The following is a 72,089-nucleotide window of genomic DNA, read 5'->3' as shown; positions in this document are numbered from 1 at the left end:
GTTTGGTCAATGGAAGTTTGGTTCTTAAAACCGCATAGAGTGTAAGATGGCCAATGGTTTGGCAGGGAAAGACCCCGGGTAGTGTAAAGTGTGTTAATGTCATTTACGAAGTAGTTAGGATTGAAATCTCCTTGCACCATCTACATCCACTCACCTGAGGTGACGTAACTCCACACCATGCCATGTGTTGTTGTTTTTATTTTTGCGCAAATGTTTTGGATGTAAAACGCATCATGACGTGGGTGAGACATTGTGCTGGTTGTTCCATCTCTTCCTCCTTAAGAGGGATTGATGATGAATTGGTGATGGCAAATTTAGACATTGGGATTGTGGTGACGAATTTGGAATCAGGGGAGATATGGGGAAGACGTGACGGTAGAGACGAATTGTAAATTGTTTGTAAATATGGGGTAAGGGCAAGGGTAGAGTAGGTGACAGGGAGGGGGGGGGGGTGGCGTACGGTAGGGACGAGCTTTCTCTCTTCGCTCTCCGTGCGCACCTCGTTCTGCATTACCTGTTTTGATGTGTACCCTTGCGCCCTTGCCCTCGCTAACTCTGCGGCTTTGTCTTCCTTCCCCGACCCATGGATCGTGCTCTCTGGGCACTGAGGGGAGCGTGCGGGAGGCCGCGTCTGTGTGCCGGAATCCCCGCAACTAGCTGCCTGCATCCACACACCACTTGATGGACCACGTTGTTGTGGCCGAACACCACCATATGGACCACATGTCTGTGGCCGAGCACCACTCATGGACCCCACAGGTTGGGGCATGGCCCCTCTGCTGGGACCGGCCAGGTTGTCCAGAGGAAGATCTTGCTTGCGGACCTCAGTGAGGTGGCACCAAGCCATACAGGTGAACCACCCATAGCCGGCCCCTGTGGGCCATAAATAAAAATGGACACGGTTTGTGCTTTTGTTGTATTATCCACCAAATAGGCTGCAAGCAAGAAGAAAAAGAAAGACAACAGCAGGAAGAACAACGGCCAGCAGAGGGAGCAGAAGAGCAAGACCACCAGTTGTTGTTTTTTATTTAACTGTGGTGACTGTGCACTTCGGTGCGTTTTCGTGATTGGTGCTTTGGTGATTATTGGTGCTGGTGCGTCGATGCAGTGCATGCTGTCTCTATCCTCCCTCCCCACAGGATTTTCTTTTTGCGTCTCCCCAAAAATAATAACAGGTCCTGGGTAGCAGTGTAGATACAATTAACGTCACTTGTAAATAATGCTCCCCACCGTTCATGTTTAGTTTGCGAATTAATTCCACAATTCGGTTAGCTGTGGGTGTGAATCTGTTAGTTGGGTGCAACGCAACAGGGGGACATATTTATTTGTGTTTTAAAATTGTCGCACTCAGGGTCAGCTTAATTGTAGAGGGAATTACACCTGCGTGTCACACTAAGTTAAAGTTTTGTCGGCCCGAGAGGTGCCGTGAGGAATGAGGGTGCTGTGTTGCGGTTTTTGGAACCTTCACTTTATCAAATTTAGTATTAAAATCCCTAATAACTCCCCGTGTACATTTCCCCTTAATTGGCTGTTAATTGTTTGCACCTTAGTTAGTCCATCGCATCACATAGCAAATAATAGGCTTCCCTCAATAGTTATCTCATTATTATATGTCAGTATAAGGCTCTGTTTTTCCACTAGTTCATTGCGTTGCACCAAATCAAATAAGGTAGAATCCCCTTTCAATTGCCCCAAAACGCCATTGCCAACCGCATTACCAACTGCATTCGCCGCCATGCCATGTGCTCTACCTCGGAGAAGAAGGGTGTGGCCCCACCTCGTCATCAGGAGGAGTGAGCCAGCCCCGATCAACCAACCAAGCATGAGGGGTTTGGCCTGAGAGGGTGGAGGAAAGAGACTTCGAGGAGGTTCAGGAAGATTCGAGGGTGTGGCCTATAAAACCCGTTGCATGAGCCCCCACCAGGAGATGATTGAGGGAGGCAGATGATTGAGGGAGTGAGATGAGTGAGGGAGCATGAACCAAGCACTTCGGAGGAGAGTTCTGTGGAGAGGTGACCAGAGTTCTGTGAAGAGAGACGCGCAACCTGCGGGAGTACGAGTGAGGGAGACGCTGTTTCCAACCAGCCCCTGCGCGCGCGCAGCTTTGACGCGCAGCTTTGACGCGCTGCTACGCGGGAACCAGATTGCGGTGGAGTCGGTGGTCGTCCACTTCCAGCCCCGACGTCCCGTGCGGGATCAAGCTCCAGCCTGCGTCCAGCTGAACCTTCCTCTCCTTCCAGCCATTCGTTCCTGCCTTCATTCCCCATTCGTGTAAGTCTGCTCGTCATCTGTCCTCTGTGTTGTCTGGGGCATAGGTTAAGCTTGTTTTAAGGATTGCACTGTGTCTTCTTCTTCTTCTGTAAATTACTTTCGTTTCTTTCCTTCTCCTTTGGTTTCTTTGGTTGTGTAAATAGTAGTTAATAAATATCTGTTCCTCCATTCTTTGATTTCTTCTTCCTCATCCGATCGTTTTAGAGATTTCCACATTGAGTTCCTGTGGTGTGATTTCGGCAAACGCTCAGGATCGGGTTAGTGATTGTTAAATGGCTCGCGCCGCAGTTCGCTTCGCTTGGCGCAACCAATCAAATTACACTGCGGCACGGGCGGGAGGTGTTTCCTTGCGTCCCAGAAGGCGCCGGTACTTAGGTCATAGGACAGATAGGCCTAATACCCAACCCAGCGCTGACCGGGCGTGACGTCATACCCTCAGGGTCGGCAACGGCCAGTATAAAGGACAAGGGGTTAACCCCCCTTGGCAAGGGGAGCGCCGTCGTCCCAGATCCGTAACAATTGGTGTCAGGAGTGGGATTCGGACCCGAAGTGCGCTTAACGCACTCGAAATTTGGAGCGGCCGAAATTCTGTTTAAAATCCAAATTAAATCGTGCCATGGATAATCAAGGCGACCGGATGCCGGTGGGGGTAGAAGAAGAGGAGTTAGGGGCAATCCAGGACCTCAGGGAGGATTTGGGGGAGAGAGAGGAGGAGCGCAATACGCATTCGGTAGCGGGGGTTTCAGACGCACAAGATGGCGGCCTCGTGCACGAGGGTTCAGGCACACAAAATGGCGGCGCCGCGGAGGCTGAGCCAGCGGTGGCAGCTGGGGCCGCTGTGCCAAGCGGGTTTGACTTCAGATTATTCCTGACCCAACTGGATGCAAAAATGGAGAAAATGAGTGAGAAACTGGGAGGCCAAATGGGTGCAATGAGGGACGAAGCGAGGGCTCAGGAAAAGCAATTGGGAAACCAAATTAAAGAAATTCGTGAGGGGTTGGCGAGGGGCAAGCCGCATATGAGATAAGGGAAGCCGAGAGGGAGGTTAACCGCAGGTTGAGCGAAGAGGTTGCGGGGGTGCACGACGATGTAAAGCGGGTTGAGAAGCGCTGGTTGAGCGAGGCGGAGCAAAGCGCGGTTAAAATGATGGGTATAGATATCGCGACCCGGGGTTTGGGGAAGCCGGCGACCGCTGAGGTAGAAGAGGGAATTTTAATAAAGCCAGCAGTCGTCGAGGTGAACAAATAAAAGGTAGTGGGCATTGAAATTGAAAAGACGACAGTGGTAGCCCAGGAATTGAAGGAAAAGATGGATAATGTACAAAGTCTAAATACACATCCTGATGCCGTACTTGCTGATCCTTATAAAGATTTGCAGGTGCGCGTGGAGAGGACGATCCCAAAGGTGAGTCGTACTGTATATGGTGCTAAAGGTGCAGTCACACTATGACGTTTTAGAGAAACTTATATCTGGCTTATGAAAAATCATAAAATAATGTCAACACGTCGGCATACGCCCAAAAAAGCATCGAAAATTCTACAGCATGAATAAATTGGGCGTATGCATAATGTATTGAACGTATACATAGCGTATGTCTAACCTATTGGTAACCTATCACTAACTTATATATAACCTATGACAGCGTATCACAGCGTATGGCCAGCGTATGTCCAGCGTTCTCGACTTATGCCCAACGTATGAGTAACATATGAGAAACCTATGCGCAGCGCGCTCGGCGTGTTGCCGACGATCACGTGACGTTCTGCATAAATACGGCGCCGATCTCTACAGTACCGCGAGCTATCAACATCACCATGGCACCCAAGAAAACGAAGAAGACAGCAACCGAGACGTCTGCCAGGGGCCGAGGTAGAGGCAAGAAGAACACATCTAGAAGCTGGTCGTACAGGCCAAACTGCCGTCGCCTCCCGATCCATGGTCTGACCCAGACCTTCCCCCGTCGTTGACCTCTTCTCCTCCTCATCCTATTGGCACGGATCTGGTGAAGTGCCAATTCGATGATGTCATACTGATGTTGGAGAACGACTAGTTGGTATTCTTGTCGAAGCCTCTCAGGATCCTCCATCTTCTCTGATGACGGGTGGAGAAGTGATCGTGAGCTACTCACAGGCCCCCATATATACAGTGACCGCAAAACGCTGGCAAAACGCCAATAATACGCTAGTTGTACGGTAGAAACACGTTCAATAAGTTACTCCATCGTCAGACATACGTCTAAAACGTCTGAATACGTCAATATGCGTTGCAGATACGTCAGATATAGGTTAGATATAGGTTAGAAGTAAGTTACTCATAGGTTATCAATAAGTTAGCTGTACGGTACACCTTCATGCCAACGTATCTCGACGTATCTCGATGTATGAGTAACCTACCTCTAACGTATTTAACGTATGTCTAGCGTATGTCTAGCATATGCCTAACATATGCCTAACCTATGAAGAGGACGTCGGCATACGCCCAAAATTTTTGTGCATGCACAAAAATGTATTTCGCCCTCTGCGTACAACGTATGCCAGCTTATACCAGCGTGCTTTTAACGTATACAACTTATACCAAACCTACCCCTAACTTATGTCAACGTACACCAGCGTGTTGGTGAAAATTCACATACGTCGGCATAAGTTACTGCTATACGTTATAGTGTGACTGCACCTTAGGAGGTTTTGCAGGAGGATGTTTGGCGCGAAAAGAATTTTCGCGCGCTTGGGATCCCAGCGTACCGCGGGCGTTTGTGGAAGGTCCGTTGGGTGCTATGTGAGAGAAAATGGCATGCGTGTGAGAAAAAAGTGTGCGTCGGAGAGTGAATGTGTCACAGAGTGTGGAAGTGAGAATGAATGCAACACAGAGAGTAAGAGCGATACAGAGTGTACGTGCGGTGATGAGGGTGATACCGAGTGCGAGAGCGAATGCACGTCGGAGGGTCTGTGTGAAACAGAGTGTACGGAGTGTGACACGGAGAGTGAGTTGGTGGTGGAGCGGGTGCGAGAAGGCACACCTGGAATGGTCGAGCGTGTGCGAGAACGCACACCTGAGTTGGTTGTGGCGCGGGTGCGGGAGAGCCCATTGAAGCGCGTGAGTGGGTGGATGCAAGAGTGCACCCCCATGAGTGGTACGGAGTACGTACCAGGAGAAGGTGCATGAGAGGTGCGGTGTGTAACAGGGAGTACGGTGGTGGAATTGACGAAGTGCATGGGATGTATGAGCAACAAATGGAACGAGTGGTGTGAGCATGTCCGGGAGGCATCGACGTTGACTGGGGCAGCATTCACGGTGACGGATAGCCGACGCGAGCACTCCGTGTGCGGTGCGCTTTGTTTGCAGCGAGGCCCGGCCGGGACCGTAAGCGCATCACTCTTCAGAGCGTCGTGCGCGATTCGGGCCGGGTCCTGCACTGAATGGTCGGTGCCGCGTCAGAGCGGCGATCGGCGCGATTCCGGGGGAGGGGGGCCAGGTCGGACCTTCGCCCCCTGGCAGGGATGGGGTTCCGACCGGGCGAGATTGAGCGATCAGGCCAGAGACCGCAAGGCTCCGCGCCGCGATGGGCCGTGGAACCTCGGCCCAAGCATGCCGCCTCCCCTGAACCGAATGCCGGACGGACTCAACCTGCAGGTGACCAAACCACCCGAATTCATTGCTCGTCTTTGTGAAGCCGAGTTTTAATGATGTAAAGACATACCGAGGCTCAGAATAATGGACGAGTAGGGATAGGGAATATGATTAGCAGTGAAATTGGTGATTGGCAAAAATTGATTAGCAAAATTTGATTGGCAAATGATTGGCAAATTTTGGATTGGCAAGAATTGGAATTGAATGGGAAAAATTGATAATGGAAGATGCCTGAGGTGGTGGGATGGCAAATCCACCATCCCTCGCCCCGGGCACATGAGCATTAGTTATGGGGTTTGGCAGTGTAAGCTCGCCAAGGGAGGGTTTGGATAATGTATAGGGACCTAGAGATGACCATAGGTAACTGTAGGGTTAAGTAGCGACATTGTACAGGTAGTCGGGGATGTAGGGAGGTTAGAATGGTTGTTAATGACGTGGTATGTGCTTAGTTTAAAGTGAAGATGGGGAGCACCAAGTTAGAAGGATACCAGGTAGTTTCGATGATGCAGTTGTGCGTGCTGGTGAGAGTATTGAATGAGGATTGGTATGGAAGTTTTTTTTTTGCGGGTGAGCATGTTGAGCAAATGAGGAATTGAGGGGCAATGCTCGGGAGAGATGTGTGTATGAGCGTGGGAGAATTTGGGTGCCTGAGGCAATGGTTTGGAGAGTTAGAAGTGTATGGTGAAAAGTGCGATTGTGGGTTGTATTGAGCGCGGAAGTGTATGGAGCAGTGTATGAGGAATAATTGTGATTGTGCATTGTATTGTATGGAATGAAGAAGCCTGGGAGGAAGGAGGGTGCAGGAAGCACCAGGTGTGATTGCACATGTGTGCAAGTGAACAGGTGTATGGAGAATGGTTGAATAAATGGTCTGGGATAATGGAGTATGGAATGGATGGTGTGGAGTGAGTATGGTGGAAACTGTGGAGTGGAGTGGGTGGTGCGAAGGGAGTGTATGGGGAGGATGGACCCCTATCACGAATACCCGGGGAGGGTAGTTTAAGAGTTAGGTAGAGGGTATAGGTAAATTGTGGTTGGATATTGGCATCTGTGGTGCGTGTGGAAGAATGGTGTTTGGATGGGTGCATTAGTGACGTGGAAATGGCTGGGTGTGTGGCCTGTTAGTGTGTGTAGTTAAATGGGCTCTCCGCCACTGTGAGGATGTCGGCCAGGTGAGGCCGCAGGTGGGCTCTGGGAGCCGTTAGAGTTGTTCAGTGGGGCCCGAGGATCCAGAGGACGGACCCGGGTAGCCCAGTGCCAGAGAGGGCACCGAGTGGGTAAGTGCCAAGGAGGGCCTTCACCAGTTAGATAGGTTAGGTAAGGAGCAGATAAGCTCGGAGGCAACTGCAGTGGTGGAGGTGTGCAGGTGGGTAGACCTGCTGGGAGAGCCACACGACTCAGCCCAGAAATTGTGCGAAGGCACAGGGAGTTGAATCGGGGGAGTGAGACCCCAAATTTATGGGCACCACAGTTTGGTCAATGGAAGTTTGGTTCTTAAAACCGCATAGAGTGTAAGATGGCCAATGGTTTGGCAGGGAAAGACCCCGGGTAGTGTAAAGTGTGTTAATGTCATTTACGAAGTAGTTAGGATTGAAATCTCCTTGCACCATCTACATCCACTCACCTGAGGTGACGTAACTCCACACCATGCCATGTGTTGTTGTTTTTATTTTTGCGCAAATGTTTTGGATGTAAAACGCATCATGACGTGGGTGAGACATTGTGCTGGTTGTTCCATCTCTTCCTCCTTAAGAGGGATTGATGATGAATTGGTGATGGCAAATTTAGACATTGGGATTGTGGTGACGAATTTGGAATCAGGGGAGATATGGGGAAGACGTGACGGTAGAGACGAATTGTAAATTGTTTGTAAATATGGGGTAAGGGCAAGGGTAGAGTAGGTGACAGGGAGGGGGGGGGGGTGGCGTACGGTAGGGACGAGCTTTCTCTCTTCGCTCTCCGTGCGCACCTCGTTCTGCATTACCTGTTTTGATGTGTACCCTTGCGCCCTTGCCCTCGCTAACTCTGCGGCTTTGTCTTCCTTCCCCGACCCATGGATCGTGCTCTCTGGGCACTGAGGGGAGCGTGCGGGAGGCCGCGTCTGTGTGCCGGAATCCCCGCAACTAGCTGCCTGCATCCACGCACCACTTGATGGACCACGTTGTTGTGGCCGAACACCACCATATGGACCACATGTCTGTGGCCGAGCACCACTCATGGACCCCACAGGTTGGGGCATGGCCCCTCTGCTGGGACCGGCCAGGTTGTCCAGAGGAAGATCTTGCTTGCGGACCTCAGTGAGGTGGCACCAAGCCATACAGGTGAACCACCCATAGCCGGCCCCTGTGGGCCATAAATAAAAATGGACACGGTTTGTGCTTTTGTTGTATTATCCACCAAATAGGCTGCAAGCAAGAAGAAAAAGAAAGACAACAGCAGGAAGAACAACGGCCAGCAGAGGGAGCAGAAGAGCAAGACCACCAGTTGTTGTTTTTTATTTAACTGTGGTGACTGTGCACTTCGGTGCGTTTTCGTGATTGGTGCTTTGGTGATTATTGGTGCTGGTGCGTCGATGCAGTGCATGCTGTCTCTATCCTCCCTCCCCACAGGATTTTCTTTTTGCGTCTCCCCAAAAATAATAACAGGTCCTGGGTAGCAGTGTAGATACAATTAACGTCACTTGTAAATAATGCTCCCCACCGTTCATGTTTAGTTTGCGAATGAATTCCACAATTCGGTTAGCTGTGGGTGTGAATCTGTTAGTTGGGTGCAACGCAACAGGGGGACATATTTATTTGTGTTTTAAAATTGTCGCACTCAGGGTCAGCTTAATTGTAGAGGGAATTACACCTGCGTGTCACACTAAGTTAAAGTTTTGTCGGCCCGAGAGGTGCCGTGAGGAATGAGGGTGCTGTGTTGCGGTTTTTGGAACCTTCACTTTATCAAATTTAGTATTAAAATCCCTAATAACTCCCCGTGTACATTTCCCCTTAATTGGCTGTTAATTGTTTGCACCTTAGTTAGTCCATCGCATCACATAGCAAATAATAGGCTTCCCTCAATAGTTATCTCATTATTATATGTCAGTATAAGGCTCTGTTTTTCCACTAGTTCATTGCGTTGCACCAAATCAAATAAGGTAGAATCCCCTTTCAATTGCCCCAAAATGCCATTGCCAACCGCATTACCAACTGCATTCGCCGCCATGCCATGTGCTCTACCTCGGAGAAGAAGGGTGTGGCCCCACCTCGTCATCAGGAGGAGTGAGCCAGCCCCGATCAACCAACCAAGCATGAGGGGTTTGGCCTGAGAGGGTGGAGGAAAGAGACTTCGAGGAGGTTCAGGAAGATTCGAGGGTGTGGCCTATAAAACCCGTTGCATGAGCCCCCACCAGGAGATGATTGAGGGAGGCAGATGATTGAGGGAGTGAGATGAGTGAGGGAGCATGAACCAAGCACTTCGGAGGAGAGTTCTGTGGAGAGGTGACCAGAGTTCTGTGAAGAGAGACGCGCAACCTGCGGGAGTACGAGTGAGGGAGACGCTGTTTCCAACCAGCCCCTGCGCGCGCGCAGCTTTGACGCGCAGCTTTGACGCGCTGCTACGCGGGAACCAGATTGCGGTGGAGTCGGTGGTCGTCCACTTCCAGCCCCGACGTCCCGTGCGGGATCAAGCTCCAGCCTGCGTCCAGCTGAACCTTCCTCTCCTTCCAGCCATTCGTTCCTGCCTTCATTCCCCATTCGTGTAAGTCTGCTCGTCATCTGTCCTCTGTGTTGTCTGGGGCATAGGTTAAGCTTGTTTTAAGGATTGCACTGTGTCTTCTTCTTCTTCTGTAAATTACTTTCGTTTCTTTCCTTCTCCTTTGGTTTCTTTGGTTGTGTAAATAGTAGTTAATAAATATCTGTTCCTCCATTCTTTGATTTCTTCTTCCTCATCCGATCGTTTTAGAGATTTCCACATTGAGTTCCTGTGGTGTGATTTCGGCAAACGCTCAGGATCGGGTTAGTGATTGTTAAATGGCTCGCGCCGCAGTTCGCTTCGCTTGGCGCAACCAATCAAATTACACTGCGGCACGGGCGGGAGGTGTTTCCTTGCGTCCCAGAAGGCGCCGGTACTTAGGTCATAGGACAGATAGGCCTAATACCCAACCCAGCGCTGACCGGGCGTGACGTCATACCCTCAGGGTCGGCAACGGCCAGTATAAAGGACAAGGGGTTAACCCCCCTTGGCAAGGGGAGCGCCGTCGTCCCAGATCCGTAACAATTGGTGTCAGGAGTGGGATTCGGACCCGAAGTGCGCTTAACGCACTCGAAATTTGGAGCGGCCGAAATTCTGTTTAAAATCCAAATTAAATCGTGCCATGGATAATCAAGGCGACCGGATGCCGGTGGGGGTAGAAGAAGAGGAGTTAGGGGCAATCCAGGACCTCAGGGAGGATTTGGGGGAGAGAGAGGAGGAGCGCAATACGCATTCGGTAGCGGGGGTTTCAGACGCACAAGATGGCGGCCTCGTGCACGAGGGTTCAGGCACACAAAATGGCGGCGCCGCGGAGGCTGAGCCAGCGGTGGCAGCTGGGGCCGCTGTGCCAAGCGGGTTTGACTTCAGATTATTCCTGACCCAACTGGATGCAAAAATGGAGAAAATGAGTGAGAAACTGGGAGGCCAAATGGGAGCAATGAGGGACGAAGCGAGGGCTCAGGAAAAGCAATTGGGAAACCAAATTAAAGAAATTCGTGAGGGGTTGGCGAGGGGCAAGCCGCATATGAGATAAGGGAAGCCGAGAGGGAGGTTAACCGCAGGTTGAGCGAAGAGGTTGCGGGGGTGCACGACGATGTAAAGCGGGTTGAGAAGCGCTGGTTGAGCGAGGCGGAGCAAAGCGCGGTTAAAATGATGGGTATAGATATCGCGACCCGGGGTTTGGGGAAGCCGGCGACCGCTGAGGTAGAAGAGGGAATTTTAATAAAGCCAGCAGTCGTCGAGGTGAACAAATAAAAGGTAGTGGGCATTGAAATTGAAAAGACGACAGTGGTAGCCCAGGAATTGAAGGAAAAGATGGATAATGTACAAAGTCTAAATACACATCCTGATGCCGTACTTGCTGATCCTTATAAAGATTTGCAGGTGCGCGTGGAGAGGACGATCCCAAAGGTGAGTCGTACTGTATATGGTGCTAAAGGTGCAGTCACACTATGACGTTTTAGAGAAACTTATATCTGGCTTATGAAAAATCATAAAATAATGTCAACACGTCGGCATACGCCCAAAAAAGCATCGAAAATTCAACAGCATGAATAAATTGGGCGTATGCATAATGTATTGAACGTATACATAGCGTATGTCTAACCTATTGGTAACCTATCACTAACTTATATATAACCTATGACAGCGTATCACAGCGTATGGCCAGCGTATGTCCAGCGTTCTCGACTTATGCCCAACGTATGAGTAACATATGAGAAACCTATGCGCAGCGCGCTCGGCGTGTTGCCGACGATCACGTGACGTTCTGCATAAATACGGCGCCGATCTCTACAGTACCGCGAGCTATCAACATCACCATGGCACCCAAGAAAACGAAGAAGACAGCAACCGAGACGTCTGCCAGGGGCCGAGGTAGAGGCAAGAAGAACACATCTAGAAGCTGGTCGTACAGGCCAAACTGCCGTCGCCTCCCGATCCATGGTCTGACCCAGACCTTCCCCCGTCGTTGACCTCTTCTCCTCCTCATCCTATTGGCACGGATCTGGTGAAGTGCCAATTCGATGATGTCATACTGATGTTGGAGAACGACTAGTTGGTATTCTTGTCGAAGCCTCTCAGGATCCTCCATCTTCTCTGATGACGGGTGGAGAAGTGATCGTGAGCTACTCACAGGCCCCCATATATACAGTGACCGCAAAACGCTGGCAAAACGCCAATAATACGCTAGTTGTACGGTAGAAACACGTTCAATAAGTTACTCCATCGTCAGACATACGTCTAAAACGTCTGAATACGTCAATATGCGTTGCAGATACGTCAGATATAGGTTAGATATAGGTTAGAAGTAAGTTACTCATAGGTTATCAATAAGTTAGCTGTACGGTACACCTTCATGCCAACGTATCTCGACGTATCTCGATGTATGAGTAACCTACCTCTAACGTATTTAACGTATGTCTAGCGTATGTCTAGCATATGCCTAACATATGCCTAACCTATGAAGAGGACGTCGGCATACGCCCAAAATTTTTGTGCATGCACAAAAATGTATTTCGCCCTCTGCGTACAACGTATGCCAGCTTATACCAGCGTGCTTTTAACGTATACAACTTATACCAAACCTACCCCTAACTTATGTCAACGTACACCAGCGTGTTGGTGAAAATTCACATACGTCGGCATAAGTTACTGCTATACGTTATAGTGTGACTGCACCTTAGGAGGTTTTGCAGGAGGATGTTTGGCGCGAAAAGAATTTTCGCGCGCTTGGGATCCCAGCGTACCGCGGGCGTTTGTGGAAGGTCCGTTGGGTGCTATGTGAGAGAAAATGGCATGCGTGTGAGAAAAAAGTGTGCGTCGGAGAGTGAATGTGTCACAGAGTGTGGAAGTGAGAATGAATGCAACACAGAGAGTAAGAGCGATACAGAGTGTACGTGCGGTGATGAGGGTGATACCGAGTGCGAGAGCGAATGCACGTCGGAGGGTCTGTGTGAAACAGAGTGTACGGAGTGTGACACGGAGAGTGAGTTGGTGGTGGAGCGGGTGCGAGAAGGCACACCTGGAATGGTCGAGCGTGTGCGAGAACGCACACCTGAGTTGGTTGTGGCGCGGGTGCGGGAGAGCCCATTGAAGCGCGTGAGTGGGTGGATGCAAGAGTGCACCCCCATGAGTGGTACGGAGTACGTACCAGGAGAAGGTGCATGAGAGGTGCGGTGTGTAACAGGGAGTACGGTGGTGGAATTGACGAAGTGCATGGGATGTATGAGCAACAAATGGAACGAGTGGTGTGAGCATGTCCGGGAGGCATCGACGTTGACTGGGGCAGCATTCACGGTGACGGATAGCCGACGCGAGCACTCCGTGTGCGGTGCGCTTTGTTTGCAGCGAGGCCCGGCCGGGACCGTAAGCGCATCACTCTTCAGAGCGTCGTGCGCGATTCGGGCCGGGTCCTGCACTGAATGGTCGGTGCCGCGTCAGAGCGGCGATCGGCGCGATTCCGGGGGAGGGGGGCCAGGTCGGACCTTCGCCCCCTGGCAGGGATGGGGTTCCGACCGGGCGAGATTGAGCGATCAGGCCAGAGACCGCAAGGCTCCGCGCCGCGATGGGCCGTGGAACCTCGGCCCAAGCATGCCGCCTCCCCTGAACCGAATGCCGGACGGACTCAACCTGCAGGTGACCAAACCACCCGAATTCATTGCTCGTCTTTGTGAAGCCGAGTTTTAATGATGTAAAGACATACCGAGGCTCAGAATAATGGACGAGTAGGGATAGGGAATATGATTAGCAGTGAAATTGGTGATTGGCAAAAATTGATTAGCAAAATTTGATTGGCAAATTTTGGATTGGCAAGAATTGGAATTGAATGGGAAAAATTGATAATGGAAGATGCCTGAGGTGGTGGGATGGCAAATCCACCATCCCTCGCCCCGGGCACATGAGCATTAGTTATGGGGTTTGGCAGTGTAAGCTCGCCAAGGGAGGGTTTGGATAATGTATAGGGACCTAGAGATGACCATAGGTAACTGTAGGGTTAAGTAGCGACATTGTACAGGTAGTCGGGGATGTAGGGAGGTTAGAATGGTTGTTAATGACGTGGTATGTGCTTAGTTTAAAGTGAAGATGGGGAGCACCAAGTTAGAAGGATACCAGGTAGTTTCGATGATGCAGTTGTGCGTGCTGGTGAGAGTATTGAATGAGGATTGGTATGGAAGTTTTTTTTTTGCGGGTGAGCATGTTGAGCAAATGAGGAATTGAGGGGCAATGCTCGGGAGAGATGTGTGTATGAGCGTGGGAGAATTTGGGTGCCTGAGGCAATGGTTTGGAGAGTTAGAAGTGTATGGTGAAAAGTGCGATTGTGGGTTGTATTGAGCGCGGAAGTGTATGGAGCAGTGTATGAGGAATAATTGTGATTGTGCATTGTATTGTATGGAATGAAGAAGCCTGGGAGGAAGGAGGGTGCAGGAAGCACCAGGTGTGATTGCACATGTGTGCAAGTGAACAGGTGTATGGAGAATGGTTGAATAAATGGTCTGGGATAATGGAGTATGGAATGGATGGTGTGGAGTGAGTATGGTGGAAACTGTGGAGTGGAGTGGGTGGTGCGAAGGGAGTGTATGGGGAGGATGGACCCCTATCACGAATACCCGGGGAGGGTAGTTTAAGAGTTAGGTAGAGGGTATAGGTAAATTGTGGTTGGATATTGGCATCTGTGGTGCGTGTGGAAGAATGGTGTTTGGATGGGTGCATTAGTGACGTGGAAATGGCTGGGTGTGTGGCCTGTTAGTGTGTGTAGTTAAATGGGCTCTCCGCCACTGTGAGGATGTCGGCCAGGTGAGGCCGCAGGTGGGCTCTGGGAGCCGTTAGAGTTGTTCAGTGGGGCCCGAGGATCCAGAGGACGGACCCGGGTAGCCCAGTGCCAGAGAGGGCACCGAGTGGGTAAGTGCCAAGGAGGGCCTTCCCCAGTTAGATAGGTTAGGTAAGGAGCAGATAAGCTCGGAGGCAACTGCAGTGGTGGAGGTGTGCAGGTGGGTAGACCTGCTGGGAGAGCCACACGACTCAGCCCAGAAATTGTGCGAAGGCACAGGGAGTTGAATCGGGGGAGTGAGACCCCAAATTTATGGGCACCACAGTTTGGTCAATGGAAGTTTGGTTCTTAAAACCGCATAGAGTGTAAGATGGCCAATGGTTTGGCAGGGAAAGACCCCGGGTAGTGTAAAGTGTGTTAATGTCATTTACGAAGTAGTTAGGATTGAAATCTCCTTGCACCATCTACATCCACTCACCTGAGGTGACGTAACTCCACACCATGCCATGTGTTGTTGTTTTTATTTTTGCGCAAATGTTTTGGATGTAAAACGCATCATGACGTGGGTGAGACATTGTGCTGGTTGTTCCATCTCTTCCTCCTTAAGAGGGATTGATGATGAATTGGTGATGGCAAATTTAGACATTGGGATTGTGGTGACGAATTTGGAATCAGGGGAGATATGGGGAAGACGTGACGGTAGAGACTAATTGTAAATTGTTTGTAAATATGGGGTAAGGGCAAGGGTAGAGTAGGTGACAGGGAGGGGGGGGGGTGGCGTACGGTAGGGACGAGCTTTCTCTCTTCGCTCTCCGTGCGCACCTCGTTCTGCATTACCTGTTTTGATGTGTACCCTTGCGCCCTTGCCCTCGCTAACTCTGCGGCTTTGTCTTCCTTCCCCGACCCATGGATCGTGCTCTCTGGGCACTGAGGGGAGCGTGCGGGAGGCCGCGTCTGTGTGCCGGAATCCCCGCAACTAGCTGCCTGCATCCACGCACCACTTGATGGACCACGTTGTTGTGGCCGAACACCACCATATGGACCACATGTCTGTGGCCGAGCACCACTCATGGACCCCACAGGTTGGGGCATGGCCCCTCTGCTGGGACCGGCCAGGTTGTCCAGAGGAAGATCTTGCTTGCGGACCTCAGTGAGGTGGCACCAAGCCATACAGGTGAACCACCCATAGCCGGCCCCTGTGGGCCATAAATAAAAATGGACACGGTTTGTGCTTTTGTTGTATTATCCACCAAATAGGCTGCAAGCAAGAAGAAAAAGAAAGACAACAGCAGGAAGAACAACGGCCAGCAGAGGGAGCAGAAGAGCAAGACCACCAGTTGTTGTTTTTTATTTAACTGTGGTGACTGTGCACTTCGGTGCGTTTTCGTGATTGGTGCTTTGGTGATTATTGGTGCTGGTGCGTCGATGCAGTGCATGCTGTCTCTATCCTCCCTCCCCACAGGATTTTCTTTTTGCGTCTCCCCAAAAATAATAACAGGTCCTGGGTAGCAGTGTAGATACAATTAACGTCACTTGTAAATAATGCTCCCCACCGTTCATGTTTAGTTTGCGAATTAATTCCACAATTCGGTTAGCTGTGGGTGTGAATCTGTTAGTTGGGTGCAACGCAACAGGGGGACATATTTATTTGTGTTTTAAAATTGTCGCACTCAGGGTCAGCTTAATTGTAGAGGGAATTACACCTGCGTGTCACACTAAGTTAAAGTTTTGTCGGCCCGAGAGGTGCCGTGAGGAATGAGGGTGCTGTGTTGCGGTTTTTGGAACCTTCACTTTATCAAATTTAGTATTAAAATCCCTAATAACTCCCCGTGTACATTTCCCCTTAATTGGCTGTTAATTGTTTGCACCTTAGTTAGTCCATCGCATCACATAGCAAATAATAGGCTTCCCTCAATAGTTATCTCATTATTATATGTCAGTATAAGGCTCTGTTTTTCCACTAGTTCATTGCGTTGCACCAAATCAAATAAGGTAGAATCCCCTTTCAATTGCCCCAAAACGCCATTGCCAACCGCATTACCAACTGCATTCGCCGCCATGCCATGTGCTCTACCTCGGAGAAGAAGGGTGTGGCCCCACCTCGTCATCAGGAGGAGTGAGCCAGCCCCGATCAACCAACCAAGCATGAGGGGTTTGGCCTGAGAGGGTGGAGGAAAGAGACTTCGAGGAGGTTCAGGAAGATTCGAGGGTGTGGCCTATAAAACCCGTTGCATGAGCCCCCACCAGGAGATGATTGAGGGAGGCAGATGATTGAGGGATTCAGATGAGTGAGGGAGCACGAACCAAGCACTTCGGAGGAGAGTTCTGTGGAGAGGTGACCAGAGTTCTGTGAAGAGAGACGCGCAACCTGCGGGAGTACGAGTGAGTGAGACGCTGTTTCCAACCAGCCCCTGCGCGCGCGCGGCTTTGACGCGCAGCTTTGACGCGCTGCTACGTGGGAAACAGATTGCGGTGGAGTCGGTGGTCGTCCACTTCCAGCCCCGACGTCCCGTGCGGGATCAAGCTCCAGCCTGCATCCAGCTGAACCTTCTGAACCTTCCAGCCATTCATTCCTGCCTTCATTCCCCATTCGTGTAAGTCTGCTCTTCGTCTGTCCTCTGTGTTGTCTGGGGTATAAGTTAAGCTTATTTTAAGGATTGCACTGTGTCTTCTTTGTCTTCTGGAAATTACTGTCATTTCTTTCCTTCTCCTTTGGTTTCTTTGGTTGTGTAAATAGTAGTTAATAAATATCTGTTCCTCCATTCTTTGATTTCTTCTTCCTCATCCGATCGTTTTAGAGATTTCCACATTGAGTTCCTGTGGTGCGATTTCGGCCAACGCTCAGGATCGGGTTAGTGATTGTTAAACGGCTCACGCCGCAGTTCCCTTCGCTCCGCGCAACCAATCAAATTACACTGCGGCACGGGCGGGGGGTGTTTCCTTGCATCCCGGAAGGCGCCGGTACTTAGGTCATAGGACGGATAGGCTTAATACCCGACCCAGTGCTGACCGGGCGTGACGTCATACCCTCAGGGTCAGCGACGGCCAGTATAAAGGACAAGGGGTTAACCCCTCTTGGCAAGGGGAGCACCGTCGTCCCAGATCCGTAACAATATCATTCATTTCTGCTGTCATTGTTTTTGTTTGTTTTTTTGTATACAAGATCGAGGCACGTGAAAGAGCTAACATTAATCACACAAAAAGTCAAACCGACACATAAAACACAAAATAAAGGGAGCAGTAGACAAGATGGGGAGGGAGGGGCAAGGACACAAACACAACATTTGAGAGCAGGGACATCAAGGGAAATGTGGGAGGGAGAGGGCTTGGGGGGAGGTGGGAGAGGTATAAAACATATGGACACTGCAAGGACTTCCAGGAAAGAAGTTGGAATTTCGAAAAAGTGTATCTAGGGTGAATTTAGCAGGGGTAGAAAAGATCAAGGTTTTGTATGGGGGAAGATAAGAGATGGTGGTGAACAGCTGTTTTAAAGACCTGGAGGGAGGAATTGGATTGAAGGGGAGTGGTGGAGTTTGTTCCAGAGGTGGGAGGAAAGCGGGATGAAAGAGTGAAGGTGAGCAGAGAGCCTAGATTTTGGTAGTTTAACCATAAGAGGGTTGCAGGCAGATCTTGTGCGACCTGTAGGAATATTTGGGGGACAGAGCCCAGAGAGAGCTGGGGGGGCAAGGCCAGAGAGGAGTCGGTAGAAGACGGAAAGACCACCAACCTGCCTGCGGTGAGTGAGTGAAAGGCCCTCGGAGGTAGCTTCATCACGGGAGATTCCAATGATTCTGAACGCTTTGGTTTCAACAGCGTGAAGACGAGCTAAGTGTGAGGCAGGAGCACCAGCCCAGAGGGGAGAGCAGTATTCCATTGAGCTGTGGATGAAAGCCTTGTATGTGGTTGGCCTGAGAGGGCGGAGGAAAGAGACTTCGAGGGGGTTCAGGAAGATTCGAGGGTGTGGCCTATAAAACCCGTTGCATGAGCCCACACCAGGAGATGATTGAGGGAGGCAGATGATTGAGGGAGTCAGATGAGTGAGGGAGCGCGAACCAAGCACTTCGGAGGAGAGTTCTGTGGAGAGGTGACCAGAGTTCTGTGAAGAGAGACGCGCAACCTGCGGGAGTACGAGTGAGGGAGATGCTGTTTCCAACCAGCCCCTGCGCGCCAAGGAAGGACTTCACACGACGGAGGATGCCCAGTTGGCGACTGGCTTTGGAGGCCAGCTTGGAAATGTGGTTTTCCCAAGAAAGACCATGGCAGATAGTGAGACCCAAAAGCTTGAGTGACAAAACTTCTTGGAGAGGATTGTTGAGAAAGTAGATGGGAGGGTTATCCAGTCGATCTTTTCGGAGAGACATAGTAAGAGTGTGAGATTTGTCAGGATTGAAAGACATGTTCCACTTGTTTGACCAGTCTGTTATTTTGTCCAGGTCTGCAGAGAGTGAGGAGGCTGCAGGCTGCCGATCTGAGGGATGAGCTATGGAGCGGCAGAGAGTGGAGTCATCAGCAAAGAGATAGAGAGGATTTTCCAGAGAGTCGGAGAGATCATTGATAAAGACCAGAAAAAGCACAGGGCCCAGAACACTACCTTGGGGGAACTCCAGCCAGAACAGGCAGGGGTGATGAGAGAAATCCATTCAGGGCCACACGTTGCCTACGACCAGAGAGGAAGTCCGCAAGCCATGAGTGTAGATTTCCATGGATACCATAGGAGGAGAGTTTGGTGAGCAGAGCTGGGTGCCAGACCATATCGAAGGCACGTGATATGTCGAGGGAGACAGCTCTGATTTCCTGTTTGTCATTGACGACCTCCATCCATTGTCGAGACAGCAGAAGCAGCATGGCCAGAGTAGAGTGACCTGGTCTTAAACCAAATTGTTGATCAGAGATCAAGACATTGGAGAAGAGGAAGGATTTGATATCCGAAGCCATGATTGATTCCATGACTTTGCTGATAATTGGGAGAAGGCTGATTGGTCTGTAGTTGCAGGGATCTGTTTTTGCACCTTTTTTGTGTAAGGCGGTAATGTTTGCTGATTTCCAAGATGCTGGCAGATGACCTTGAGCAAAAGAGAGGGTGAAAAGAACAGAGAGAGGGTGAGATAGAGCGCAGAGCAGGATTTGGGACCCGTGGGCTGATGCCGTCTGGTCCAGTTGCAGAATCAGAGTCGAGGTTTGACAGAAACTTCTCCACCTTGTCAGGAGAGAAGGACAAAGAAGGTCATGATGCATTACATACAAGTACATTGTTGGGATAGGATTTAAAATTGTGCAAGACATTAATAATAATAATAATAATGGAGTCTTATTTAGCCCCATCAAGCAGAGTAAACTACCCTCATGGCGCTTTATATTATCATGCGAATGCACACACACCGCACACACACACACACAAACATACACACACACAGGCACACCTTCACTCTTGCCCTATTCCTCTCCCTCCCCATTCAAAACCCACAGATGTGTACTCCCCCTCCTCCTCCCCTCCCTCCCCCGCACATGTACACAGACATACTCTCGATCTCTGTCCCACCTCAAACCAAAGGGAAAACAGGACTTAGACTTTGAAAGACTTGTGAAACAGATAGGTTTTGAGGGAGGTTTTAAAGGCAGGAAGAGAGTCAACATGTCGAACAGAGGAAGGCAAGTCATTCCAGAGCAGAGGTGCAGCAAAGGAAAAGGATTTCTCGCCAAACGACTTGGTGCTGGTGCGCGGCAGCTCTAAGGTCATAGAGTCGTCGCGTGAACGAAGCCGTCGCCGAGGTTCATAGAGACTGAGAGTGAGCAAATCGGAGAGATAGTGAGGTCCCGCTCCACACAATGATTTATAACATAGTGTGCAAATGTTGTATTGCACACGAGCAGAGACAGGCAGCCAGTGTAAAGATTCAAGAAGCGGAGTAACATGGTCAGACTTCTTCGCCTTACAGACAAGACGAGCGGCAGAGTTTTGAACCTTTTGTAACTTATCTAATAGAACCTGAGGGCAGCCAGCATACAAATAATTACAATAGTCTAGCCTTGAGAGGACAAGGCCACAGACCAGAGTTAGAGCAGCTTGAGGAGTAAGAAAGTGGCGAATGGATGCGATCTTTCGCAGCTGAAAGTATGCTGATTTGCAAGTTTGAAGTACTTGCTTGGAAAATGTCATGTTACAGTCGAAAACCACACCAAGGTTCTTGGCCGACGAAACAAAGTTTACATCGGTTTCACCAACATGAATAGTGGTAGGAAGTGAACATTGTAGAGGACATCTGTGCGATCTTACAATCATAGACTCTGTTTTAGCATCATTCAGCTGAAGTTTGTTTTGGGTCATCCACGCCTTCACGTCGGCAATACAGCTTCTAACACTTCAACAGTGGGCACGATTTGTTGAATCGTGCTTCCTTTGTACAGCTGATTGTCGTCCGCAAAAGCGTGGTGATCAACTGAATGTCTGGCAACAAGATCAAATAGAGGCTGAGTGTACAAAAGAAAGAGGATAGGTCCCAGGACTGAGCCCTGGGGAACGCCAAATGAAATGTCTATGAACACTGAAATGTTTCAATACATGGGCATCTGTGTATCTAATACCGACTTAATGTAGTGCAAATAATTGAAAATAATTTATTCATATCTTTTCGTAAATTGTCATGAGATGCAATGGTCAGCATGGGTACTGTAAGTTTAATTTCCACCTGTAAAACGTGTGAAAAATCATTGCAGGAAAGCGTTTAAAAGTACATTTGCCAATGATACATAACTTTTCTTTTTTTCTAGTGAAGTAAATCTTCCAGTGAAGCAGCCCGAATTCCGCTTGCTTGCTAAAATGGCCGCCGTTCTGCTCCATTGCGTACTTCACCGAATTGAACGCGGTTGCGCACGAGTGGCCTATCTTGCTCCCCCGCTACGATCTTTGGTTTTTCCTTGCAAAATGGAAGATTTTTCAAGTAGGCCTATATTGGTCGGTCGACTTTGTTATTCTCTCTGTCTGTTTGCTTGTCACTTGTTTGCTGAAGAGGTAGTCACAACTGAGATGCATATTGATTTTTAGGTCAAAGGTCATGGTGAGAACGAATTTCTATAATCGTCATTTGTCATCCGATTGACTTGAAAGTTGATCAGCATTTGCATATTGAGTCACTGAATTAGAAAAAAACAACTATTTTTGTGGTCAAAAGGTCAAAGGTCAAACTTCTAAAATCATCAATTTTCATTTGAAAATCATCAATTTCCATCCATTTGACTTGAAAATTTAACAGCAATTGTATAGCGCCTCACTTAATTGGGAAACCAACTATTTTTGAGGTCAAAATGTCAAAGGCCAAACTAAAATTATCAATTTTCATTTGAAAATCATCAATTTCCATCCGTTTGACTTGGAAAATTTAACAGCAATGGTATAGCGCCTCACTGAATTGGGAAACCAACTATTTTTGAGGTCAAAAGGTCAAAGGTCAAACTTCTAAAATCATCAATTTTCATTTGAAAATCATCAATTTCCATCCGTTTGACTTGAAAATTTAACAGCAATTGTATAGCGCCTCACTGAATTGGGAAACCAACTATTTTTGAGGTCAAAATGTCAAAGGCCAAACTAAAATTATCAATTTTCATTTGAAAATCATCATTTCCATCCGTTTGACTTGAAAATTTAACAGCAATTTTATAGTACCTCACTGAATTGGGAAACCAACTATTTTTAAGGTCAAACGTCAACTCAAGGTTAAACTTCTAAAAATCATCAATTTTCATCTGAAAAATCATCAATTTCAATCCGATTGACCCGAGCTTTGATTAAGATCGTCAATGTTAATCTTAATGAAATTGACAATTTGATGTATCCATAGCAACTTTTTTAGGTGGGGGAGGGGTGTATTTTGCAAGTATCATGCTCTGCATGACGTCTTCTTTATTTACGTGTTTTGAGGAGACAACAAATACAGTTTAATTGAACACCGAGTTTTTAGAGTTTTTAGAGTCATTGTCAAAACGTCATGAAACAATTGCCTTCTGAAGGAGGGGAACAAACCATGGGAAAATATTTGAGTGACAGCTGCAGTCACAGACCTCTGTCAAAATCACTCACCTTGGTCTGATATCCAGTGCGTCTTTGACAATGACAGTTTGCAATTTTACTGGTGGTACCATCCATCTCAAATGCATAGTAAAATAAACATATATCCTTAGCAACCGTACACAGGCTGAAAAGATGGCTGACTTAAACTCCATCCAAAGAATTGCAATGTTTGATTTGAGAACATATTTCAGTCCCCACACTCATATGTGCACCACATCACACAGTGTTGATTTGAACCTTGTCTCCAATGTCTGTGCCCCACACGTAACATGTGTAGTAGCTCCTCCATGAGCCTTCGATCCCTGTACAAATGGGATGCTATTCTCCATGATGGAATGCACTGCCAACGAGGTAACATTTTGTTTCAGTTGCCATTCCTTAAATTGGAAATCGAAACCAGCCATAGCCAACTCACAGGGACGCATGCCAACTCAGAGCTACAATGGTCAATCATAGTGAAAGCTGAATTCATCATTTGTTGGTTAAATCTCTTATCCACCCAGTTTACTCATGAAGGAACTCAAACTGAACGAGCATCTGTTGTTACAATCATTTGGCATAAAAGGAATGCCTCCTACCAACATATAAAGCTCTGCGTGAACACAGACTAATGGGATCAACACCCACAGGAGTGTTTGGTGGATCACGTCAAGTCACTCACAAATGCCTGTTTCATCCACGCAGGAGTGGTTGGATTGCCTGATGTGCAATACATGTCACTAGGTGGTCCCAAACCTGCAGTCACGTGGGTGTTGATTCAGACTGACTGCAAGTTGTACTATATTCAACTTGTCCAATGTACCTCTCGGCAATATAACGAATGTGAATGTTGCGGGTCCATTCGCAACGCATGCTCATGTAAGAGGCACATGCTTTTTGTGTATAATTGGTGGAAAATGAATTCCTGAACGTAGTCGTGAGTGAGTGGATGGTGGGAGGATACCTGGCTGGGAGGAAGTAACTAGTGGGGTATCTCAGGAATGAGTCTGAATGTTATTTCATATTTACATCAATGATTTGGATGGTTGGGTTAAGTCAACTTTCAAAATTTGCAGATGACGCAAAGCTTAGAGGTAAGGTAGACAGCACAGACACAGGTGGTCAGATTCACCGAAGTATAGATTGTTTCATAGATTGGGCAAAAGATTGGCAGATGCAATTTAACATAAGGAAATGCAAGGTGTTGAGGATGGGTAAGAATGATGATAATTGGGATCACATGAGGCAAGGGCACACAGGTCAATTGGGATCATGATCTTGGAGCAAGTCACAGACGTATCTCGGGGTGGTAATGGATATGGGAGGTAAACAGACAGGACAATGCAAGGTACCTATAGGTGAAACAAACAAGGTTACGGTGAAACATCTGAATCTTCATTACGGTTATCTTCATCATGTTACTATAGGTGAAACATCCATATGCGTGATCTTTACCTTTACTGGGAAAAGAAGAGGATAGTTTGAATGGTAGTAGAGCAGCGGTCTTGCGGTCAGAGAGTAGTTAATACATGGAATGGTCTCCCTGGAAAGGTAGTCGTAGCAGCAGAAACAGTAGTTAGATATAAACTGGATTTAGATAGGTACTAAGAAGCATTGGGGATATAGGCTTACATGTACATTATTGGGACTAGTGGGTAGGTGGGTATGGATGGGTGATTGTATACGTATACTGTACTGTATGTGTAGTGATGGTGATGTCTGTGAGAGTGTCTCATCAAAAGGTAAATGAGCTGTTGACGTTTGTTCATTCTTTACCCCACAATCAATTTCTTCATTCCCACCACTCCACCCCCAAAAAAACAATTTGCGGGTGATGTCCCTGTACTTGTCCCAATGGTCTCCTGCCCACTCCACCTCTCCCTTCCACTTTCCCGGTGAAATAGAGTGGACAGACTCATATTAAGTAATGTCATGTTGATCGAGTACAGCCATAATGGGACAAATGGCCTCTTCGTGTGTCCAAGTTATTTGTGTATCATTACAGCAGGAAGCATCAGTTGTAACCCTGTGTGACAAATAGGTATGACAACCAAGGCCTATGAGAGCTGAAACAGTTGAGGCATCTGATGAAGTGTATTGCGTGGTGTTCCTTGGGGACATCAGAGTGTGCCAGATTAGAAATGTTAGTGCACAGCTAGTTCATACAAAAGGATATTACCCTTAGTAAATTAACATGTTTGTTTTCTCAAAATGTAAAATGGTTGGAAGAAACCTTTCCTGTTAATCAATCTTTAAACTGCAACTTAGCTCGTGTAATCAGTGACATTTGTAGATCCATATGCGTGACCCTTGTTGTCAGGAGAATGATGTTGACCAATGCAGATCTGCACTACTTTAAAATAGAACTACACAGCTACACGGCACTTCGTGGTGTTGAACATCATGTGACCAATCAGATTTCACACACTTTATAGCAATAACGTTGCAAACCTTGTACCTCAAACGTGCGGTTATCTTCATATTGGGTGAAAGGAGAAAATGGATACTCATCTTACTAGAATTCATCAAATGTCCGTCCATCTGTCTGTCCATCCGTCTGTCTGTCTGTCCTTCCATTCCAAGGTACCGCAAAAACGGCTGAACCGATCGCAACGAAATTTTGGGTGGGTAATCCTGGGACCCTCTTGAGTAAAATAGGCTATATTGATTTTCCAATTTCAGCTTTGGTCTCCAGCATTTTCAGGTTTGGACTCCCGCCTAACGTTATTGTCCTGGGTACCGCAAAAATGGCTACACCGATCGCAACGGTACACCTCCATGCCCGTTGGATTCCCACGGGTGACCCACCAGTGGAGTGTAATGTAAGGTCGACAGGATACCTTAGCTTATAGTTTTAGCGTACATCACCTCTTAGCCGTCTAATGTGGGTTCGATTCCTGACTCGACTACACCAACTGTCATCCTTGTAGTCAGATGGGTACACCGTCTACTAATTGTAAGTTACCAAGAACAATTGGAGGTTAGTTCTGGCCATCATTAAGTTTCCAAGATACACATCATGATGGTTCTTGACTCGACTTGGCCTTCTTAACTTACATGTGCTTATGCTCTGATGGTGGTGTGCGAACACGGTCCTTCATGCAAGCTTTAAAGCATTCCTCCCGAGGTAGCGGTCCGCAGCCGCAGCAGAGTAACTGCATTGATTCACCTTACTGACTGACAGCGTCTGAAAGCCGCTCCAGGCATCTGACATTGATGGCTGCATAATGTCGCCGGCCTGTCCCAACAGGATTACGCATGAGTGCGAGAAGAAAGGAGCACCGACACCAACATAGTCCGCAAAGCTCTGATTAGTGTGATGTTGGACTCCCTGTGCAGCACGTCACGCACATACATCATCAGTTTCAACAAGGATTCCGCATTGATCTCCATCCTCCATCGGCTCAGGAGATCTTCTCTACCCTCCCACCCTTCATCCCCACCTTTTCTCTCCCCATCGTCAATGTCTCCAAATTGATGGCATCTCCTTACAAAATTGGCACCAAAGACCGAGAGGCGACAACATCGTATGTCATGTCATTCCAATCTACTTGCACTACTATTCGACTCGAAATTGAACATGTGCACAATATCAATAACTGGAGAGTTCATCGAACATCTTACCCCGTGCAGTGTCAAGTAAAATGGACATGCGCAGGGTCTGCGAGCAGCAAATTTGATTGGTCCATATGATGTAAAATATGCCTGGTGTTGGCTTAGCGGTTAGGGTGCCGGCTTCGCATCCTAGGATGCTGGGTTCAAATCCCGGTCAATCGCTGAATTAACACCAGGGGGGTTGACCCAGCCTGTCATTCCTTCCGAGGTCGGCAAATTGAGCACCAGTTCACTGGTAATTCCCTGGGTGTCGCAAGAGGCGACTAACAGGGTTGGCGGCAGGAAGGGCATCCGGCCATAAAACATTGCTCCAAAAAGGGGACCACGGTGCCCAAAAAAGGCCAACCACTGCTCTGTGGGGAAAAATGGCATCTACAGGTGGTTCATATGATCTAAAAGGCCGTAATATTTTGTCCAAGTACTGCTAACCTAAAGGTTTTTGAAAGTGTTGACAAAGCCATTTGTGTTCAACATCGTTCAGGTATCTTACTATAATTCACCAAATGTCCATCTGTCCGTCCGTTCGAAGGTACCGCAAAAACGGCTCAACCGATCGCAACAATATTTTGGGTGGGTATCTCTTGGGACCCCTGGGAGTAAAATAGGCTACATTGTTTTTCCAATTTTTCCAATTTTCCAGTTTTTCCAAACACGATGGAATAATATTTACCGATATGAACAGTGATGTGGCTTTTGTTGAAATTCTACAAATAGTTTAGTCCCTGTATATAGAGAGTTGTGTCAACTCAAATTTGGACGCCATTTTGTGTCTAAGTGTGTCGGATTAGATATACATGTACATTCGCGATATGGGGTGATATATTCTAAACCTGCTAAAAAAAAATTTACGACACATATTTCGTCTTATTATTACATACAGGTGATATTTGTTTTGTCAAAAACTCAGCTATTGCCGTGAAAAAGAGCTGTGTGGTGATATTAAAAGTGGTATGGCAATGCATATTACAAGCCAACACTGCATATAAGAGCTAACATTATAAGTAAGACAAACCAATGCTGTCGTTCTCTGAATTTTAATAACTTTTAGAAAGGAGTGTGGGCATATCCAATATTTTTGTGGGTACACAATTTGTGGGTACACAAATACACCTGTTTTACTGCAATAATCACCTAGAAATATTGTATGTTTTGGGAACGATAGCTGTCACCAGGTTAAATATATAGGGATTGTCCAATGTGCAAAATCTTCCATCACTACAATTTGGCCATAAATCCCGGGGTGGGAAATATTTGAGCAAATATGCCACAAGACGCATGAGCACTGTACAAAGCAAACAATAACTCGTCAAATTTTGGACGTATGGATGGCTGCACAACCCGCAAAAAAATTGAGCAGGTCCCCCTCTAAAATTGCTTTTATGATTGCCGATTAGGCTAAAGATTTTAAACCAAAAAAATAACTTGCCTCGGAATAAGTTTTGAATGGACGGACAGACAACTGAAAACAAAACGGACCATGGGTTTCCCACCCCTATAAAATCAAAATTAATTCCCTCTGAAAAAGTACAGTGACATTGCCCGCAGACTACCCAACCGCAGACCAGGCAATGCCACTGTACCGGGACATTTCATCAATCAATGACAATATGCGGTCCGCGAGGACTAGCCGAAAAAAATTGAGCAGGGTTCTTCCCACGGAAATGCATTTTTGGTCAGCTCCTTGAAGATTATAAACAAACACAAATCACTTCCCTTTAAAAGGGTTTTCAACGGACAGACAACCAAAAAAAAACCGAGCAGATAGAATTGCTTTTGAACATCGATCATCAAGCGGCGTGGGCCTACCTGGCAGAGTCTCGAGGAGTCGATCGCTTTCCAGCTCTTTCGTCTGACTTTCGCTTCCCAAATTTGTCTTCTGACTTTATCACTTGGAAATCTATACATCTTATATTTCCCAGATTGGTTTGAACAACCAAAAGCAGAACGACCAGTCATTTTGTTTGGCAATAAACAACATTCCCGTACCAAGCTGACGTTCACGCACGGTGAAGTTAGACACAAAATGGCGCCACGAAATCACGTGACCAGAAATCTCGGGTCAGCGCATGGCGCAACTCTCTTTATACAGGGACTCTAGTTTATTCTACGTACCAGGAAAGAGTACATCGACTCCTGACGAACTCTTCCTATATAAACGTGCGGCTCCGAAGTAACACGGCAGCGTGTGCAAAATGACTGAGAAACAGGTGTAGCGGCCGCTTCCGTGTTACAGATTCGGCGCGCACTCTTCACACATAAACGTGCGACTGAGAAAGACGTGTAGCAACCGCTTCCGTTTTGCAGAATTCAATCTTTTTTCAAAATGGGCGCCTTGTATTGTTTAGATTTTGATGATTTGCGTGTGATATGCTTCAACGGATGTTTATATGAATCGATTAAAATAAAAAAGCCTTCAATTTCTGATATTTTGCCTTTTCATTTGGGCTTCCCAATTGAAGCCCCGCCCATTGGGCGGGTACCGTTGCTAGTGTAATTAATTTTAAAATTAAATTAAGATTTTAAAGGTTGTAGAAAAAAATAATCAGAAGTTTGCCGCCATTGATGCAACATCTTATACACCTCCTTATCTAACACATTACATTAGTTCTTCTTGAAAGTGTCGACAAGGCGATTTGTGTTCTACATCGTTCAGGTATGTAATTAAATTTAAAATAAAATGAAGATTTTAAAGGTTGTAGGAAAAAAATAATCAGAAGTTTACCGCCGTTGATGCAGCATTTTATACACCTCCTTATCTATCTATAATTCCAGTAATCTCTGTGTGTATGTATGTATGTATGTATGTATGTATGTATGTATGTATGTCTGTGACCGCTGTTTCTCGACAACCACGGGTCCGATATACTTTAAACTTGCCAGGTATATTGCTGGGGACCCGAGGATGTGCCTTTTCAAGGTTTCATATTAATCGGAGAAGTAGTTACCGAGCTATGTCCAAAAAACGATTCAACCAATCAGAGAGCAGCGAGCTATCACGTGTGCCGAACGTGGCGAACAGACTCTGCCTCGGACGGCACATTTGAGAGCGTATTCATTTATTTCACGTTGGCAAACTATGTTGGCGTTAAACTATGTTTTAAAACTAATTAAAACTAATTTGCGATTCATCGTAACTGCGATTTGCGACCTTCCGGACAGTGAAGACTTCACTTCCGGCAGCCAATCACAGAACGCGTTGTTGCGTAGGCGTGGCCGATGTGAGAGCGAGCCGAGCCGAGCGCGTGCGCCATTACGGTTCGTAATTCGATTTCTTCCGGAGAAAATAATAATTTCTCGATTTCTTATGCGCATTATTTCTCCCAATTCAGTCAGAGCGAAGGGCGGAAGCGAAGAGCGTTGTTTTTTTTGTTTACGGGCGTACGGGCGTACGGGCGGGGTAGAGCGTACGGGTAGCGTTTTTTTTTTTTTTGGCAAGGAACGGGCACCCACGTACGGGCATGCCCTAGTATAACAAATTACATTAGTTCTTCGTACCTGTTGTTTGTGTCATTTATGACGTCACTGGAAACGGTACGTTTCCTGTTTGGAATGAAAGTTGCTCCTCGATCACAAACTGACTTTTATAGACAGACAGACAAACAGACACAGATAGACAAAGTGACCCAATTGCTTAACCCTGCTTTTCACTTCGCGCACGTGGGGTAATGACTCAAAGGTAGCTAGAGTAGTGGTGGTAATATGAGGTAAATGAGCAGGTTGTCGAGCTCAAGTGTAATCAGTGTGTGTGAAGTGCCTCCTTGTGGTTTGTTAGTGAGAATAACAGGAGTGGATTCAGTCGATGTGATGCAGTAGCTTTCTTTTTGAGAAGAATACTTATGGCTAAATGTATTTCCTGCATAACTTGCTCGTGAAATTCAGATGATCAAAATGACAAAACACAACAGCCAAAATTGAAACACAAATATACGTTTTAAAAAGTTTTTATGTGTACAAGATTGGAAATAGAAGAAAGATTTAAAAATCGACAGTGATCTACATCTTCAGGAAGAACTTGTATGTTTATCACGTACAGAGCAAGCACATTAGGAGACCTCGGTATGCTTTAGATGAATTACAAGAACATTAATAGATAATAGGGAATTTAAACAGTGTATGGAATGTGTGCTGGAAGGTTAACCGAGAGGCACACACACTCGCCTTTGAGCTGTCGAGCCTGGGTTTGAATCCTGACCCAGCTATAAACTGCCACCCTGGTGTTTCGCATGCAGAGTGGTTCATCAGGGGTGTGTGCCGTCCATCGGATGCACGTTAAGCCGAGTGTCTCGTCTGCTAGCATTAAGTGGTGGACGTTATGGAATATAGATCCTCCGGTGTCCTTCACGAAGAGTAGGCGAGCTATCACCAGCACTATGAACAAACTGCTCGTACAAATTCATGCCCTGACTGACTGCTGGGAAGGCAATAGCAAACTACCCAGAATAGCCAGAACATTAGGAACTTGAACGGCACGCAGTAGAGAGCACATACCTCCGCCTGGTTGGCCATCTCACTCAATGGTGAAGAATTACTTAAAAATTAAATAATTCTCATATCCGAATCCATATTCAGATCTTCACCAAAAATCGAATCGATTCTTCCTTGTTAGACACCCAACCGGTCCACCAAGTTTCATCCACATCCGTCCACAATTTTTCGAGATATCTTGCTATGTATCGTTTTTGCCCTACGTCCCAATGGCGAGGAATCACTTTAAAATTCTAGTAGCCGGATCCGAATCCGAATCTTCACCGAAATTCAATCAATTTTTCTTTGTCACACACCCAACCTGGCCACCAGATTTAGACGAAATCCTGTCACGACTATTTAAGATAACATGGTATATATTGGTTTTAGCCCTTATGGTGAAGAATCACTTTTAAAATTTTCAGATCCAGATCTTCATTAAAATCGAATCAATTCGTCTTTGTCACATACCCAACTTCTCCACCAAATTTAGTCCTGTTCCGTCCATAAGTTTTCGAGATATCCTGCTCACAGACAGACAGACAAACAGACATGAAAACATAATTTCCGTCCACCTTTTGAATTTGTGGCGGAGGTAATAAAGTCGTGCATTCGGATATTCCTCCAGAATGCTCACAAATACCAACCTATTGCAGGTACCAAGTTGCATGAGGGCAAATGAATAGACACAACCTCGGTCTCTCCCCCATAAGCCCGTAAAGCCCTGCCTGCCGGTCTCGCAGTTACTGCGCAAATTGCGACCAAACAGGTAATCAGCAGCTGTTCGGCAAAGCCCGCTCGGTCGGATCGGCTCCAGGTGCCTTAAATTATTTACAGAATTCGGACACGGGGGTCTTACAGCGCGACCCTCCGTCGAGGGGATTGAACCCAGTGGACCCAATTTTGCCGGTACAAAGTGGAGCTCGTGCGCTTGGCTCGGAGCACCTGGACCTTCATCGCAGAGCCACAACAAAGCCATAGGAACATGATGTACATGGACATTAATGCGTCCGGTGTGTACGATACAAATCCTTGTTCTCAAAAACACATCGCCCTTTAATGGGGGAAAGGGCAAGCGGTGAAAAGAAGCTATTATGGCGTCACGCTGCTCTTATCTCCCTCGGTTCTGCTGGAGCAGGTGCGTGATGTCTCTCTCTGTCTGGCGCATTGAAGAATGGCCCCGTGATGGACTATTATTTAAATGTTCCGTAACGGGCAATGGCCAATGACTGCGTCCCATGTCGACCCACGATTATGGGTATTTCTTTTTTCTCTCTTCCTGTGCAGCATTTAAAAGTTCTTCGAATACAGGGAGACGATTCATCATTTGACATTCACGGGACACAAACCTGGACATCTTTTGGAAAGAGCGGGGAGGGGAAAGCTGAAACTTCATACAAAATATCATGTGTCGTGCTAAACAAACCGCTTTTATTGAGTTAATATTTGTACCGGGGCAGGACAATTCCATTTTGTCTCGATGGAGATAAATTGGCTTTAAATTACCGGATTGTGTCTGTCGAACCAATCAGGGTGCCGCATCAGGGAGTACATCGTTTATCGAAATGGATTTTTAGACGGGTTTGCCGGAACTTAACAACATCGGTATTATTACTGGTGTAGGGTCTAAAGATCGTGAAAGGGTCGTCACACCGATCACGTCCGTGCAGACAGAGAGACGGACAACACTCGATGTCACTCAGACAAACACAGAAATATCATCTCAGAGCACTCTGGGTGCTGCGGTGACGCCATCTTGAGACGTTCTTTTTTCCCTCTGTAATCGGTGGGCCAATCATGGATAAATATAACCCCCCGCCCCCCATCCTTTCCCTTCCCATGGGATATCATCTCACAGAGTTTGTCCTGCTCTATCCTCCAAATGCTGAGTGTCAAGCAAGGAAGCAGCACATAACATTTTAAAAGTCTCTGGTACGACTCCGCTGGGTCTGGTTCGAACCACCCGCGACCTCCCAGAATCGGAATGGAAGAACTATCGGGGATGCTTCTTCATGGTGGTTGTACCTCCCAAAGCAAGTCGGGGACCAAATTTCCGGATTCGTCAGGGCAGCGCTGTCACGGTGAGACCGGCACGATCCTCATGGACCTGCCATTCTCATTCTCTCTCTCTCCCTCTCTCGCTCGACCCACCATCCTGGATATGGAGGATCTTTGGGTCGCTCCTGGGAGATTGATCGGTTGTCTCCGTGCCGCGGCCTTGTTCGAGAGAACTGTCCAGGGCTATACAACAATAACCCGTAATGGACACTCTAACCACAATAACAGCACAGGGCCTTGAGTTGGAGCCCCTGTCGCGCCGTTGAATTAACACTAGGTGGGTTGACTCAGACCGTCATCCTTCCAAAGTCCGCAAAATGAGCACCAGCTTCCTGGTAATAGGGCCACCGCGTCAGCGGCACAATCGTTCTTCCGGAAATGATGGAACCAGAATCCACAGATTCCATACAAAACAACAACTGCAATTGTCTCCTATCTGATCACTCCAAGACGTCTAAGTGTTGTCTCCAAGATGTATTAGTCAACGGCAGAGTATCTCATATCAGACCATTATTGAGCACCGGTCTTCTTTAGTCCCTACATCTAAATCTCGCCTTAGTACAAGAAATGTCCTTAGTACAAGCCGTCCGACATGAAATGCTCAATGTATCCAAGTAAGGAACGACAAGTGATAACTTTAGAAACGAGGCTCATCTTGAAGGCCCAGATATTTAAGGACTTTGAGGCTACAATTTCATTTTTTCAGGGAACACACGACAAACCGAAAAAATTCTGCGAATCTGGAATACAGCGTCTCACACTTTTTGAGAAGAGAATCCTGAAAGCCGCGGAACTTTCTCCGAGTCGGACTCAAAGTTGTCGAAAAGTGTCCGGGGCTATCAGGCATCTCGCAGGTAGACTCGACAGAGCAACACAGCGCGGGCGGACAAGGCGCAAACGCGCGCCGACATGGGCTGACACTGAAGGATGCTCTATCATTTTTCTCCGGCCGACAGGACGACGGACGCTAATTGAGTGTAAAACTCTGTCAGTGTGATAAATTGTGTTTTTGCACCGAGGCCACTGCATATTCAAGTTAATAAAAAAGGACGAGCAAACAGCGTGTTTTAGCAGCGATAACAGATGACCGCACCGGTACCCCCGTCTAAACGGCTCGTCCATTAATTTGCGCCTCCGCGCACACCCGAGCAGACACCTCTGTTGGAGCAGCCACTTAAAGATAAATAATTGACCGCCCATTAATTCTTGTCAAGAATCTTTCACGTTATAAAATGAGGTTTTCTATTTATTTACTTATTTTGTCGCGGGGTGTTGTGGGAATGGAGTAATGGTGGTTGTGATTATTTATTAGGGGATAAATTGGGAATTTGGGGGAGGAGTTACTACTGAATTAGGGAAAGTATATTTTCTTGGGTCTCGTGGTTTGGAATGTTTTTTTTGTTGTTAAGTACAGAGTAAAATGATGTGCTCAAGGCATTCACACACCACCACCTGCACACATAAGCATGCACGTACACACACCTATACACTACACTCATTGCAGGGGCCCCAATCGAAGCACACTCTAAAGCATTTGACCAGTATGTGGCAGGTGATTGCACCTGCCCGATCTGTTTTGGCTGAGATGTTTTTGAATTTTGAGTTTTTTTGATGATGATGAATTTTTGAATTTTTTGAGATGATCCCAATTTTGCCAGGAGTCCATCTTCATAAGCTTCATAAGCTTCGTGCAATAGCTACAACACAAAGCACCTTGGCCGCCAATTAAAGTTATTATATTTGGGGAATCTCGTGCATCTTGACAGTTGGTACTTCCGCCACTGAAGGTCGACCGAGGTTGTGTTTTCACCCCTGCCTGTTACGAACAGGATATCTTTAATACTTTTGAACGGATTCGGATGAAACTTGGTGGACAGGTTGGGTGTGACAAGGACTAATTTATTCGATTTTGTTGAAGATGCGGCTGCAAAAGTTTTTGTTTTTTTTCATCACCTGCACTCACGAAGCAAAAAAGCGAGGTTAAGCAATCAGGTGCGTACATACTTACATACATGTCTGCATTTTAAAAATTCATTTTCTCGACAAGCTTTGGTCTGACAGACAAGAAATTTTGCACCATAGAAGCACCTCCTCCTGTAGAATATTTAATGACAATTATGACATCATATGTCACGTGGTACGGACGCCATCTTGGAAAAACGTTGCACCTCCATATCTCCAAAACCGCTCCATGGAAAAAAATTGAAACGTGGCTCATTGTCAAGTACTCCCCATGGGGAATAATATATGTCAATGATGATGTCATCGGCGCCTTCATTATGGCGTCATAATTTGAAAAGTACAATGCTTGATCCGATCAGTTTGAAATTTATTTTTTCTCTGCAACTTAGTCTGATTGTCACGAAAATTCCACCATAGGAGCCCATCCTACTGGAGAATATTTCAATTCTAATTATGACACCATAGGTCATGTGGTACAATCACCATCTTGGAAAATGAAAACCATTGCACCTCTATATCTCCAAAACCGCTCCATGGAAGAAAATTAAAACGTGGCTCATTGTAAAGAACTCCGCATGGGGAATAAGTGTTGTTAAGGATGATGTCATTGTTACCTTAATTTTGACGTCATGATTCAACAAGTACAATGCTTTGTCCGATCAGTTTGAAATTTCTTGAGCATGATCTACACAACAATTATATTGGAGAATGTAAACTTATGATGTCATTGGTCACGGGGTCTGGCAGCCATATTGGATATGAGCGAAAATCTTCTTCTCTGAAACCGCTTAACCAACCAATGCGAAACTTTAATGAATAGATAAATTACCATGGGAAATATGGTTTGATAAAGATGACGTCATTGGTCACGTGGTCTGGCAGCCATATTGGATCAAAGTTTTATTTTAAACATTAAAAAACAGAAGTGTTGGCTCGCACCAAGTATTTATCAAGAATGTACGGGGTATTCTATGAATACCATCTAGTTTTTTAAGTGATCCTTCACCATTGTGTGATAAGGCCAAAAACGATATATAGCATGATATTTCAAAAAGTTGTGGACGGGTTATGACAAAACTTGGTGGATGAGTTGGTTAGGTGACAAGAACAAGCCGATTGGATTTTGGTTCAGGTCCGAATCCAGATCCGGCTCATCAATGGGATACAAAACCTAAACTGCTCATTCTGGCAGTGGTATGCGCTCTACCAAGTGTCGCTCTAGTTTAAAGATAGAAATGCTTTGACATTGACTAAAAATGAATTTATTCCAAAAATTAAACGTCATACCGTAGTTAACCTATAATACAATATACAAGTCAGGTTCCGCCTCATGAAGGTCTTCAAATGTATATTTGCAGGATTATTTATTACTGTTGTTTCTGCTTCATGCCCTTTTCCGTGGCTTATGAACTCTAATAGGGAAATTAAACCATTGGCGTCCAGTACGAGTCAAAGGATTTCTAAAGATGTAGTTTCATCTGCCTATCGATTGGTCAAATCAAGTTGACCTCAACACCGACACGTGACTGACATATTGAGTTGAGCCACCCTGCCTCACCACACTTTCTGCTATATTTTCTTTCTGCCTCACCACGCCACGCTAAGTGTGGTGTGCTGTCAAACGGTATACAGTCTGCATGGAAGACTTGTGCTTTAAAGTGATTTTGCCTTTTTGTTGAAGCCTGATGAAAACTTATTCAGGATAATTCCTTGACCAGTCATTGGAAGAGGCTCGCCCCATTGAATTTCAAGACCTTGTTTGTTGAGATGTAGTTGATGACCACATACTGAAAGCTGGCATTCAAGACCAGACTGCAATGCTAGCGAGATATTGAGCACACTTAATATTGCAAAGTTCTTGCTTGGTAAATCTGAAATTCTCACAACCTACAAAACTTTTGGCTGTACCTCAATGGAGTACTGTTTCTCTCCTACTCCCCACCCCCCACCCCCAACTCCTGGCTGGTGCTCCCACTTCACACCTCTCCCTCCTGAATGCTGTCAAATCCAAAGCTCTCAACGTCGTTGTCATGTTTCACAAATAAGCAGAGGCACAGAGCCTGTTGCTATCATATAGCAGACAGGTTAGTGGCCTCTCTGTTTCCTACAGTCTTGCTACCCCTAATCTGTCAGCCTTCTGCCTCTCCTGAGCCCCTCCAGGATGCACGCGCTCTCCCAGTAACCTTATCCTCATTAACCTTCTGAAATCCAGGCTGACTGCTCAGCTCCATTCCTTTATTCCTCTTTTCTGGCCTGTGCAATCATCTGAGTTAGAACAATCCCACTCTTTCCTCCAGGGTTTCAAGACGGCAGTACACCACCATCTCATCACCTGTCATATTATATCCTTACCCATGATCTTGTTTCCCCCATTAAATCCCCCACTCCCTCCTTCCTCCCCCACCATCCTACCCTGGAGGTTACAATTCTTTTTCTTTTTCTCTTCTCTTCTCTTCTCTTCTCTTCTCTTCTCTTCTCTCTCTCTCCTTCCCGCTCCCTCTCCCTCTCTTCCCATTTGTTCGTTCACCTGCTTGTTTGTGTCCAGTCGTTTCCACAACAACCCACTGTAAACAGATTTCACACACAAGCTCCATTTTATATACAAAAATGGTCGTTCTAAAATTTGATAAACACGTGACTTCCATGCAAACTATTAATAAACCCAGGCCTCAAGGAGCTACATGAAGATTATTTTGTGCAAGACGACTTAACTAATTTTTCCAATTATATTCTAACCGTATGCAGTACTGCAAGTGATTAATTATCTTTAAATAAAATTAAAGCACACTTGATGATGGGAGAAGGTGATGTGAGTCTGAGAAAAAGAAGGAAAGACGTCATCATCGAAGGGCAACAGTGGGTGGAAGTGCATACCGGACAAGTGTGATGCCAGGAATTAGTACCACAGACTGTGAGGCAAATCAGGAGAGCAATGGCGGACAAACTGTGTGTGGAGTTCAACGTGGGTCATGAGCATCCTGTGTATGGTCGAAGACAGTCAGAAATGAACTTCACAGGACAGGAACTATGCATAAACTGCTCAAAAACAGCTGGCAACACCCATTTATGGGGCAAGTGGTGCAAGGAGCATAGGCAATGGACTGCCAAGCCCGGTGTTGGCTTCGTGGTTAAGGTGGCTGGCTTGAGACCTTCGGGTCCAGAGTTTGAGCCCCTGTCATGCTGTTGAATTTACACGAGGTGGGTTTGACTCAGCTTGTCATCCTTCCGAGGTTGGCACAATAAGTACCAGATGATTGGTTGTAGAGGGAAATGCATCAGTGGCACAGCTGCACCCCCAGAAAATGAAGCAACCAGCATCCACAGGCTGGACATGAACCACCAATGGACTGCCGAGTGGACGAATAATGTGATATGGTCTCTGATGGGTCATCCTTCACCATGTTCTCGACGAATGTATGTGTGCCCTTTTGGAACCAGCCCAGTTAGGTCCACAGCCCTGATTCTCTGATTCCAACAGTAAAAGGTTCTGGCACTTCCAAAATGGTGTGGGGTGCATTTACCAGGCAAAGCTTGGGTCCACTCATTCCATTGGAAGAAAGTGTTGATGCAGCACACTAAGTTACCATCTTGAGTGATCATCTGCATCCTTTGATGCAGCATTTATTCCTTGCTGGGAAAGGAGTCTTTCAGGATGACAATGCTCCAGTCCACAGGGCATGTGTTTTCAGTGGGTGGTTTTAGGAGCATGAGGACGAAGTTACCCATCTTCCATGAACTCACAATCTTTGATCTGCCGAGCAGACAAAAAAGTAAACCTCATTGGTCTGAGGAAGTTGGCTGCGAATCAGGTGAAACGTCGCCTGAGACTGGGTCTGCTCTAGCTTATTACTCTTAAATTAACAAAGTAGATGTAGTTACTCTTTTGGTTGGATGTGTCTTTCTTCTTATAAAAATAAAACAAATTAATAATATTGTCGTGTTCCTCGCGATTAAAAAACCGACCAAGGAAACAAATTAGCCGAGCAAGCTTTAACTCCGAAGGAGTTTAGTTCAAATATGGCAGAGTTCACAAACGCGGGGAGGGAGAAGGATAAGGAGGGTGGGGAGGATGCTGAAGTGCCTTACCTCACGGTTCCGACGACAGCCCTCAATACTGTGGAGATTAAATCAAGCGAAAACCGAATTAATGGACAAAAAGAAACGATTTATTATAAGGAACCCGAGAATAATGGACGTGCCGGTAAATAACTATGATTCCTATTTAGTCCTTGAGCCAGACCAAAAGTAATGCTCCGGCGGGGGGAGTAATTCTCATTATGATTTTCCATTAGACCAATGTCTCAAGTGTCAGAAAAGGTGTGATGGACATCTGAGAACGGTAGCTTAGTGCCCGGATGGACGCCATCTTTGAAACCACCCAGCTCGAAAATGCCCATTTGGTGGGGTACATTGTTGCACGTGTATCTGGACTTCTATACTAGCTATCGATGTGCGGTTGATGACTAAATATACGTCCGATGTGTACCGTCTAAATAAAAAATAATATGAAGCATTTTGTTTTAGATTAATTATTATAAAAATCAATTATCGAAAAAAAATCATATATTTTTCAATATTTTATTATTAGACTTGTACTTTTTTTAGTGAAACAACACTGGTATGATTTTCCAAATTATGCATTGTGCTACACCGTTTATCTGTCTATAAAAATAACTCAAAAACTAAAACATATCATCCACCACGAGTTTACAACAAATAAATGTAAAGAGGCATAAAATGACTTAGGCCGCCGCTGGCATTATCTATTCTGACGATAACGCAAGTTAGGAATGTCGTACGGAGAGGATTTTAACACCATACGATATCTAATAAGCAGGCGGAAATTGTTACATAGGAAATCTGCACTTTGGTGGCCATCTTGGATTTCAAAATGGCCGCCAATTATATTAATTATTCATTACTAGAGTTTGGAAAGACGTATGGAGCTGATTTTAACACCATACGATGTATATTCCTTAAGCAAGCGGAGGTATCATTGAACATGTCATGTTTTAGTCAAATAACACCGGTATGATCTTCCAAATTATACATTTTGCTAAACCGTTTATCTGTCTATAAAGATTTTCAGGCAATTTGGCCTGCATTATAATAGAGAACAACATATGCTATACAATATACAGTGCACACAAAGTTAATCATCAGAGTTGCCATCAGAGTCATTGGCATCCTGAGCCACGATAGCATCATCCTGCACCATGTTGGAGCATCCCTGCAGCTTACACACAACAGTGCACTTCAACCCATTCAGTATGCAGGAGCAATCTGACGGTCGACACGTCCTTCTGCATGTGCATGAGATGAGATTCAAGACGACATCTGGAGCTGGTAGACCCGCCATCCATCGGATTGTGAGCGAACCGCCATCATCGAGTTCCCAACCATGTCCTGCTGATGGTGTTGGGACGTCTGGTAGGTTTTCAAGGCTGCGTCGCCAGATAGCCGCCTGATAGTTGGCCCTAAGCGTATGCTGCATCAAGGAGTCTTCACAAGGCGGCAATTGTCCAGATTCGACCTGGCCCTTCTTTGCACAGAACATGTGATAACGGAGCGAATTAACACCGACGATCTTCGTGTTCTTGGCGTACAGCTGACACGTGAAGGCCTGAATGCTATTGAAGACGTCTGTTGGTACATTCCACGAAGATCCCAGATCTGTGAATGCTTGAAGATACAGCTCATTCGCTTGCACAAGCTTCAAAGCCTTTATCTTTCCTTGGCTAGCCAGAGCACTCACAGTGTCACACCCGCTCCATGCATGAAGCCCTGGCAATGCACTGCAAACTCCAGACCCCAATACCGCAGCCAACTTTCCAACGTCGATCATTCTGACTCGAACCTTTGTTTCTCGTCTGATGAAGAGCTGACTATCGATGGTTCTGCTGAGATGAAGACTGATGATCAGAACGTCGGTGTCATCTGCCACTAAGATGATCGTCTTGTAGTGGGTAGCGGCGTGCTTTGCGTGGAGAAACATACGCGTGTCTGCTTCCTCGTGGCTACATTCGAGTGCTTGCACCAACTTCCACCTATCGCGGGTCAGTACCAGACATTTTTCACCACAGGTGACATACAGTGTTCTGTTGCCTAGCTTTTCGCGATTTGTTTCATGTTTCCACGACTCCGCCAGAAACACAACCAGTTTCTCCTTTGTCTGGCTGCAAGCAAGGAGACGCCGCCAGTTCATGATTTTGTGTGCGGGTCTGAACTCGCTGAAACTGATGCCTTCATTTGAACCGCGGTTCACACGCTCAGCTGCTTTGATGGATTCTTCTGTGTATGTGTCAAAGACAACATCGATGCGCTCACTGCCTTGACCAGCGTGAAGCGCTGCAGCAAGGATGCGGTCAGATAGTTCTTCGAACGTGTCGTTCTCGCCATGCATCTTTTGTATGAGAGCCATCGCATCAATTATTGTTGCACTTCGCTTGTCAACGTTCTCGGCTGGTTCCACAAGACCTTCCATGTGTTTCGCAAGTGCAGCTTTGTTCGTTTTTTTCATTGACCCATCAACGTTTGCCAAAGACCATGGTAACGGCCCTAGTGGGTGACAAAGGACAAGTTGCATGTCGAGGTTCCTTGGCTTGGCGATGAGTATCATGGTGGCAAACAGTTGTCTGTCAGCTCTCAGGACGATCTCCTTGTTTGTGCCCTTCACAACTTTCTGCTTGATCTTACCAAAGGTCTTCAAGTTTAGCTTGTTCAATGTGTCATGAAAGCCTGTTCCCTCTTCAAGACGTTTCTGGAAGCTTTGATACGCCGCTTCCCCCTTTTGCAGGGTGTTGAGTAGGTCATTAGAAACGTCCTCCCTCGCAGCCGCTCCGGTAGATATACTGAGAAGACATGACGGATCATCGGCGAATGGATTGGTCCAGTCATTTTCCAGTAGATCACAGATAGCTGTGACGCCAGACTCATCACGTTTGATGCGAGAAGTAGACAAGTCAGGGTGCTTGGCGTGAGATGTGTCGCTGCCATTCACAAGGATAGTTTCTCGTAGTTGCCTCAGTGCAGTAGCCCGATTTTCTGCAGTTAGATAGTATCGTGACACAGCCCCTTGTCGAAGACTAAAACCTCGTGTTCCTCCAGCTGTTTGCGTATCTTTGTTTACTGTTTCTTCTGTTGTCTGATCAACAGCGATTCTGGCAAATGGATTCCCTGGTCTAAGCTGTACGGAGAAGTAGCCTTGATTGAAATGCCTGTACAACTCGGGGCATGTTTCGTGGAGTTGCGTCATCTGTGCATAGTACACTGGTAGATATCTAGCATAGTTCACCTTGTTCATTGCGAAACACCAAGGGATCACTCTTCTGACACAAGCCAAGTGAAGCATCCAGTCGCCTTCTCTATCCGCACGAATCAACCCCAGCAGGGTCTCTACCATATCAATATACATCATCCAGAAGCGAGCCAGGTCTCCATGTTTGGTTCGCAGAAAATGTAGGTATTTCGCGAACATGTCAAAGCTCTGTACACATGAATCATCATCGAGAGCAGCAGCGAGAGTCTCGTGGCAAACATCCTCCTTGATGCTGCGAATTTTGAGGTCAGTGCTTCGAATCTGGGGTTCCTTGTCAGGATGATTGCTTTCTATCCACACCTGGAAGCCCTTCCAAATGATGCGCATTAGTGCCTCGTACATCAACTTGTGGAGTCGCACAGCACGGTTGTATTGCTTGCCTTCCAGAACCCTGTTGATGGAACCTTCAGCGATTACTCCTGACTCAACAGCTACATCCCGAAGGCCTGCATCTCCAAACATTTTCCCAATGCTCGACATGAAGTTACAGATGGTATGGAAGTTCCCCATCATGAGCACGATTCTTCCATATCGATCGACATCTTTCCATGCTATTTCGGTCGCCTTAGCAAATAGTGCCTGGTCTAGCACCACCGGTATACGCTCAAGCTGAAGTGATGACATGATGTTCAGAGCTTCTCTGAGGATTTCTTGCACTGTTGCCATATCTGTGGCAGGTGCGTTTATAGTCGGCAGGTAGCCAACTACATCTTCCGTCACCTGAACACGATCTCTAGTCATGATGTTGAAACCAGTCCACGAACTGATTGTCTGGTCGCATGGTTCCAGCATGCGAGTCATAATCCATACGTGATTTCGGCGCTGCGCAAGGGATGTTGCGCCTGCAAGAGTGTCAGAAAGATCTGCAGGCTTGATTGCAGGTGGGCCCTCTCGTTTCCCACCGCTGTATATTGGAACTAAATCGCTGGATGACGGGATAGATCGCTTCTTATCTGCTTTGGATACTGCCAATGGAGGTTGGGGCGGCAAACACGACTGCGACTTCGGTTGGACGATGATACCTTTGACGCGATGCGATGTTCCGCCACCACTCAGCGATTCCTCTAGCCTGTCGATGTTATCGAATGCTAATACAGTCGGGACCGAAGGGTGCACATGTGACGGAAGTGGTACTGTATCTTTCTCCACACTTGCTAATTTGTCTATGCATAGCGCTGTCTCGATTTCTTCCAGAACTGTGTACGAACATCCGTGCCCGAGTCGATTCAATATTCTGATGACCTCTGTATTACCGGTGAGCGTTTTCATGACCCACGGAAGTAGGACATGCTTCGATGTTCTGATGGTACCCCCGGTGTACAGCATTGATGATATCTTGAGCCATCGACCATACCAGTGTGTCGGCACGCGCAGAGCTACCCCCACTCCCGCAAATCAAAGTATGCAGAAATACACGAAGAGAATCTGGTATCTTCACATAATCTGAAGTGAGTTCTGCTGGCTGAGGCGGCCAACGTTCATTGTAATGAGCATCTTTGATCTGGTGTCGCAGTGAAGTAGCTGCACGCACAATGTTACTTTCACCGTCCGTTCGTTCAAATGCTTTCACTTCTGCTTTCAGGTTTACGCACTCTGCAGCAATCTCTCGCTTTGTCAGATTATCGGGCATCAAGTATACACGGTGTTTCACATTGAAGAAGATGAGCGATTCTCCAAACTCTCTTTGTAATGTGCGCTGCAGATTCTGCTTGATGGAGTCACGAACATCAACTGAAAATGTATCTGAAGACAGGATATCTGTTGCAACATCAACTATTGGAACAATCCTCGGGTTCAAGAACAAGTCAGTGCGAATGAAATTGAATATACATCGTATCATTTCTTTTTTCTCGATATTATCTTCAATGTCAGTTTCTACTTGAGGTTTTTGGGGCCGTGTGTAGTTTCTATAGCAGGAGAAGTGGTAGTGAGCCTCAGCTGCAACCATATCTCGTGTAGTCAATGCCAAAACTCTCTCATCATTGCGAGCTGTCGCAGCATCTCTTATTGTCTTATCTGCTCGAAGTTCAACAGCCAAGACAACTGTTTCACGGGTACGACTGCCTTTTATGAATTTTGAAGCACGCTGGCAAAAAATGCATTTATCATCGTAGACCGTTGAAGTTGATCCTGTCTCTTCCCGTGATGATCGCCGTCGCACCGCATCGCCAGTATCAACTGAAGAACTTCTAGCTGCATTGGTCAAAGTAGCTAGGTGGTTTTTGTGAGTGAAGTCTGATCTACAAGCCCTATGGTATAATATTGGAATATTAGGAAGTTCAACTGCGCCTTCTTGGACTAGCTTTAGAATTGGATAAAAGTTTCTAACTGCGGCTGCGTCACACAATGTCTTCCAAGAACTGTTGCCCGCTGCCTTGCTTAGTTCAGAGAGTGGCGACTTCTTGCTGCACAGGATGCACGTTCCGGACTCAGGTTCAATCTTCGCCCGTTTCGCCTCGACACCGGCCATCTCAGCTGAAAGAACAAAAAGACTGACGTTAGATTACTCCGATATCCGAAAAGCTCGCCAGCTTACATAGACATACTCATCCAAGTCAGTGAACATGTTAGATGGCGCCATCTAACATGTTCACTTTTAATTCTTAAGCCACCCACCCCCCCCCCCCCCCCCCCCCCCTCAGAAATTAATCAGGTCACCGCAACAAATCTCAGACTGAGATATAGAATATAGAATATAGATATAGAATAGACTGACGTCACTTTCGGCACTGGGTTCTGTGGGTTGATTATCGGCGGGAAATTCCAACTGACATAGTTTCGGTTTGTGGAAAGTGCATGCCTTTTCATATATTTTTTGTGTACACTCGTGGTGGATGATATGTTTTAGTTTTGAGTTATTTTTATAGACAGATAAACGGTGTAGCACAATGCATAACTTGGAAAATCATACCAGTGTTGTTTCACTAAAAAAAGTACAAGTCTAATAATAAAATATTGAAAAATATATGATTTTTTTTCGATAATTGATTTTTATAATAAATTAATCTAAAACAAAATGCTTCATATTATTTTTTATTTAGACGGTACACATCGGACGTATATTTAGTCGTCAACCGCACATCGATAGCTAGTATAGAAGTCCAGATACACGTGCAACAATGTACCCCACCAAATGGGCATTTTTTTTTTTGAGCTGGGTGGTTTCAAAGATGGCGTCCATCCGGGCACTAAGCTACCGTTCTCAGATGTCCATCACACCTTTCCTGACACTTGAGACATTGGTCTAATGGAAAATCATAATGAGAATTACTCCCCCCGCCGGAGCATTCACTTCAAAAAATGGCCGGTTGGCTCAAGGACTAATTCGGGATGTCCCCACACCAGACTTAAACACGGAACAAAGGAGAATTTACAAAAGGAACCGCGTCGTGTGGTGTAAGCTTATCTCTGTCTGGCAGTGTCAGGGATGATGGTTCTGGGATGGATGGATAGCTCCGATCGGTGGGAAGAAAGCCCTCGATAAAACCTCTCGCACCAAGCGAACAACCCGCTTTACCAGCCGTGGAATGTCCTCCCGAATTCGGCACGAAGCTGTGATGCACCCAACGTTCGGGTCAGAAAGGAGAGAAGGTCGAGGTGAAGGAAAGCGTAAGGGCAGGCATGAACGAGGTCCAATAACCAAGGTCTCTTCAACGAGCAGGGACGAGAGAGACAAAATGTCGGTCTCTTATTCTTTCTGTCAATCCCTCGTTACGTCACCTCCCTCTCTCTGCCAATTCCTGCCGGCCAACATCACAGGCTCAATTCTACACCAATGGCCGCGTACGCAACCCAGGATCTATCATCCCATTCGTCGGTGGCCAATCAGTATGCCGCTTTCTTTGCTCTTGCTTCACCAATCCCAGCGAGCTGCTTCTTGCTTTTGCCCTGACCAATCACCAGTCCTCTCCCATTCTGCCAATCGGCGGCCCTCGTCCGATGGTGTCTTCCTTCTACCAATCCTTCACAAGGTGGGCGTGGCCTCAGCCTGCCTGAGCAATGACTGTTGCTTTGTGGTGCTGTAACTGGTGGTATCCCATCGGCAGTGCTCCAAACTGTCTTCCAGTGAGTTTTATTATTAGGGGGGAATTAATTAGTGTGTTTGTGTGGTGCAACTAGTGGGCCTATCTAATGTCTATGGTGTGTTGCCATACAGGACACAGGTATGATCACAAAGGGAACGACACACCGAGGAATTAGCATAATCCCTACAACTACTTAACATGCCCCGCCCCCTCGTGGCGGGGACACATATCCAACTTATCCGACATCCGGGCTAGACAGGTCCGCTACTTATTTACATCGAGATGGTTCTTGCTACCAACAACAACCGAAGCAAGATACCTATACAGATCTACCTAAATCTATATATGCCACTTACACCAAAATTCATACCAATGTGTATATACGTATATATACATATATATACATATATATATATATATATATATATATATATATATATATATATATATATACATATATAGATATATATATATATATAGATATATATATATATCTATATATCTATATATATATATATATATATATATATATATATATATATATATATATATATATATATATATATATATATATATATATATATATATATATATATATATATATATATATATAGTTATATATATATATATTTATATATACAGTATAAATATATATATATATATATATATATATATATATATATATATATATATATATATATATATATATATATATTGTTACGGACCGCGGATAGGAGGTTGATTTGCTGAGCGGATGGCGCCGCGGCCCTAACAGTTACCCCTACTAACCCGATTCCTGAATGTTGGCCAAAATCGCACCACAGATATTCAATAGGGAAAAGACAAAGGCGACACGGATGTGAAGAAGAAGAAGAAGAAGAAGAAGACAAAAAGGTTTGAAATGCTACTAAATTTATTCCTACTATTTACACAATCAAAGAAACCAAGGAGAAGGAAGGATAACAAAACAATTTACAGAAGATATTAGAGACACAGTGCAATGCTAGCTTACCTACAGTCTTAATTAACCCAGGACAGAACAAACAAAAGACAGACTCACGTGGGGAATGATGACAGGAATGGCAAGAGGTGGATGGCTGGAGGGAGCGGAAGGTTCAGCTGGAACCGCAGCACGGTCGGGTCGGGGTTGAGCAGCCGCCACCCTTTCTCGATCGGCGCGTTTAGCAGCCGCCGTTCCTTTGCGGCCCCACTCGAAACTGCCGTCAAAGCCCCGAAGCTGCTGTGGCTGAAGCTGCTGCATGCCGCTGCTCTTTCAGGGATCCTCTCTGGCGCAACTCCTTCTTGGAACCTTTGGCGCAACTCTTTTAATTCACTTCTCCCTCTCTTGCTTAGTCCAACAACCACTTTCTCTTGCTTGGTCCAACAACCACCTCTCTTGCTTAGTCCAACAACCACTTTCTCTCTTGCTTGGTCCAACAACCACCTCTCTTGCTTAGCCCAACAACAACTTCTCGGCTTTTGCGCGCGCGCTTTTATAGCGCCTCAGGCGATCAAGCCGCTAGTGTCCAGGACACGCCCATCGGTCAGCTCGCCTCGGCCCTGATTGGTCGGCATGGCCCTCTGGCTCCGCTCTTGATGACAATGGGTGGGCACGCCCTTCTTCCCCGAGCTGACCACGCTTAATGGCGGCAATTGCAGACAACAGCCAAATGCAGTTGGCAATTGACGAAAGGGGGGTTGGAAGGGAATCTACCTTATTTCACTTGGTGCAATGGAGTATTTCAATTAATGGAAGACACAGCCTTACACTAATACACATAATAAGGATAGAACTGTCAACAAGGGGGGAAATCTATGATTGGCTAACGTGTGGTGTTTATGAACTAATTACGGGATGCACTTTGACCTTTATACATAACTGGAGCAAGGAGGGCGATATTTTACAACAATTTACACAACAACAACAACAAAACAAAAAACATTCTCATATCCACAACACTGCACCCTCCTCCTCTTAGGCACGTCCCGGGCCTCTTACCTTAACTTTTAGTGTGGCTCGTAGGTGTAGTTCCCTATACATTTAACCTGACCCTGAGTGTGACAGTTTGAAAACATAAATAAATATGTCCCGCTGCTCCATTGCACCCTGCCTAACAGAATCACGCCCACAGCTAACCGAATTGCGGAATGGTCTTCAAACTATACATTTACGGTGGGGGCGCATTATTTACAATGACTCTACTTTTATTTACAATACGCAACCCAGGACCTGTGATTGTTCTTTTGGGGGGAGAGACAGTCTGCCCTGCATCGATGCACCATGAAGCACCCAAAACGCACCAAAACACCCTCAAGCACCAATTGGTGCACAGTCATCACTGTTCATGAATAAAAATAACCAAACAACCCCTAACCCTGCTGGTGGTCTCTTGCTCTTCGGCTCCCTCTGCTGGCTATTTGCTTTCTTTCAGTTGTTGTCATCTTCTTTGCTGGCGGCCTATTTGCAATAAAATAAAATGCACCCAACATGTCCATTTCTTTTATTTATGGCCCACAGGGGGGCCGACTATGTATGTTTCACCTGTGGGGCATCGGTGCCCTGTGGCCAAGGTCCGCCAGCAAGATCTCGGGCCCTCATGGCCGGTTCCAGCAGAGGGGCCATGCCCCAACCTATGGGGTCCATAATTGGTGCTCAGCCACAGATATGTGGTCCATAATGTGGTGCATCGATGCAGACAGCTGGTTCTGGGAGTTCCGGGCGCACAATGGCGGACTCACACACGCTCCCCTCGTCGCCCAGTGGCGCACAGGTCCTCATGTGTGAGACAAAGGGAGGGAAAAGACAGATGAGCGAGGGGTAAGGTCTCAAGGGTACACATCAAACAAGGCAATGCAAGGTGAAATGCGTACGGAGAGCGAAGTGAGAAAGCTCGTCCCTACCGTACGTCACCCCCCCCCCCCTGTCACCTACTCTACCCTTGCCCTTACCCCATATTTACAAAATCTACACCTTTACAAATTCGTCACTACTGTCACGTCTTCCCCATATTTCCCTTATACCAAATTCGTCTCCACAATCCCTCGACTTCAAAATTTGCCATCACCAATTCATCATCAATCCTCATAAGGAGGGAGAGATGGAACAACAGCACAATGTCACACCCACATCATGATGCGTCTCACAATCCAAACATTTGCATCAATAAAAATAATAAAAACAACCTGGCATGGTGTGGAGGTACGTCATCCCAGGTGAGTGGATGTAGATGGTGCGAGGAGATTCTTAATCCTAACTATCCTCTAGATGACTTTAATACTCTTTACACTACCTGGGGTCTTTCCCTGCCAATCCATTGGCCAACTTACACTATGGGTTCTAAAAACCAATTCCCATTGACCAAACTGTGGTGCTTCTCAATTTGGGGTCTCACTCCCCTGATTCATCTCCCGGTGCCCTTGCACAATTTCCGGGCTGGGTCGTGTAGCTCTCCCAGCAGATCTACCCACCTGCACACCTCCACCACTGCAGTTGCCTCTGAGCTTACCTGCTCCTCACCCTAACCTATCTAATTGGGGAAGGCCCCTCCTGGCTCTGTCACCCCTTGGTGCCCTCTGGCACTGGGCTACCCGGGTCCGTCCTCCGGATCCTCGGGCCCCATCCACAACAACTCTACCGGCTCCCAGAGCCCACCTGCGGCCTCACCTGGCCGACATCCTCACAGTGGTGGAGTGCCCAAACCAACTACACACACTAACAGGCTACACGCCTAGCCATTTCCACAACACTAATGCACCCATCCAAGTACCATTCTTTCACCTCGCACCACAGATGCCAATATCCAACCACAATTTACCTGTACCCTCTACCTAACTCTTACACTACCCTCCCCGGTTATTCGTGATGGGGTCCATCCTCCTTTCCCCCATCCACACCTTCGCACCATCCACTCCACTCCACAGTTTCCACCATACTGACTCCACGACCATCCATTCCAATACTCCATATATCCCACACTCCATGTCTTCCACACAACCATTCTCCATACACCTGTCGTTGCACACCTGTGCAATCACACCTGGTGCCACCTGCACCATCCTTCCTTCCTGGACCATTTGGTCAGCACAACTCACATCACTATCACTCACTCAAACACTGCTCCATACACCTGTCCAGTTGCACACCTGTGCAATCACAATACTACTCACCATCACAATCAGTTACTCATACCCTGCTCAATACACTTTCGATCCTCACACACACGGCATCATCTCATCTAACTACTCCCCTCTGGAACCTGCGCTTTCCAGTCGTCCCTTTAAACTATTGCGCTTCCTCGTCATTATCATCCAAACTAAGCTACCTGCGTCCCCACTACAGGTATCATTGTCACGACCTAATCTTACCATTACCTAAGGTCATCTTCTAGGTCCCTACACACTACTGTATATCCTAACCCTCCCGGGCTAGTTTTCACTGCCAAACCCCATAAAACTAGTGCTCCTTTGCCCCCGCTGTGAGAGATGGCAGAGTTGCCATCCCACCACATCAGGCATCTCTCACTACCAATTTTGCACACCACATTCCAGCCAATCAAAAATTTGCCAATCACTACCAATCATCTGCCAATAATCACTCTGCCAATCCTTTGCCAATCATCAAATTTTGCTTTTTTCTAATTTCGGGTCCAAAACACTATTCTCATCATCACAGTCTACTCACTAGTGCCTCTCGGTGCGCCAATTCATCTCTAAAGCTTGGCTTCGTAAAGCCGAGCAATGAATGCGGGTTGTTTGGTGCCGGCGGCTGGATGCGTCCGGCACTCGGTGCAGGGAAGGACGCTTACCCGGGCCGAGATCCCACGCACCATCTCGGCACAGAGCCGTCCAATGGCCTGATCTCGACCTGCCGGAACGCCTCAACAAAAAGGTGTCGCCATGACGACCCTTCCTATCGGGCTGCCCGCTCTGCCTAGTGGAGCACGGACACGGCCGTTCAAAGCACGGCCCGGCATGGATCTCACACGGCGGTTCTTTCTAAACCGCCGTGGATCCCCGCGGCACGCAAAGCTGCCCGGCGCGCACCGAAGGCCCGATTCGGCTATACGTCGCTCTAACCGCTAACCCGGTTAGCGTCGATGCTCCATTCGCATGCTTACACCCTGCAGCCCGTTCCTTGCTCATACATCCAGCCGTCTCCATGCTCTTTGTCATTGCACCTCCCCTGGCACACCCAGGTACACTCATCCGCTTACCGACTTTGTCACACACCTGACCACCGCACACCTTTGCACACACTCGTCGTTCGCACACCTCACCAACACACCTCTTCGCGCCCCCTCCTCGGTCACCTCCTCTGTGACAACCACAGGTGTGCTCTCACTTGCACAGCCAATCACGTGCCTCACTACCAATTCCAGTGTGCATTCCCATACACGCTCTACCATTCCAGGTGCGCATCCTTCCATTCCAGGTGTACATCCTCTCTCACCTGCCACAACCAACTCACGCTCCGTGTCACTCTTACCACTTTCACCACCACTCTTGACAGCGCACTCTTTCCTCATGCACTCCTCTGTTACACACCTTTCTCGTGCATCCTCTTGCACACACTCTCCCATTACTTCCTCCGTAACACTCACCACAGGTGTGCACTCTCTCGTTACATCCTCCATAACACTCACCACAGGTGTGCAATGTGCATTCTCCCTTACTTTTGACAGCGCACTCTTTCCTCATGCACCCGTCCGTTACACACCTTTCTCGCACATCCTCTTGCGCACACTCTCCCGTTACACTCTCCGTAACACTCACCACCCCGCGCTTCCATGTGCCTCCTCGCACACGCGCTACGACTAACTCACTCTCGACAGCACACTCACTCCTCGGCGTGCACTTTTACCTCACACACCCCAGCGTCGGACATTCTCGCACACCTCCTCTTTCGCACACCATACCCATCACACACTTCACCAGCGGCCTCTCACGAACACCCGGATCCAAATTAACCCCCAAGCCGACTGAAGCTCCCCTCACACCATATACATTTCCGCGTATATCGCCACTCACCTTGGCACCTGGTCTCCGCACCTCCTCTGCCACCTGCAAACTCTTTATTTGGTTAGCAAGCACACCATCATGATTTGAGCACCGACCTTGTACATATTCCATCACCTCCTCCTTTATCTCCCTCTTAGTTTCCGTCCGTCTCTTCTTAATTTCACTCACCCCCTCTTCCACCTTCTCTAATTTTTCCTTCACCTTTTTTATTTCCCGGTGCGTCTCCTCAATTTCGTCCTCTAAGGCTACCTTGACCGTTTCTATGTGCGTCCTCACCTCCCGGTCCTTTGTCTCCATTACTTCTGTCACCTCGTCCAACCTCGTTGTCAGTCCCTCACGTACCATCTGACATTCCTTCTGTGTCGCTATTAATTCGTTCTTAATGTCTTTTTGTGTCACTTTTAACCCTCCTAGTACCGCAGTGTTCCTTTGTACCTGCTCCACTAACTCCGTCTGTCCCACCGTCAGCTGTTCCACTTCCTGCGTCAGGTCCTCTATGCCCCCCTGTAACCTAGCCGTATTATTCCTCACCTCTTTCTCCATACGCTTCTCACCTCGCTTTACCTCCTCGCGTACCCCCGAGACCTCCTCGCTTACACCTCGTCGTATTTCCTCCCCCATCTCCTCCATCTCTTTTGTGGATGCCGCCCTCATCTGTCCTAATTCATCCCTTTGGGCATCCAATTTGGTTTCTACCCCGATTTTCACCTCCTCTATCTGCTCTCCCATTCGTTTAATTTCTCAGGCGGATTGCTCCCCTACTTCCCGCAATTTGTCGTCCATTGTGTTTTCTAACCCCCTTAACCCCTGCTTCACCCCCTCTATCTGATTCTCCTGGGCAGCCATTCTATTTTCCACCCCCATTAACCCATTTTTCACCTCTTTTATCCCGTTGTCGAACCCCTCAAATTTATTGTCTAATCCCTTCAAATTTTTTTTTTTTTTTTTTTTTTTTTTTTTTTTTTGTATACAAGATCGAGGCTCGTGAAAGAGCTAACATTAATCACACAAAAAGACAAACCGACACACAAAACACAAAAAACAAGGGGAGGCGGTAGACAAGATGGGGAGAGAGGGGGAAGGACACAAAAGAGAGGGGGAAGGACACAAACACAACATTTGAGAGCAGGGACATCGGGAGGACTTGGGGGGAGGTGGGAGAGGATTAAAACATATGAACACTGCAAGGACTCTGGGGTGAATTACCGGGGGTAGAAAAGATCAAGGTTTTCGATGGGGGAAGATAAGAGATGGTGGTGAACAGCTGTTTTAAAGACCTGGAGGGAGGAGTGGGATTGAAGGGAGTGGGGGAGTTTGTTCCAGAGGCGGGAGAAAAGGGGAATGAAACAGTGAAGGTGAGCAGAGAGCCTAGACTTTGGCAGTTTAACCAGAAGAGGGTTGCAGGCAGATCTTGTGCGACCTGAAGGAATATTGGGGGGACAGAGCACAGAGAGAGCTGGGGGAGCAAGGCCGGAGAGGAGTCGGTAGAAGACAGAAAGACCACCAACCTGCCTGCGGTGAGTGAGTGAAAGGCCCTCGGCGTTGACTACGTCGCAGGAGATTCCAATGATTCTGAAAGCTTTGGCCTCAACAGCGTGAAGCCGAGCAAGGTGTGAGGCAGGAGCACCAGCCCAGAGGGGGGAACAGTATTCCATTGAGCTGCGGATGAAAGCCTTGTGTGTGGTGAGGAGCTCAGGTGTGCCAAGGAAGGACTTCGCACGACGGAGGATGCCCAGTCGGCGACTGGCTTTGGAGGCCAGCTTGGAAATGTGGTTTTCCCAAGAAAGATCATGGCAGATAGTGAGACCCAAAAGCTTGAGCGACAGAACTTCTTTGAGAGGATTGTTGAGAAAGTAGATGGGAGGGTTGTCCAGTCGGTCCTTTCGGAGAGACATTGTAAGAGTGTGAGATTTGTCAGGATTGAAAGACATGTTCCACTTGTTTGACCAGTCTGTGATTTTGTCCAGGTCTGCAGAGAGTGAGGAGGCTGCAGACTGCCGATCTGAGGGATGAGGAATGGAGCGACAGAGAGTAGAGTCGTCAGCAAAGAGATAGAGAGGATTTTCAAGAGAGTCAGAGAGATCATTGATGAAGACCAGAAAAAGCACAGGGCCCAGAACACTACCTTGGGGAACTCCAGCCTGAACAGGAAGAGGAGATGAGAGAAACCCATTCAGGGCCACACGTTGACTACGACCAGAGAGGAAGTCCGCCAGCCATGCGTGGAGATTTCCATGGATACCAAAGGAGGAGAGTTTGGAGAGCAGAGCAGGGTGCCAGACCGTATCGAAGGCACGTGAAATGTCAAGGGAGACAGCTCTAATTTCCTGTTTGGCGTTGAGGACCTCCATCCATTGTTGAGAAAGCAGAAGCAGCATGTCCAGAGTAGAGTGACCAGAATGACCAAATCTGAAACCTCAAATTTATTGTCTAACCGTTCACCGGTACCCCTCGCTTCGTCCCTCATTGCTCCCATCATTCTGCTTTCCATTTTCTCACTATCAGCCCTCCTTCTGTCTTCCATTTCTTCACCCGACTTAACCATAAAGGCCTTTATTTGTTCCATACTGTCGTTTTTTTTCTGCATTTCCACCATGAATTGGGCCATGAAGGCTTGCATTTGGACCACGCCCATTGGTTCCGCGGCCGTGGCCCCCTCAACCACGTGCGAGCCGCCATTTTGTGTCCCTTCAACCACGTGTGCGAGAGCGCCATTTTGTGCGCCTGATACTCCCTCAACCACCTCCTCATTGCTCCCCTTCATTTCTTCCTTCTGATCCTGGGTTACCCCTAACCCCTCTTCTAGTTCCCCCACCGGCATCCGATCGCCTTGACTATCCATGGTACGACTTCAAAGTTCGGGGTTTTTTTTCGAAAACAAAACAAATTTCGGCCGCTCGTAATTTTGAGCGCGTTAAGCGCGCTTCGGGTCCAATCCCGCTCCTGACACCAATTGTTACGGACCGCGGATAGGATGTTGATTTGCCGAGCGGATGGCGCCGCGGCCCTAACAGTTACCCCTACTAACCCGATTCCTGAACGTTGGCCAAAATCGCGCCACAGATATTCAATAGGGAAAAGACAAAGGCGACACGGATGTGAAGAAGAAGAAGAAGAAGAAGACAAAAAGGTTTGAAATGCTACTAAATTTATTCCTACTATTTACACAATCAAAGAAACCAAGGAGAAGGAAGGATAATAAAACAATTTACAGAAGATATTAGAGACACAGTGCAATGCTAGCTTACCTACAGTCTTAATTAACCCAGGACAGAACAAACAAAAGACAGACTCACGCGGGGAATGATGACAGGAATGGCAGGAGGTGGATGGCTGGAGGGAGCGGAAGGTTCAGCTGGAACCGCAGCATGGTCGGGTCGGGGATGAGCAGCCGCCGCCCTTTCTCGATCGGCGCGTTTAGCAGCCGCCGTTCCTTCGCGGCCCCGCTCGAAACTGCCGTCAAAGCCCCGAAGCTGCTGTGGCTGAAGCTGCTGTGGCTGAAGCTGCTGTGGCTGAAGCTGCTACGTGCCGCTGCTCCTTCAGGGATCCTCTCTGGCGCAACTCCTTCTTGGAACCTTTGGCGCAACTCTTTTAATTCACTTCTCCCTCTCTTGCTTAGTCCAACAACCACTTTCTCTCTTGCTTGGTCCAACAACCACCTCTCTTGCTTAGTCCAACAACCACTTTCTCTCTTGCTTGGTCCAACAACCACCTCTCTTGCTTAGTCCAACAACAACTTCTCGGCTTTTGCGCGCGCGCTTTTATAGCGCCTCAGGCGATCAAGCCGCTAGTGTCCAGGACACACCCATCGGTCAGCTCGCCTCGGCCCTGATTGGTCGGCACGGCCCTCTGGCTCCGCCCTTGATGATGATGGGCGGGCACGCCCTTCTTCCCCGAGCTGACCACACTTAATGGCCGCAATTGCAGACAACAGCCAAATGCAGTTGGCAATTGACGAAAGGGGGGTTGGAAGGGAATCTACCTTATTTCACTTGGTGCAATGGAGTATTTCAATTAATGGAAGACACAGCCTTACACTAATACACATAATAAGGATATAACTGTCAACAAGGGGGGAAATCTATGATTGGCTAACGTGTGGTGTTTATGAACTAATTACGGGACGCACTTTGACCTTTATACATAACTGGAGCAAGGAGGGCGATATTTTACAACAATTTACACAACAACAACAACAACAACAAAAAAAAACATTCTCATATCCACAACAATATATATATATATATGTATATATATATATGTATATATATATATATATATATATATATATATATATATATATATATATATATATATATATATATATATATGTGGGTCGATGACCTCAAGGGAAGGAAGGAGAACAAGGATCAGAGCAGCAATGTTTAATGAAATCGATTACAAACACACAATGTGGAGCAAGGCTCAAGAATGCACCGCCTGACACGCAGCAGGCATTTTCAAGACACTCGCTCCAGAATCAGCAAATAGGCATTTCATATATAGCAAAAATATCAGATAAGAGTCTGCGCTAAAGACAAAGGAAACTGGGAGGTAAAGACCCCTCCTACCATCGTCCCTTCCTGCAGAAGGCCAAACTTAGACTGAAAAGATGTAAGCATAGGATAGGGTGACCTTTTCTGGCTCTTTATCTAAACACATCAGACCCGAGCTCAGGCCGAAGGAAATGTTCTCATAATACCTTCAATGGTTTTCTTGACACTAGGCATAATAGTAGATTAATGATTGAATACACATGCTGAATACATAACAATCAAAGGATATGTAATGTCTATATTCTTTTCCAAGGTTGGTTACGTCCTTGATTTAGGAGACACACTGGAAACTACAAAGATATATAATTAATTATTCCCTTTGTGAAGAAGGCGTTTGGCAACATGTTTTTCCCTGTATGTGGGTTGTGGGCTCTTTATCTTCTGTCTGGCACATACATTCAAGGACTTGTTTACTGGGCTAAGGATCCACAGGTTTTTCCTGTATCCTGCACCTCGAGCCTGGAAACCACATTTTGTCCACCCGCCTCTGCAGCTGAGTTCAAATCAGTTTTCAGAAGCATAATATATAATTTCAGATGTTATGATCAATTGAGTCATGGGGTTTAAACCCTAATGGCTAACATTTCCTCCCTTTGTCTTTACAAGACAACTCCTTGAAAAGACACCGTATACCCCAGTGGTCAGCATCCCAATCAGTCACATGCCAGGCGCGACAAAGCGTCACGCATGCTCAGAGAGAGATACCGGCCCTAATTGTGGCCGTCTAACATTCAACGCATAAATTGTTAGCCATAATTCGCGACGAAGGCGCCTGGTTAGGAGATAGCTGCCGCCCGGCCGGATTCCGAATCCACCCTTGCAACGGCGTAGGTGCGACCCAGTCGCCAGCCAGATTAGGGGCCCTTCTTATGCAGGTGTGGTCCTCGCGAATCAGGGCAAACAATCGACGTCCAATGCCATCAAGCCTTGTACGTGTGATTGCTCTGTGGAAGAAAAGGAGGCACATTCATCAACATCAATCTCCATCTCCTCATAATCACAAATCTCCATCTCCACATAGTCTGTATCAACGTCAGTATTCAAGGTGTTGGGTGCCTTAAGCTGAGACGATCCCAGATTGCTTGTTACGGGTGGTGTAAGTGGTGGTGAAGGTGGTTCTCCCGGATATCCCGGATACATGTTTGCCATCCGCTCCTCACTACTGGCATAATAGCAATAGCTCTTAAAAGAACCTACACTTTCTAAATCACAGGTAAAATCATCCCAATTAAAATCATAATCATCATCAGAATCCCACGCATCAGCAGGTTCATTGATTTCAAGCCAGGAATCATAGACCCCTAAAGCCACATCCTCTTGCCACGAAACGTCGAGGCCATCAACCCAATCGTGGGGGTCCGAGACGATAGAGTTGGCCGGTTCACCAATGGCCTTTGGATCCTTCCCATATAGTGAAAGTAACATCTCGGTGGTGGCGGTGGATGGGGTCCATCCTGTGAAACATTTTCTCACACAAATCATGATTAGGGATTTCATTATAACCACGGCGAGTACGATTCCCACGACTATGACCAGGCCTGTCAATAGCCATTTTACAATGACCCCTGTCCATCCTCGGAACCAGGCTGCTATGCTGGACCATACATTATTGGCTTCTTCCCTTCCCTTTCGGCTATCCGTGAGATCCTGGGTCGCGGCCTTAAGCCGAATGATTGAGGCCTCTATTCCTTCCGAGTGATCGGGGATATATGTGCAGCATTTTCCATCGATTACCCCACATACTCCTCCCTTTTCTGCCAACAACATATCTAAAGCCACTCGATTCTGCATCACCATCGTTCGCATATGCACTAATTCGTCTTCCAATTGTAGTTCTGCGATTCGGGTTTCGTTTCCAATTCGTTCCATTACTAATGCGAGACTATCTATTCGCCAATCATTCATAGTCACTCCCGCAAATCCTGCACAAATCGCCACTTTCCTGTCATTGGTTTTGGCACTGGGAAAACTGGGGTGTTACATGGGCTGTTGGTTTCGATTATTATTCCCTGCTGCACGAGCGATTCTATCACCGGAAAAATGCCTGCGTCGGCCTCGTGCCGAAGTGGGTACTGCCGAATGTGTGGTAAAGGTAACCCCTCTTTAATTGGAATCACCAACGGGGGTGCATCCCTAATGCGCCCCACTTCATTCTCGTGTTGTGCCCATAGTGACGGGGTGACGGTGTCGAGCAACCTATCGGAGTCCCCTGGGGTCGTGGGGACCGCTCTAACCATGTGTGCCGCTTTGGGTGGTAGTTCCACCATCTCAAATCTAACTCGTCTGTCCTGAGGTGCCAAATTGATTATGAACCCTTCATTGTTGTCCAACACATGGACCGTTCGGTGTTCAACATCGTATCGACACCTTACTGGCGTTTTCCGCAGTCGGCCCATCATCCATCCAATGCTCTCGGGTGGCCATCCTCTGGCGGTGCTAAGGGTAACATGCGCTACCATCCCCTCGGGGTACTTAGCCTTCGATCTCTGGCGCGGCGACAAGGTTACCGCAATTCCAATTCCCTCTCGGCCAATCCATATGTGTGATAATTGAAGATCAGAGGTTTCCCCTAAGGCTGCCGCAACCATGTCTAAATAATAATCATCGCTCCCAGTCGCGTCATAACATGCGGTGCAGTGCGGCGGGTTGTATTTCAATTTTGTGGCTATGTGGTATTCTTCTAGCCAATCGCGAATTTCTTGCGTCTGCGTGCCAATCATGTCGATCACATGGGTCCATGTTGCTAGAGCCCCTTCCTCCAACCGCCACCAATACACGGTGGGGCTGGCTCGCTGCAATGCCATCATTAACAAATCGCGGTTCGATTCTCCGACGTCGACGTATACGTCTTCTTTGGTGCACGCAATGTTACAACCTAATCGACACAGCAAATCCCGTCCTAGTAAATTAGTTGGGGCAGTAGTGGTCATGAGAAATGCATGCTTAGCTTCTAGTGGTCCGAACATTACTCGGGCTTCCTTTGATACGGGGAGAGCTTCTAATTTTCCCGAAACGCCCTGGATTTGGACGCTCTTGTGTGTGGGTTTCAAGGTAGGTAGTTGTCCCTTATTGATAGAACTGCGAGTCGCACCGGTATCCACTAAGAACTCTAGTGGCTGTCCATTTACATCTAACGTCAAGGTCGGTTCCTCATCTGGGGTCATCGTTATCAATGGACATTCCTTTGGCGGCCCGCATTCGTCCCGTCAATAGGCATTTCCATATGACGGCCCTTGCTGTCCCTGGGGCCCTCGTGGTCCCCTTGGACAATTTGGACAATCCCGTCTCCAGTGGCCCATTTGCCCACATTCAAAGCATGCCCCTCTCCCTGGGGGTCCCTGTCCTGGAACCCCCTGTTGGTTTTGTTGGTTTGGCCTTCGCCCCCCCTTGTAGGGAGGTGGGCGCCCTTGCCCTCCCCTCGGCATCTGTTGGCCTGGGGCACAAGGCCCGTATGGCATGCCCGAATTGGGGGAAACCCATGGGGTGGGGCCCATATTGGAGGGTCCCCATTGCGGTGCCCATCCTGGCATGGGTGTTTGTGGTGGCCAATAGGCCGGCGGGGGGCCTAGCACAGAACATGGTGGAGCGGCCCATTGGGGTTGTTGGGGTTGTTGGGGTTGTCCCCACGTCCCATATCCCTGGCCCACTAGGTCCTTGTGGTCCCCGGGGTACTTGCATCACAGCTGCCTGCAGTGCCGGACCGAGTGTCTCGTCATCACTTGACCCACTCTCACTGTCACTTTCCATTATTTCTGCCCCCTTTTGTTTCTTCTTCTTGCTCCCCGTTGTTCTTGTTGCTTGTTGCTGGGCCAATTTTTCCCTTACCAACATCTGCAACATTTCCTCCTTAATTTCCTTCTTTTCCTCCGAGGAGGAGCCCGGACATTGTTCGAGTTTCGTACATAATTCATTGGTCCCCATTCCTTTCCAACCGAAAAGGACGGCATGCACTTGTTTCTTTAGTGCGGGCCGAAGCCCTTCTACTAGATAATTGTTCACCAGGGGAGCGGGTAGGTCCCCGATTTGGATTTAACCCTAATCCGCCCCATCGAGCTATTGCTTTTTCTATTCTCTCTCGGTAATCGCCGATTGATTCTCCTGCCTTTTGCTTTATGTTGCCAATTTTTCCCCAATCTGGTCCTCCAGGTGGCGCTAGCGCCTGGCCAATGCTAGCCAGGAGAAGATTTTTCAAGTTGACCCACTCGTTTCCTCCCAGGGGTGGCACTCGAGCTATGGGGTCGTCTGCTGGCCATAATGAAAGAGTTTTGGCCTTCTCCCATTGCCTTGGTGGTAAGACGGATGCTCCCAAATGACAAATATCTCTCCAATCCGGGGCATCATCTGTAACCCAATCGCGAAGCAAGTGTATTATCTCCATGGGTTGGTCGATTAACATTTCCTGAACCCTCTTTTGCATGGCCGTTAAATCAGATTCCTTCCAAGGCACCCGTACCCTTACTATGGCACCGGTTGCATCTATTCCCGCGCATCGCATCGGGAACACCCCCTATATCTCTATCGCACGTTCCACTGGTGCCTGATACTCCACTAGTGAAGGGTATACTTTCTGACCTGGACCTATCGGGGGTGGAAACCCCGGGGTGTCTGTGCCACTATCTCCATCGTCCTCGACCTGAGGGGCTGATGGTTGTGGGGTCTTTTGAACTCTAGGGAGTCTCCCATTTGTTTCCCCTACAGCGCCCTGGTGTCGGGTACGTGCCTTAGATCCTGGGACTGGACCATGGGGGGAATAGGAAACAGGGATTTCATCTTCCTCATCCTGTTCCTCCTCATCGGAATTAATCCGGGCTACCATTAGCCTCTGGCTTGTCTGCGCTGCAAGCGCCTTCATCTGTTTATCCTGCTTCTTTCGACCCCGTTTTCGCTCATCCTGGTATTTCCCCAACTCTCCTCGCAAACTCGCTTGTCTGGAGGCTGCCTGTCTCTTCAAGGCCTCCACCTTCCACCAACTATAGACCTTCCATGAATCAGGTGGGAGACTCTTCTTCTTCTTCTCTAGGGCATCTAAAGCCCCATATAGCACATCCAACTTGTCTATTGCAAATGACCCTTCCTCTGGCCAAGGCGTACTCAGACCCTTGGTCAATACAGCCCATGCTTTGCCCGGTTGCAAAGCAGCATACCCATGTTCTCTTTTCATATAAAACGCTGGAGTGTTCTTCAAAGGCTCTCCCTCCTTTCCTACCTTATTACCCATCTTCCTACCTTCTTTGGGTTAATCCCTCCTGGTAGTCCTAAGATCGGGTCGCCCCCCGATCTCTTAACCTTAAACACAGTTCTCACACCGGAGTAAACTTAACACCTATTATATCTATCACCCACGTAGGGGTCTACCTGCTTCCCACGCAGGGAGCTTACCTGAGGGGTATCCCTCCTTATCTCGGGCGCCCTGTATAATCGATTCGTTACCCACTACTGCTCTGGTTAAACGAAATATGGTTCGGAATACAAGCCAGGTAGTACAGTCGACAGAGGTCCACACATCCAAAGTAAGGTAGGAGGCTTTCAATTTCGATGTGCAAAAGCAGCTTACCCAAATTAGATGCCGGCCGGCAGGGCCTCCTTCCCGACCTGGAACGTGAGGAACCACCTCGTCTGCACACCTGGAAGATCCCACTCCTGACACCAGGTTTGTGGGTCGATGACCTCAAGGGAAGGAAGGAGAACAAGGATCAGAGCAGCAATGTTTAATGAAATCGATTACAAACACACAATGTGGAGCAAGGCTCAAGAATGCACCGCCTGACACGCAGCAGGCATTTTCAAGACACTCGCTCCAGAATCAGCAAATAGGCATTTCATATATAGCAAAAATATCAGATAAGAGTCTGCGCTAAAGACAAAGGAAACTGGGCCGTAAAGACCCCTCCTACCATCGTCCCTTCCTGCAGAAGGCCAAACCTAGACTGAAAAGATGTAAGCATAGGATAGGGTGACCTTTTCTGGCTCTTTATCTAAACACATCAGACCCGAGCTCAGGCCGAAGGAAATGTTCTCATAATACCTTCAATGGTTTTCTTGACACAAGGCATAATAGTAGATTAATGATTGAATACACATGCTGAATACATAACAATCAAAGGATATGTAATGTCTATATTCTTTTCCAAGGTTGGTTACGTCCTTGATTTAGGAGACACACTGGAAACTACAAAGATATATAATTAATTATTCCCTTTGTGAAGAAGGCGTTTGGCAACATGTTTTTCCCTGTACGTGGGTTGTGGGCTCTTTATCTTCTGTCTGGCACATACATTCAAGGACTTGTTTACTGGGCTAAGGATCCACAGGTTTTTCCTGTATCCTGCACCTCGAGCCTGGAAACCACATTTTGTCCACCCGCCTCTGCAGCTGAGTTCAAATCAGTTTTCAGAAGCATAATATATAATTTCAGATGTTATGATCAATTGAGTCATGGGGTTTAAACCCTAATGGCTAACATATATATATATATATATATATATATATATATATATATATATATATATATATATATATATATATACAGTGAAACCTTGACTTACGAGTTTAATTCGTTCTGTGACCGAGCTCGTAACTCAATTTGCTCGTTTCTCAAATTAAATTTCCCCATTAAAATGAATTGAAATGCTATTAATCCGTTCCAGCCCCCCAAAAACCACACCAATTTTTTTTGAAATATATATATATAAATATCTCGCACTTTATATTTCACCTGTATGCAGCATACAAGTTGGCAGGATGGCCTGGACTGGAGGTACGCACACTTGACTCTAAACTGTCCAGCCTGGGTTTGAACCCCGACCCAGCTATAACCTGTCATGTCGGTGTTTCACAGGCAGGGTGATTCATCAATGTGTGTACCGCTAAACTGGGCGCCCCGTTTGCGTCCCATTAGTTGTTGGATGTTAAGGATCTCACCGTGTCTTCCACAAAGAGAAGGCGAGCTATCGCCGGCACTCTGAACAAGTTGTGGCCTGGCATGCTCTTCTCCTCTGCCGTTATATACGTCCTCCTCGGCATCTTTTTCCAGAAGAGCCCTGTCTCGTCACAGTTGAAGATTTGTTGGGGGATGTATCCTTCGGCTCCTATCAGTTCGGCAAAAGTTATAATAAAATCTTCAGCTGCCTTCACATCCGAGCTTGCTGCCTCACCATGCCTGACGACGGAGTGAATGCCGGTCCTCTTCTTAAAATTTTCAAACCATCCCCGACTGGCTTTGAATGACTCTTCCGATGCCTCGTCCGTTGATGTTCCCGCCGTCTGCTGCACCAAATCCCCGTAAATGTCTCGTGCCTTCTCACAGATGATGCTCTCGGTCACGGTATCTCCTGCGAGCTGCTTCTCCGTCAACCACACAAACAACAACTTCTCAATCTCTTCATGGACAGAGGTCCGGAGCTTTGAAATAATCTTAACGCCCTTGGCTGGCGTTATAGCCTTTATCGACTCCTTCTGCTTCAAAATCGTACATATCGTAGAAGCACTACGATCGTACTGCCTCGCCAAGTCGACAACACGCACACCTCGCTCATGTTTTTCGACGATTATGTGTTTTATATCCAAGCTCGCTCACTCGTAACTCAGATCTCGGCTCGCATCACAAAGCAAAAAACCGACCGAGCGACGGCTCGTATCTCGGAAAACTCGTAAGTTGGTGCACTCGAAAGTCAAGGTTTCACTATATATATATATATATATATATATATATATATATATATATATATATATATATATATATATATATATATATATATATATATATATATATATACACAACTGTATGTACATGCATACACCCTGAGATGTTTATAAAACATTGAAATTCAAGATGAATAAGGACAGCAAAGGAAAGAGATAAGAACACTTTGTATATGGAGTGCAGGCACATCGCATCACATCACAGACTGTGGAAATCCTTCATGCAATGTTTATTTCAGTCTTGTCAACCTGCATGGAATGTCAAAACCACAAATATTCAGCTGTGTGTAACACAATGCTTCTCCAGAAATATGGGTATGATGATGTGGATGTCGTTCCTTCTATTTGAGTTGGATGCAGTTAACGAATGCAAAACCTTGACCTGGTCATGTTAGACCAAAAGCAATCAGAACATGTTGTTTGCATGTGAGCCTGTTCTCGTTCGTTCTTGTTCGTTCTCGTTCGTTCTCGTTCGTTCTCGTTCGTTCTCGTTCGTTCTCGTTCGTTCTCGTTCGTTCTCGTTCGTTCTCGTTCGTTCTCGTTCGTTCTCGTTCGTTCTCGTTCGTTCTCTCTCGTTCTCTCTCGTTCTCTCTCGTTCTCTCTCGTTCTCTCTCTCTCTCTCTCTCTCTCTCTCTCTCTCTCTCTCTCTCTCTCTCTCTCTCTCTCTCTCTCTCTCACATGGCCAGTTTAGGTCGTTAACCACTGAAGCGTACCATTAAATTGAACCACAAAGAAGTCGTCGTTTTGGGATAAAACTGAGCTGTATTAATTGCTCAACATGAGGCCAGAACAAAACACAATATCACCAGTGGCCCAAAACTGTGGAGCACCAGGACACGTCACTTTCCTAACAACATGCATATATCAACACCAGCGCTCCACAAACTCTCCTCACTCATCTTGCTCCCACCTCCTCCAGCCTGGCCCTCCTGCACAAACTTCCCTCACTCACCTTACAAGTCTCGCAGTCCCTGCCACTGAAAAGCATTCCCATAGCATGATGCTGCCATCACGATGCTTTATGGAAAGTATGTTATTAGATGGGTCATGAGCTGTGCTCAGTTTCCGCCAGAGGTAGTGCTCTGCATTGAGGTCAAGTAGTTCAATTTTCGTCTCATCAGACCACATAATATTGTGCCTTTTTGCAAACTCCAGGAGTGCTGTCATGTACCTTTTTCTCAGGAGTGGCTTCCATCTGGCCACTCTCTCATAAAGCCTAGATTTTTGAATTGCTGCAGACACTGTTGTACTTCTGGCAGGTTCTCCCATCTCATGGTATGAAACCCACTACACAGAAGGGAGGCCTATCTGAACATTTACTAATGAAATAACAAAGCCCAGGAACCTGAATGTTGTGTCACTGCCTTGGGGAGTCCCAGGTGATGGCTTAGCGGTTAGGGTGCCGGCTTGGGATCTTAGGATCCTGAGTTTGAATCCTGGTTGATCGCTGAATTAACGCCAGGGGGGTTGACTCAGCCTGTCATCCTTCCGAGGTCGGCAAATTGAGCACCAGCTTGCTGGGATGAATGATCCCGGTGTGTACCCTGATTCAGAATAGGTACACCGTATCCCTAGTAAGAGGCGACTAAGGGTTGGCGTCAGGAAGGGCATCCGGCCATAAAAACATTGCCTCAAACAGGGAACCATGAGGTCATGGGGCCCGCAAGGCTAACCCCCGCTCTAGCGGGGAAAAATGGCCTTAAAACGATCATGCATATATACATATATATATATATATATATATATATATATATATATATATATATATATCATATATATTGTTATGGTTCTGTCGCCGGCCTTCTCCCCTTATCAAGGGGGGATTAATCCCCTTGTCTTTACTGGCCTGGCGCGAACCGGGGATTATTACGTCCTTTCCGGGCGAGCGTGAAATAGGGTTCCGGGACCAAATTCTCGCTCGTACCTAAGTACTCGCGCCGCCATGGAAACGAGGAAACAAGCCCCGCACGAACCACGTGAGGTTGGAATACGCCGAGCGGTTTGCGTACATGTGATCCGCGCAGTTATAACTAATGGAACCCGATGGGAGCGATCTTATTCGTGCCACGCTTAGTCAATGGAGAAATCATGGGAACGATCAAATTCAGAAGAAAGGAAGAACAGATTGATTTAATGATTATCACACGTGTATACAGTTCAGGACGAAGACACAGAGAAATCCTTATACAGTCTTATTCTTAATTCCCAAAGACAACAGGCCCATCTGACACACTCACACGGGGTATTGCAGATGGGCAGGTGTTCCCCAGTGCGTCCAAGGATGGTTCTCGTGCAGCTCTCCACGGTCCCCGGCACGTCCGCGAAGATGGGGATCGGCGAAGACAAGGCCACGCAGCGCGTCTCTTGAGCAAAAGCGATATACCGGGGCGAACGGTTGGGAGGGCTTTTACGGCAAAGGCGGGATGGCTTTTACGGCAAAGGGCAGATATTCAGCCTCGTTCACTCGCTTGGCTGGAATGCGCAAGTTCATTATAAACGCCCTGGCTGCGCCCGCGTATCTCTAGCGATAGTCAAGTTCATCAAGTGGTGCAATGCAAGTGATGCAAGTCCTCTCACGCAGCCAGTCCTCTGCAAGTCCTCTTCCCCCGGCAAGTCCTCTTCCCCCGGCAAGTCCTGTTGAGGGCTTTGCGCATCGGGTTATATATGCCCGCCCCGCAAACCTTCTGGAACTCACCAGACTCTTCTCACCATGCCCTCTGATGCCACCACCTCTGAGCCCTGATTGGCGGCTCATGCTTACCTTCATCGCCTCTGCCTCTCCTGACCTCAACGCCGCCCCCACCTTTTTAGGCCTACCTCGTGTTAGCTCGACTAATGAACAACCAATGCTTAATAAACTGGATTGTGCCCACAGAGGTGGAATGGTTTGCCGAAGTAGGACCTATTCTCCTGTCTTTACACAACGCAGGATTAACACCGGAAGGGGCCTACTCTCACATATACTAAGACATAACTATACTACAAACGAGGCTACATGTTGCTTGTGTGACTATCTATGGGGGGCAACCTTTAACCTTTATTGAGCTCACTGTACACATCTCAAAACCGTAGCAATATATATATATATATATATATATATATATATATATATATATATATATATATATATACATACATATATATATACAGACTTGGCATTTAATATGGAATATTTTTTTTTTCTTGACTTGGGTTTACTTTCTTAACTCAGTATATCAATCTGGTGAGTTTCTTTTACACTTTGGTGATTTATTTGTTAAAAGAACCATGTCACTGATTGTCTGTCGCAGCAAGAAGTCAACAACAGGATTATATCACAGATGGCGTGGCAAAATGTACGGACAGGTGCATTTGATGATTGGCTTCACAGTCGGGTATACAAGGGTTGTTGCGTTCTGTATTAGTGGAAAACAACTGCTGCACGTCTCCAAAAGTTATTGCCGCTTCCTCTGGAGATGGTCCGTCAACTCGACAATGCTGTTTGTCATGGAGTGGTGGCTTTACGAAATTACGGCATGAAACAGCGTGCTATTGCTCGGCAGTATGGCATCACTCAAGGTCAGGGGTCAAAGATCCTGAAACGAAATGGTCAGAGGGGTGTCCCTACTCCAATACCGAGGCCAGGACGTCCCCGCAGAACCACAAGGAGGGATGATCGCCGGCTGCACCGGTTAGTCCGCAATAGCCGTACCAAGTCAGCTAATCGGCTTAGGGCTGAGTGGCAGCAACTGACAAATGTGCCTGTATCCAAAAAGCTAGTCAACCAACGACTGGTTCAAGCAGGCTATCGTGCCAGGCGTCCCCTGAGAAAGCCACGCCTGACCAGACAACACCACCAGCGCTGATTGCAGTGGGCCAGAGAGCACCGTCAATGGCAGCCAGGACACTGGAATCACGTAATCTTCAGTGACGAGTCTAGATTTCTGGTCTATCGTCAAGATGGCCATGTCCGAGTGTGCAGACAAGTGCATGAAGCCTACAACAAAGATTGTATAGTGCCAAGAGTCCAAGCTGAAGGTGGTGGGGTGACCGTTTGGGCTGCTTTTCATGCAAGGGGCAAAACTGACCTGGTTGTTCTGAATGGAAACCTGAACCAGTTCAAGTACAGGGCCATTCTGGAAGAAACATTGCTTCCATTTGCTCGTGCAGCCTTTCGAGGAAACTTTGTCTTCCAAGATGACAATGCACAGCCTCATCGTGCTCGCATGATCCAACACTTTCTTGCTGACCGTGGTGTAGAGCATATGGAGTGGCCTGCCATGTCCCCGGATATGAATCCGATAGAGAACTTGTGGGCAGAATTAACGCGTCAAATCGACCACTTGGACCAGCAGCCGACCTCTGTGCGTGAATTGCAGCAGGCTATTGTGACTGCATGGCAAGCGATTGCTGTCCAAACCTTGGCAAATCTCGTGAACTGCATGCATCAACGTGTACGTGCTCTCCTGAATGTTCGTGGGGGTTACACGAAGTACTGAACTGTAATTTTACTGTCCGTAATCCCAGTCGTAATTTAACTTTTGTTTTTGTTAAAAAAAAAATTGGCTAATGTGCAAAATAAAGAGATACTTCTGGAAAACGTACAGAAGTTTAACACAGTACTGTCCATGAATTGAGTTCGATATCAGTTTACATCACTTTCAAGGATCAATTTATTTGTTTCGAAATGTCAAATGTGGTTTTTGTTTCTTTTAAAGGTGACATTAACAAAATCTAGAATAATTTCAACATAATTCCAATGAACTTCTGGTTCTAAGACATCTTGAAAAGTAAGTTCACCCCCACAAAAATAATAATCCATATTAAATGCCAAGTCTGTATATATATATATACAGACTTGGCATTTAATATGGAATATTTTTTTTGTGGGGGTGAACTTACTTTTCAAGATGAAGTACCCTAGTTAGTCCATGAACAACACGTAGCGAACCATAGGACCTCTTCGTAGTTATCTCATTATTATGTGTTTCAGTTAAGGATCTGTTCCCAGTAGTTGAATCCGCGTTGCATTAATGAAATAAGAGTAGGCTCCAAAGTTCCCTTCAAAAGTGGTGCGAGTGGTTTTCTATCTCCCCACAAGACGCCATTGCCCATGTGCTTCATCTCGGAGAAGAAGGGGGAGGAGCCGCCAGATCACGGGCGTGACACGCCGACGCACCAACCGAGGCGGGGCACGCAAGCCCCCACCAGCCAACCAGGGCTGACGAAAGACCATCGCGGGCGTGGCTCCATGAAGCGAGCATTGATTTGCAACATGCGTAATATAAGCGCGGGCGCGAAGCCTTTTTACGAGTTGGACGAGGAAGGCAGGGAGAGACGTGATCCAGAGTCGGTGAGAAGGCACGGTTGGGAGATGAACGATGAACAAGGGAGAGATGCGTAAGAAGACGGAGCATCCCAATCCCAGCGCTGTATGCAATGACCACTCGCAGTGAACGATACATGCTCACTGCCTGCCAGGGTTTCCCGCCACGACGCGAGTCGACTCCTGGAGCCGAACCTCGACGCCTACCATCTGCCTGGGCCTTCTCATCCCTTCTTCCAGTGATTCCTGCCTGCTATTCCCTTGTCGTGTAAGTCTGTTTGTCTGTCCTGTTTGTTGTCTGGGGTATAATATAAGATTGTTTTCAGGTTTGCCCTGTGTCTTCTTCTTCTTCTGTATATTGCTTTCGTTTCTTCTTTGGTTTCTTTGGTTTTGTAAATATTTAATAAATACCTGTTATTTCCTTACTTTGGTTTCTTCTTTCCCCCGATCGCTTTAGTCCCTTCTTTCGATTGAGTACCTGTGGCACGATTTGGCCAACGCTCGGAATCGGGTTCGTCTTTTGTTAATGGCTCGGGCTGCGGATTGCTAAACCGCTCGGCAAATACCATCTTGCCCGTGGTTCGAGCGGTACCTGTCTCCCTGTTTTGTGGAGGGATTGGTAAAGGTATTCGGGAGAACACCTTGGCCAATAACCCTGATCAATTCCACCCCGCAAAAGTGCGTTACAAGTACCAGGACCAGAGACGGCCAGCTTAACAGGCCAAGGAGATTAACCCCCCCTTGCTAAGGGGAGTGCCGTCTCTGAGATCCGTAACAATTGGTGTCAGGAGTGGGATGTGAGACCCGAACCAAATTTTTGAAACATCAAAAAAATTTGGTCAAAATTTTGAGCAGCCGAAATTTTATTTAATATCCTAAATTAAAGTCGTGCTATGGATGATCAAGGTGATCGGATGCCGGTAGGGGAGGTAGAAGCTGGGGTAGAGTCAACCCAGGACCCCAAGGAAGCAGTGGGAGTAATGGAAGAGGAGGGCAATGAGGGTGCGGTCGTGGGGGTTGCAGGCGCACAAGATGGCGGCGCCTCGCACATGGCGGCGACGAGGGCCGCGCCCGCTGCACCAATGGGGGTGGTCAAAATGCGGGCCTTAATGGTCCAATTCATGGCGGAAATGAAACGGGAGAATGGCAGTCTTAAAAAATTGAGTAATAAAATTGAAGGGATGGGAAACCAATTGGAGGACATAACTGCCCAAGCCAAATAAGTAAATGAGGGACTGGCACGGGACAAGGCCAGGTATGAGGTAAAGCAGGTGGAAAGGGAGGTTAGCCGCAGGTTGAGCGAAAGGGTTGCGGGGGTACACGACGGGGTAGCGCGACTCGAGGAGCGCAGGAGAAACGAGGTGGAGCAAAGCACAGCCGGGTGGACCGGGATAGAAATCGCGACACGGGGTGTGAAAAACCCGACGGCCGCCGAATTGGACAAGGCAAATTCATGTGAGCCCGCGGTCGTCGAGGTGAATAAAGAAAAAGAAGTAGTGGAAATTGGGATTAAGCAGACGCCGGACTTAGAAAACCACTCGTTTGAGAAAGTGATGGATAATGTGCAAAGTCCCTGCTCACATCACGATGCTGTGCTTATTAACCAAATGGAAAGTTTGCAGGTGGTGTTGGAGCGAGGAGGAAGAAGCACCCAGGTGAGTAAGGTGGTATATGGTGCTAAGAGGTTTTGCGGGAAGGTGTTTGGCACAAAAAGAATTTTCGCATGCTTGGGGTCGCGACGGCACCCGGGCGTTGGTGGAGGGTCCCTTGTGAGTGGGGTGAGTGGAAATGGCGCGCTTGTGAGGAAAAAGTGTGCGTCGAAGAGTGAGTGTGTTACAAAGTATGGGAGTGATACCGGGTGCACGAGCGAGTGCATGTCGGAGGGTATGTGTGAAACCGAGTGTACGGAGTGCAACACGGAGAGTGAGCTGGTGGTGGCACGGGTGCGGGAGAGCACATCGGAGCGTGTGAGTGGGTATGTGCTGGAATGCACACCTGTGGTGAGTGGTACGGAGTACGTACCGGGAGCATGTGCGCAAGAAGGTGCACGAGAGGAGTGGTGCGTAATAGGGTGTGCGAATGGTGGAATGGATGCGCAAGAATGTGCGTGAGAGTGTGTGGTGAGCGTTATGAGTAGACCGGAGTATGGAGCGAAAGAGAACGCATGAGCGAGAACAGTGGTAGAATGCGTGGGATGTACGAGAGGCGCTGAGACACCTGGATGTGTGAGTGTAAAAGGGGTCGCGTATGCGTGTGAGCATGCGAGTAAAGCATCCACGTTGACCGGGTTAGCGGTTAGACCGACATTTAACCAACGCGAGCTCTCGGTCCGTGCCGGGCTGTGTGTATTGCGGGAGCCAGCGGGGATCGGTGCTGCGTGGCTCCTGTTCGGAGCGTCGTGCACCAAAGCCCGGACTCCCGCACGGTCGAGTCCGGGCTTTGCCGGGCAAGTAGACTGGCCCAGTTCGAGGGAAGGTAGGAGGGATCGGAATGGCGCTTCCCCCCCCCCCCTCCCCGTGGTGGCGGCGCTCCACACGGGCAAGGTTGGCCCACCGCGCATGGGAGTGAAGGGCCCCGCACCGGGATGGTGCTTTAAACCTTGGCCCAACCAAACCTCCT

Source organism: Myxine glutinosa, chromosome 8 (genome assembly GCF_964187855.1).
Source record: "Myxine glutinosa chromosome 8, kmMyxGlut1.1, whole genome shotgun sequence".
NCBI lineage: Eukaryota > Metazoa > Chordata > Myxini > Myxiniformes > Myxinidae > Myxine > Myxine glutinosa.
This window is presented reverse-complemented; position numbering follows the sequence as displayed.